Consider the following 72089-nt stretch of genomic DNA (forward strand, 5'->3'; position numbering starts at 1 on the left):
TGCTTGAAACTCATTCAAATGCAAGTGCTTCTATCTGTTGTCTTGATAGTTTCCCACTCATTCCTTTTGGTTTGGGGAACATATTAAAATCCCATGCCCAGAGAACTTCAGGTAGAGCTCGCGGAAATGCTCAGTGGACAACCCAGGCAGGGTAAGGATCAGTATTTCCACACTACCCAGAGAATTTTTATTTTCAGTGATGGATTTTTAGCCCAATTCAAGTTGAAGAAAAGTGGTTTCGTGAAAATCGCAGAAAATTTTTTTTCAGAAACTCCGGGATGCCTGGAGGTCGCGGTGCACCACTCGACAGTTGTATTCGAAAACTGAGTCAATCAGATCACACGAGTACCCAAGCATGCTTGAAACTCATTCAAATGCAAGTGCTTCTATCTGTTGTCTTGATTGTTTCCCACTCATTCCTTTTGGTTTGGGGAACATGTCATAATCCCATGCCCAGAGAACTTCAGGTAGAGCTCGCGGAAATGCTCAGTGGACAACCCAGGCAGGGTAAGGATCGGTATTTCCAAACTACTCAGAGAATTTTTATTTTCAGGGATGGATTTTTAGGCCAATTCAAGTTGAAGAAAAGTGGTTTCGTGAAAATCGCAGAAAATTTTTTTTCAGAAACTCCGGGGTGCCTGGAGGTCGCGGTGCACCACGCGACAGTTGTATTCCAAAACTGAGTCACTCAGATCACACGAGTACCCAAGCATGCTTGAAACTCATTCAAATGCAAGTGCTTCTATCTGTTGTCTTGATTGTTTCCCACTCATTCCTTTTGGTTTGGGGAACATGTCATAATCCCATGCCCAGAGAACTTCAGGTAGAGCTCGCGGAAATGCTCAGTGGACAACCCAGGCAGGGTAAGGATCGGTATTTCCAAACTACTCAGAGAATTTTTATTTTCAGTGATGGATTTTTAGCCCAATTCAAGTTGAAGAAAAGTGGTTTCGTGAAAATCGCAGAAATTTTTTTTTCATAAACTCCGGGGTGCCTGGAGGTCGCGGTGCACCACGTGACAGTTGTATTCGAAAACTGAGTCACTCAGATCACACGAGTACCCAAGCATGCTTGAAACTCATTCAAATGCAAGTGATTCTATCTGTTGTCTTGATTGTTTCCCACTCATTCCTTTTGGTTTGGGGAACATGTCAAAATCCCATGCCCAGAGAACTTCAGGTTGAGCTCGCGGAAATGCTCAGTGGACAACCCAGGCAGGGTAAGGATCAGTATTTCCACACTACTCAGAGAATTTTTATTTTCAGGGATGGATTTTTAGGCCAATTCAAGTTGAAGAAAAGTGGTTTCGTGAAAATAGCAGAAAATTTTTTTTCAGAAACTCCGGGGTGCCTGGAGGTCGTGGTGCACCATGCGACAGTTGTATTCGAAAACTGAGTCACTCAGATCACACGAGTACCCAAGCATGCTTGAAACTCATTTAAATGGAAGTGCCTCTATCTGTTGTCTTGATTGTTTCCCACTCATTCCTTTTGGTTTGGGAAACATGTCAAAATCCCATGCCCAGAGAACTTCAGGTAGAGCTCGCAGAAATGCTCAGTGGACAACCCAGGCAGGGTAAGGATCAGTATTTCCACACTACTCAGAGAATTTTTATTTTCAGTGATGGATTTTTAGACCAATTCAAGTTGAAGAAAAGTGGTTTCGTGAAAATTGCAGAAAATTTTTTTTCAGAAACTCCGGGGTGCCTGGAGGTCGCGGTGCACCACGCGACAGTTGTATTCGAAAACTGAGTCACTCAGATCACACGAGTACCCAAGCATGCTTGAAACTCATTCAAATGCAAGTGCTTCTATCTGTTGTCTTGATTGTTTCCCACTCATTCCTTTTGGTTTGGGGAATATGTCAAAATCCCATGCCCAGAGAACTTCAAGTAGAGCTCGCGGAAATGCTCAGTGGACAACCCAGGCAGGGTAAGGATCAGTATTTCCAAACTACTCAGAGAATTTTTATTTTCAGTGATGGATTTTAAGCCCAATTCAAGTTGAAGAAAAGTGGTTTCGTGAAAATCGCAGAAAATTTTTTTTCAGAAACTCCGGGGTGCCTGGAGGTCGCGGTGCACCACGCAACAGTTGTATTCGAAAACTGAGTGTCTCAGATCACACGAGTACCCAAGCATGCTTGAAACTCATTCAAATGCAATTGCTTCTATCTGTTGTCTTGATTGTTTCCCACTCATTCCTTTTCGTTTGGGGAACATGTCAAAATCCCATGCCCAGAGAACTTCAGGTAGAGTTCGGGGAAATGCTCAGTGGACAACCCAAGCAGGGTAAGGATCAGCATTTACACACTACTCAGAGAATTTTTATTTTCAGGGATGGATTTTTAGCCCAATTCAAGTTGAAGAAAAGTGGTTTCGTGAAAATCGCAGAAAATTTTTTTTCAGAAACTCCGGGGTGCCTGGAGGTCGCGGTGCACCACGCGACAGTTGTATTCCAAAACTGAGTCACTCAGATCACACGAGTACCTAAGCATGCTTGAAACTCATTCAAAAGCAAGTGCTTCTATCTGTTGTCTTGGTTGTTTCCCACTCATTCCTTTTGGTTTGGGAAACATGTCAAAATCCCATGCCCAGAGAACTTCAGGTAGAGCTCGCGGAAATGCTCAGTGGACAAACCAGGCAGGGTAAGGATCAGTATTTCCACACTACCCAGAGAATTTTTATTTTCAGTGATGGATTTTTAGCCCAATTCAAGTTGAAGAAAAGTGGTTTCGTGAAAATCGCAGAAAATTTTTTTTCAGAAACTCCGGGGTGCCTGGAGGTCGCGGTGCACCACGCGACAGTTGTATTCGAAAACTGAGTCACTCAGATCACACGAGTACCCAAGCATGCTTGAAACTCATTCAAATGCAAGTGCTTCTATCTGTTGTCTTGATTGTTTCCCACTCATTCCTTTTGGTTTGGGGAACATGTCAAAATCCCATGCCCAGAGAACTTCAGGTAGAGCTCGCGGAAATGCTCAGTGGACAACCCAGGCAGGGTAAGGATCAGTATTTCCACACTACTCAGAGAATTTTTATTTTCAGGGATGGATTTTTAGGCCAATTCAAGTTGAAGAAAAGTGGTTTCGTGAAAATCGCAGAAAATTTTTTTTCAGAAACTCCGGGGTGCCTGGAGGTCGCGGTGCACCACGCGACAGTTGTATTCCAAAACTGAGTCACTCAGATCACACGAGTACCCAAGCATGCTTGAAACTCATTCAAATGCAAGAGCTTCTATCTGTTGTCTTGATTGTTTCCCACTCATTCCTTTTGGTTTGGGGAACATGTCATAATCCCATGCCCAGAGAACTTCAGGTAGAGCTCGCGGAAATGCTCAGTGGACAACCCAGGCAGGGTAAGGATCGGTATTTCCAAACTACTCAGAGAATTTTTATTTTCAGTGATGGATTTTTAGCCCAATTCAAGTTGAAGAAAAGTGGTTTCGTGAAAATCGCAGAAAATTTTTTTTCAGAAACTCCGGGGTGCCTGGAGGTCGCGGTGCACCACGCGAAAGTTGTATTCGAAAACTGAGTCACTCAGATCACACGAGTACCCAAGCATGCTTGAAACTCATTCAAATGCAAGTGCTTCTATCTGTTGTCTTGATTGTTTCCCACTCATTCCTTTTGGTTTGGGGAACATGTCAAAATCCCATGCCCAGAGAACTTCAGGTAGAGCTCGCGGAAATGCTCAGTGGACAACCCAGGCAGGGTAAGGATCAGTATTTCCACACTACTCAGAGAATTTTTATTTTCAGGGATGGATTTTTAGGCCAATTCAAGTTGAAGAAAAGTGGTTTAGTGAAAATCGCAGAAAATTTTTTTTCAGAAACTCCGGGGTGCCTGGAGGTCGCGGTGCACCACGCAACAGTTGTATTCGAAAACTGAGTGTCTCAGATCACACGAGTACCCAAGCATGCTTGAAACTCATTCAAATGCAAGTGCTTTTATCTGTTGTCTTGATTGTTTCCCACTCATTCCTTTTCGTTTGGGGAACATGTCAAAATCCCATGCCCAGAGAACTTCAGGTAGAGTTCGGGGAAATGCTCAGTGGACAACTCAGGCAGGGTAAGGATCAGCATTTACACACTACTCAGAGAATTTTTATTTTCAGGGATGGATTTTTAGCCCAATTCAAGTTGAAGAAAAGTGGTTTCGTGAAAATCGCAGAACATTTTTTTTCAGAAACTCCGGGGTGCCTGGAGGTCACGGTGCACCACGCGACAGTTGTATTCCAAAACTGAGTCACTCAGATAACACGAGTACCTAAGCATGCTTGAAACTCATTCAAAAGCAAGTGCTTCTATCTGTTGTCTTGGTTGTTTCCCACTCATTCCTTTTGGTTTGGGAAACATGTCAAAATCCCATGCCCAGAGAACTTCAGGTAGAGCTCGCGGAAATGCTCAGTGGACAAACCAGGCAGGATAAGGATCAGTATTTCCACACTACTCAGAGAATTTTTATTTTCAGTGATGGATTTTTAGACCATTTGAAGTTGAAGAAAAGTGGTTTCGTGAAATTCGCAGAAAATTTTTTTTCAGAAACTCCGGGGTGCCTGGAGGTCGCGGTGCACCACGCGACAGTTGTATTCGAAAACTGAGTCACTCAGATCACACGAGTACCCAAGCATGCTTGAAACTCATTCAAATGCAAGTGCTTCTATCTGTTGTCTTGATTGTTTCCCACTCATTCCTTTTGGTTTGGGGAACATGTCAAAATCCCATGCCCAGAGAACTTCAGGTAGAGCTCGCGGAAATGCTCAGTGGACAACCCAGGCAGGGTAAGGATCAGTATTTCCACACTACTCAGAGAATTTTTATTTTCAGGGATGGATTTTTAGGCCAATTCAAGTTGAAGAAAAGTGGTTTCGTGAAAATCGCAGAAATTTTTTTTTCAGAAACTCCGGGGTGCCTGGAGGTCGCGGTGCACCACGCGACAGTTGTATTCCAAAACAGAGTCACTCAGATCACACGAGTACCCAAGCATGCTTGAAACTCATTCAAATGCAAGTGCTTCTATCTGTTGTCTTGATTGTTTCCCACTCATTCCTTTTGGTTTGGGGAACATGTCATAATCCCATGCCCAGAGAACTTCAGGTAGAGCTCGCGGAAATGCTCAGTGGACAACCCAGGCAGGGTAAGGATCGGTATTTCCAAACTACTCAGAGAATTTTTATTTTCAGGGATGGATTTTTAGCCCAATTCAAGTTGAAGAAAAGTGGTTTCGTGAAAATAGCAGAAAATTTTTTTTCAGAAACTCCGGGGTGCCTGGAGGTCGCGGTGCACCACGCGACAGTTGTATTCGAAAACTGAGTCACTCAGATCACACGAGTACCCAAGCATGCTTGAAACTCATTCAAATGCAAGTGCTTCTATCTGTTGTCTTGATTGTTTCAAACTCATTCCTTTTGGTTTGGGTAACATGTCAAAATCCCATGCCCAGAGAACTTCAAGTAGAGTTCGCGGAAATGCTCAGTGGACACTCCAGGTAGGGTAAGGATCAGCATTTCCACACTACTCAGAGAATATTTATTTTCAGTGATGGATTTTAAGCCCAATTCAAGTTGAAGAAAAGTGGTTTCGTGAAAATCGCAGAAAATTTTTTTTCAGAAACTCCGGGGTGCCTGGAGGTCGCGGTTCACCACGCGACAGTTGTATTCGAAAACTGAGTCACTCAGATCACACGAGTACCCAAGCATGCTTGAAACTCATTCAAATGCAAGTGCTTCTATCTGTTGTCTTGATTGTTTCCCACTCATTCCTTTTGGTTTGGGGAACATGTCAAAATCCCATGCCCAGAGAACTTCAGGTAGAGCTCGCGGAAATGCTCAGGGGACAACCCAGGCAGGGTAAGGATCAGTATTTCCACACTACTCAGAGAATTTTTATTTTCAGGGATGGATTTTTAGGCCAATTCAAGTTGAAGAAAAGTGGTTTCGTGAAAATAGCAGAAAATTTTTTTTCAGAAACTCCGGGGTGCCTGGAGGTCGTGGTGCACCATGCGACAGTTGTATTCGAAAACTGAGTCACTCTGATCACACGAGTACCCAAACATGCTTGAAACTCATTTAAATGGAAGTGCCTCTATCTGTTGTCTTGATTGTTTCCCACTCATTCCTTTTGGTTTGGGAAACATGTCAAAATCCCATGCCCAGAGAACTTCAGGTAGGGCTCGCAGAAATGCTCAGTGGACAAACCAGGCAGGGTAAGGATCAGTATTTCCACACTACTCAGAGAATTTTTATTTTCAGTGATGGATTTTTAGACCAATTCAAGTTGAAGAAAAGTGGTTTCGTGAAAATCGCAGAAAATTTTTTTTCAGAAACTCCGGGGTGCCTGGAGGTCGCGGTGCACCACGCAACAGTTGTATTCGAAAACTGAGTGTCTCAGATCACACGAGTACCCAAGCATGCTTGAAACTCATTCAAATGCAATTGCTTCTATCTGTTGTCTTGTTTGTTTCCCACTCATTCCTTTTCGTTTGGGGAACATGTCAAAATCCCATGCCCAGAGAACTTCAGGTAGAGTTCGGGGAAATGCTCAGTGGACAACCCAAGCAGGGTAAGGATCAGCATTTACACACTACTCAGAGAATTTTTATTTTCAGGGATGGATTTTTAGCCCAATTCAAGTTGAAGAAAAGTGGTTTCGTGAAAATCGCAGAAAATTTTTTTTCAGAAACTCCGGGGTGCCTGGAGGTCGCGGTGCACCACGCGACAGTTGTATTCCAAAACTGAGTCACTCAGATCACACGAGTACCTAAGCATGCTTGAAACTCATTCAAAAGCAAGTGCTTCTATCTGTTGTCTTGGTTGTTTCCCACTCATTCCTTTTGGTTTGGGAAACATGTCAAAATCCCATGCCCAGAGAACTTCAGGTAGAGCTCGCGGAAATGCTCAGTGGACAAACCAGGCAGGGTAAGGATCAGTATTTCCACACTACCCAGAGAATTTTTATTTTCAGTGATGGATTTTTAGCCCAATTCAAGTTGAAGAAAAGTGGTTTCGTGAAAATCGCAGAAAATTTTTTTTCAGAAACTCCGGGGTGCCTGGAGGTCGCGGTGCACCACGCGACAGTTGTATTCGAAAACTGAGTCACTCAGATCACACGAGTACCCAAGCATGCTTGAAACTCATTCAAATGCAAGTGCTTCTATCTGTTGTCTTGATTGTTTCCCACTCATTCCTTTTGGTTTGGGGAACATGTCAAAATCCCATGCCCAGAGAACTTCAGGTAGAGCTCGCGGAAATGCTCAGTGGACAACCCAGGCAGGGTAAGGATCAGTATTTCCACACTACTCAGAGAATTTTTATTTTCAGGGATGGATTTTTAGGCCAATTCAAGTTGAAGAAAAGTGGTTTCGTGAAAATCGCAGAAAAATTTTTTTCAGAAACTCCGGGGTGCCTGGAGGTCGCGGTGCACCACGCGACAGTTGTATTCCAAAACTGAGTCACTCAGATCACACGAGTACCCAAGCATGCTTGAAACTCATTCAAATGCAAGAGCTTCTATCTGTTGTCTTGATTGTTTCCCACTCATTCCTTTTGGTTAAGGGAACATGTCATAATCCCATGCCCAGAGAACTTCAGGTAGAGCTCGCGGAAATGCTCAGTGGACAACCCAGGCAGGGTAAGGATCAGTATTTCCACACTACTCAGAGAATTTTTATTTTCAGGGATGGATTTTTAGGCCAATTCAAGTTGAAGAAAAGTGGTTTCGTGAAAATCGCAGAAAATTTTTTTTCAGAAACTCCGGGGTGCCTGGAGGTCGCGGTGCACCACGCAACAGTTGTATTCGAAAACTGAGTGTCTCAGATCACACGAGTACCCAAGCATGCTTGAAACTCATTCAAATGCAAGTGCTTCTATCTGTTGTCTTGATTGTTTCCCACTCATTCCTTTTCGTTTGGGGAACATATCAAAATCCCATGCCCAGAGAACTTCAGGTAGAGTTCGGGGAAATGCTCAGTGGACAACCCAGGCAGGGTAAGGATCAGCATTTACACACTACTCAGAGAATTTTTATTTTCAGGGATGGATTTTTAGCCCAATTCAAGTTGAAGAAAAGTGGTTTCGTGAAAATCGCAGAACATTTTTTTTCAGAAACTCCGGGGTGCCTGGAGGTCGCGGTGCACCACGCGACAGTTGTATTCCAAAACTGAGTCACTCAGATAACACGAGTACCTAAGCATGCTTGAAACTCATTCAAAAGCAAGTGCTTCTATCTGTTGTCTTGGTTGTTTCCCACTCATTCCTTTTGGTTTGGGAAACATGTCAAAATCCCATGCCCAGAGAACTTCAGGTAGAGCTCGCGGAAATGCTCAGTGGACAAACCAGGCAGGGTAAGGATCAGTATTTCCACACTACTCAGAGAATTTTTATTTTCAGTGATGGATTTTTAGACCATTTGAAGTTGAAGAAAAGTGGTTTCGTGAAATTCGCAGAAAATTTTTTTTCAGAAACTCCGGGGTGCCTGGAGGTCGCGGTGCACCACGCGACAGTTGTATTCGAAAACTGAGTCACTCAGATCACACGAGTACCCAAGCATGCTTGAAACTCATTCAAATGCAAGTGCTTCTATCTGTTGTCTTGATAGTTTCCCACTCATTCCTTTTGGTTTGGGGAACATATCAAAATCCCATGCCCAGAGAACTTCAGGTAGAGCTCGCGGAAATGCTCAGTGGACACTCCAGGTAGGGTAAGGATCAGCATTTCCACACTACTCAGAGAATATTTATTTTCAGTGATGGATTTTAAGCCCAATTCAAGTTGAAGAAAAGTGGTTTCGTGAAAATCGCAGAAATTTTTTTTTCAGAAACTCCGGGGTGCCTGGAGGTCGCGGTTCACCACGCGACAGTTGTATTCGAAAACTGAGTCACTCAGATCACACGAGTACCCAAGCATGCTTGAAACTCATTCAAATGCAAGTGCTTCTATCTGTTGTCTTGATTGTTTCCCACTCATTCCTTTTGGTTTGGGGAACATGTCAAAATCCCATGCCCAGAGAACTTCAGGTAGAGCTCGCGGAAATGCTCAGTGGACAACCCAGGCAGGGTAAGGATCAGTATTTCCACACTACTCAGAGAATTTTTATTTTCAGGGATGGATTTTTAGGCCAATTCAAGTTGAAGAAAAGTGGTTTCGTGAAAATAGCAGAAAATTTTTTTTCAGAAACTCCGGGGTGCCTGGAGGTCGCGGTGCACCACGCGACAGTTGTATTCCAAAACTGAGTCACTCAGATAACACGAGTACCTAAGCATGCTTGAAACTCATTCAAAAGCAAGTGCTTCTATCTGTTGTCTTGGTTGTTTCCCACTCATTCCTTTTGGTTTGGGAAACATGTCAAAATCCCATGCCCAGAGAACTTCAGGTAGAGCTCGCGGAAATGCTCAGTGGACAAACCAGGCAGGGTAAGGATCAGTATTTCCACACTACCCAGAGAATTTTTATTTTCAGTGATGGATTTTTAGCCCAATTCAAGTTGAAGAAAAGTGGTTTCGTGAAAATCGCAGAAAATTTTTTTTCAGAAACTCCGGGGTGCCTGGAGGTCGCGGTGCACCACGCGACAGTTGTATTCGAAAACTGAGTCACTCAGATCACACGAGTACCCAAGCATGCTTGAAACTCATTCAAATGCAAGTGCTTCTATCTGTTGTCTTGATTGTTTCCCACTCATTCCTTTTGGTTTGGGGAACATGTCAAAATCCCATGCCCAGAGAACTTCAGGTAGAGCTCGCGGAAATGCTCAGTGGACAACCCAGGCAGGGTAAGGATCAGTATTTCCACACTACTCAGAGAATTTTTATTTTCAGGGATGGATTTTTAGGCCAATTCAAGTTGAAGAAAAGTGGTTTCGTGAAAATCGCAGAAAATTTTTTTTCAGAAACTCCGGGGTGCCTGGAGGTCGCGGTGCACCACGCGACAGTTGTATTCCAAAACTGAGTCACTCAGATCACACGAGTACCCAAGCATGCTTGAAACTCATTCAAATGCAAGAGCTTCTATCTGTTGTCTTGATTGTTTCCCACTCATTCCTTTTGGTTTGGGGAACATGTCATAATCCCATGCCCAGAGAACTTCAGGTAGAGCTCGCGGAAATGCTCAGTGGACAACCCAGGCAGGGTAAGGATCGGTATTTCCAAACTACTCAGAGAATTTTTATTTTCAGTGATGGATTTTTAGCACAATTCAAGTTGAAGAAAAGTGGTTTCGTGAAAATCGCAGAAAATTTTTTTTCAGAAACTCCGGGGTGCCTGGAGGTCGCGGTGCACCACGCGAAAGTTGTATTCGAAAACTGAGTCACTCAGATCACACGAGTACCCAAGCATGCTTGAAACTCATTCAAATGCAAGTGCTTCTATCTGTTGTCTTGATTGTTTCCCACTCATTCCTTTTGGTTTGGGGAACATGTCAAAATCCCATGCCCAGAGAACTTCAGGTAGAGCTCGCGGAAATGCTCAGTGGACAACCCAGGCAGGGTAAGGATCAGTATTTCCACACTACTCAGAGAATTTTTATTTTCAGGGATGGATTTTTAGGCCAATTCAAGTTGAAGAAAAGTGGTTTCGTGAAAATCGCAGAAAATTTTTTTTCAGAAACTCCGGGGTGCCTGGAGGTCGCGGTGCACCACGCAACAGTTGTATTCGAAAACTGAGTGTCTCAGATCACACGAGTACCCAAGCATGCTTGAAACTCATTCAAATGCAAGTGCTTCTATCTGTTGTCTTGATTGTTTCCCACTCATTCCTTTTCGTTTGGGGAACATGTCAAAATCCCATGCCCAGAGAACTTCAGGTAGAGTTCGGGGAAATGCTCAGTGGACAACCCAGGCAGGGTAAGGATCAGCATTTACACACTACTCAGAGAATTTTTATTTTCAGGGATGGATTTTTAGCCCAATTCAAGTTGAAGAAAAGTGGTTTCGTGAAAATCGCAGAACATTTTTTTTCAGAAACTCCGGGGTGCCTGGAGGTCGCGGTGCACCACGCGACAGTTGTATTCGAAAACTGAGTCACTCAGATCACACGAGTACCCAAGCATGCTTGAAACTCATTCAAATGCAAGTGCTTCTATCTGTTGTCTTGATAGTTTCCCACTCATTCCTTTTGGTTTGGGGAACATTTCAAAATCCCATGCCCAGAGAACTTCAGGTAGAGCTCGCGGAAATGCTCAGTGGACAACCCAGGCAGGGTAAGGATCAGTATTTCCATACTACCCAGAGAATTTTTATTTTCAGTGATGGATTTTTAGCCCAATTCAAGTTGAAGAAAAGTGGTTTCGTGAAATTCTCAGAAAATTTTTTTTCAGAAACTCCGGGGTGCCTGGAGGTCGCGGTGCACCACGCGACAGTTGTATTCGAAAACTGAGTCACTCAGATCACATGAGTACCCAAGCATGCTTGAAACTCATTCAAATGCAAGTGCTTCTATCTGTTGTCTTGATTGTTTCCCACTCATTCCTTTTGGTTTGGGGAACATGTCAAAATCCCATGCCCAGAGAACTTCAGGTAGAGCTCGCGGAAATGCTCAGTGGACAACCCAGGCAGGGTAAGGATCAGTATTTCCACACTACTCAGAGAATTTTTATTTTCAGGGATGGATTTTTAGGCCAATTCAAGTTGAAGAAAAGTGGTTTCGTGAAAATCGCAGAAATTTTTTTTTCAGAAACTCCGGGGTGCCTGGAGGTCGCGGTGCACCACGCGACAGTTGTATTCCAAAACTGAGTCACTCAGATCACACGAGTACCCAAGCATGCTTGAAACTCATTCAAATGCAAGTGCTTCTATCTGTTGTCTTGATTGTTTCCCACTCATTCCTTTTGGTTTGGGGAACATGTCATAATCCCATGCCCAGAGAACTTCAGGTAGAGCTCGCGGAAATGCTCAGTGGACAACCCAGGCAGGGTAAGGATCGGTATTTCCAAACTACTCAGAGAATTTTTATTTTCAGGGATGGATTTTTAGCCCAATTCAAGTTGAAGAAAAGTGGTTTCGTGAAAATAGCAGAAAATTTTTTTTCAGAAACTCCGGGGTGCCTGTAGGTCGCGGTGCACCACGCGACAGTTGTATTCGAAAACTGAATCACTCAGATCACACGAGTACCCAAGCATGCTTGAAACTCATTCAAATGCAAGTGCTTCTATCTGTTGTCTTGATTGTTTCAAACTCATTCCTTTTGGTTTGGGTAACATGTCAAAATCCCATGCCCAGAGAACTTCAAGTAGAGTTCGCGGAAATGCTCAGTGGACACTCCAGGTAGGGTAAGGATCAGCATTTCCACACTACTCAGAGAATATTTATTTTCAGTGATGGATTTTAAGCCCAATTCAAGTTGAAGAAAAGTGGTTTCGTGAAAATCGCAGAAAATTTTTTTTCAGAAACTCCGGGGTGCCTGGAGGTCGCGGTTCACCACGCGACAGTTGTATTCGAAAACTGAGTCACTCAGATCACACGAGTACCCAAGCATGCTTGAAACTCATTCAAATGCAAGTGCTTCTATCTGTTGTCTTGATTGTTTCCCACTCATTCCTTTTGGTTTGGGGAACATGTCAAAATCCCATGCCCAGAGAACTTCAGGTAGAGCTTGCGGAAATGCTCAGTGGACAACCCAGGCAGGGTAAGGATCAGTATTTCCACAATACCCAGAGAATTTTTATTTTCAGTGATGGATTTTTAGGCCAATTCAAGTTGAAGAAAAGTGGTTTCGTGAAAATCGCACAAAATTTTTTTTCAGAAACTAAGGGGTGCCTGGAGGTCGTGGTGCACCATGCGACAGTTGTATTCGAAAACTGAGTCACTCAGATGACACGAGTACCCAAGCATGCTTGAAACTCCTTCAAATGCAAGTGCTTCTATCTGTTGTCTTGATTGTTTCAAACTCATTCCTTTTGGTTTGGGTAACATGTCAAAATCCCATGCCCAGAGAACTTCAAGTAGAGTTCGCGGAAATGCTCAGTGGACACCCCAGGTAGGGTAAGGATCAGCATTTCCACACAACTCAGAGAATATTTATTTTCAGGGATGGATTTTTAGCCCAATTCAAGTTGATGAAATGTGGTTTCGTGAAAATTGCAGAAAATTTTTTTTCAGAAACTCCGGGGTGCCTTGAGGTCGCGGTGCACCACGCGACAGTTGTATTCTAAAACTGAGTCACTCAGATCACTCGAGTACCCAAGCATGCTTGAAACTCATTCAAATGCAAGTGCTTCTATCTGTTGACTTGATTGTTTCCCACTCATTCCTTTTGGTTTGGGGAACATATCAAAATCCCATGCCCAGAGAACTTCAGGTAGAGCTCGCGGAAATGCTCAGTGGACAACCCAGGCAGGGTAAGGATCAGTATTTCCACACTACCCAGAGAATTTTTATTTTCAGTGATGGATTTTTAGCCCAATTCAAGTTGAAGAAAAGTGGTTTCGTGAAAATCGCAGAAAATTTTTTTTTCAGAAACTCCGGAGTGCCTGGAGGTCGCGGTGCACCACGCGACAGTTGTATTCGAAAACTGAGTCACTCAGATCACACGAGTACCCAAGCATGCTTGAAACTCATTCAAAAGCAAGTGCTTCTATCTGTTGTCTTGGTTGTTTCCCACTCATTCCTTTTGGTTTGGGAAACATGTCAAAATCCCATGCCCAGAGAACTTCAGGTAGAGCTCGCGGAAATGCTCAGTGGACAAACCAGGCAGGGTAAGGATCAGTATTTCCACACTACTCAGAGAATTTTTATTTTCAGTGATGGATTTTTAGAGCAATTGAAGTTGAAGAAAAGTGGTTTCGTGAAATTCGCAGAAAATTTTTTTTCAGAAACTCCGGAGTGCCTGGAGGTCGCGTTGCACCACGCGACAGTTGTATTCGAAAACTGAGTCACTCAGATCACACGAGTACCCAAGCATGCTTGAAACTCATTCAAATGCAAGTGCTTCTATCTGTTGTCTTGATTGTTTCCCACTCATTCCTTTTGGTTTGGGGAACATGTCAAAATCCCATGCCCATAGAACTTAAGGTAGAGCTCGCGGAAATGCTCAGTGGACAACCCAGGCAGGGTAAGGATCAGTATTTCCACACTACCCAGAGAATTTTTATTTTCAGTGATGGATTTTTAGCCCAATTCAAGTTGAAGAAAAGTGGTTTCGTGAAAATCGCAGAAAATTTTTTTTCAGAAACTCCGGGGTGCCTGGAGGTCGCGGTGCACCACGCGACAGTTGTATTCGAAAACTGAGTCACTCAGATCACACGAGTACCCAAGCATGCTTGAAACTCATTCAAATGCAAGTGCTTCTATCTGTTGTCTTGATTGTTTCAAACTCATTCCTTTTGGTTTGGGTAACATGTCAAAATCCCATGCCCAGAGAACTTCAAGTAGAGTTCGCGGAAATGCTCAGTGGACACCCCAGGTAGGGTAAGGATCAGCATTTCCATACTACTCAGAGAATATTTATTTTCAGGGATGGATTTTTAGCCCAATTCAAGTTGATGAAAAGTGGTTTCGTGAAAATTGCAGAAAATTTTTTTTCAGAAACTAAGGGGTGCCTTGAGGTCGCGGTGCACCACGCGACAGTTGTATTCTAAAACTGAGTCACTCAGATCACTCGAGTACCCAAGCATGCTTGAAACTCATTCAAATGCAAGTGCTTCTATCTGTTGTCTTGATTGTTTCCCACTCATTTTTTTTGGTTTGGGGAACATATCAAAATCCCATGCCCAGAGAACTTCAGGTAGAGCTCGCGGAAATGCTCAGTGGACAACCCAGGCAGGGTAAGGATCAGTATTTCCACACTACCCAGAGAATTTTTATTTTCAGTGATGGATTTTTAGCCCAATTCAAGTTGAAGAAAAGTGGTTTCGTGAAAATCGCAGAAAATTTTTTTTCAGAAACTCCGGGGTGCCTGGAGGTCGCGGTGCACCACGCGACAGTTGTATTCGAAAACTGAGTCACTCAGATCACACGAGTACCCAAGCATGCTTGAAACTCATTCAAATGCAAGTGCTTCTATCTGTTGTCTTGATTGTTTCCCACTCATTCCTTTTGGTTTGGGGAACATGTCAAAATCCCATGCCCAGAGAACTTCAGGTAGAGCTCGCGGAAATGCTCAGTGGACAACCCAGGCAGGGTAAGGATCAGCATTTACACACTACTCAGAGAATTTTTATTTTCAGGGATGGATTTTTAGCCCAATTCAAGTTGAAGAAAAGTGGTTTCGTGAAAATCGCAGAAAATTTTTTTTCAGAAACTCCGGGGTGCCTGGAGGTCGCGGTGCACCACGCGACAGTTGTATTCGAAAACTGAGTCACTCAGATCACACGAGTACCCAAGCATGCTTGAAACTCATTCAAATGCAAGTGCTTCTATCTGTTGTCTTGATTGTTTCAAACTCATTCCTTTTGGTTTGGGTAACATGTCAAAATCCCATGCCCAGAGAACTTCAAGTAGAGTTCGCGGAAATGCTCAGTGGACACCCCAGGTAGGGTAAGGATCAGCATTTCCACACTACTCAGAGAATATTTATTTTCAGGGATGGATTTTTAGCCCAATTCAAGTTGATGAAAAGTGGTTTCGTGAAAATCGCAGAAAATTTTTTTTTCAGAAACTCAGGAGTGCCTGGAGGTCGCGGTGCACCACGCGACAGTTGTATTCGAAAACTGAGTCACTCAGATCACACGAGTACCCAAGCATGCTTGAAACTCATTCAAAAGCAAGTGCTTCTATCTGTTGTCTTGGTTGTTTCCCACTCATTCCTTTTGGTTTGGGAAACATGTCAAAATCCCATGCCCAGAGAACTTCAGGTAGAGCTCGCGGAAATGCTCAGTGGACAAACCAGGCAGGGTAAGGATCAGTATTTCCACACTACTCAGAGAATTTTTATTTTCAGTGATGGATTTTTAGACCAATTGAAGTTGAAGAAAAGTGTTTTCGTGAAATTCGCAGAAATTTTTTTTTCAGAAACTCCGGGGTGCCTGGAGGTCGCGGTGCACCACGCGACAGTTGTATTCGAAAACTGAGTCACTCAGATCGCACGAGTACCCAAGCATGCTTGAAACTCATTCAAATGCAAGTGCTTCTATCTGTTGTCTTGATTGTTTCAAACTCATTCCTTTTGGTTTGGGTAACATGTCAAAATCCCATGGCCAGAGAACTTCAAGTAGAGTTCGCGGAAATGCTCAGTGGACACCCCAGGTAGGGTAAGGATCAGCATTTCCACACTACTCAGAGAATATTTATTTTCAGGGATGGATTTTTAACCCAATTCAAGTTGATGAAAAGTGGTTTCGTGAAAATTGCAGAAAATTTTTTTTCAGAAACTCCGGGGTGCCTTGAGGTCGCGGTGCACCACGCGACAGTTGTATTCTAAAACTGAGTCACTCAGATCACTCGAGTACCCAAGCATGCTTGAAACTCATTCAAATGCAAGTGCTTCTATCTGTTGTCTTGATTGTTTCCCACTCATTCCTTTTGGTTTGGGGAACATATCAAAATCCCATGCCCAGAGAACTTCAGGTAGAGCTCGCGGAAATGCTCAGTGGACAACCCAGGCAGGGTAAGGATCAGTATTTCCACACTACCCAGAGAATTTTTATTTTCAGTGATGGATTTTTAGCCCAATTCAAGTTGAAGAAAAGTGGTTTCGTGAAAATCGCAGAAAATTTTTTTTTCAGAAACTCCGGAGTGCCTGGAGGTCGCGGTGCACCACGCGACAGTTGTATTCGAAAACTGAGTCACTCAGATCACACGAGTACCCAAGCATGCTTGAAACTCATTCAAATGCAAGTGCTTCTATCTGTTGTCTTGATTGTTTCCCACTCATTCCTTTTGGTTTGGGGAACATGTCAATATCCCATGCCCAGAGAACTTCAGGTAGAGCTCGCGGAAATGCTCAGTGGACAACCCAGGCAGGGTAAGGATCAGTATTTCCACACTACCCAGAGAATTTTTATTTTCAGTGATGGATTTTTAGCCCAATTCAAGTTGAAGAAAAGTGGTTTCGTGAAAATCGCAGAAATTTTTTTTTCAGAAACTACGGGGTGCCTGGAGGTCGCGGTGCACCACGCGACAGTTGTATTCGAAAACTGAGTCACTCAGATTACACGAGTACCCAAGCATGCTTGAAACTCATTCAAATGCAAGTGCTTCTATCTGTTGTCTTGATTGTTTCAAACTCATTCCTTTTGGTTTGGGTAACATGTCAAAATCCCATGCCCAGAGAACTTCAAGTAGAGTTCGCGGAAATGCTCAGTGGACACCCCAGGTAGGGTAAGGATCAGCATTTCCACACTACTCAGAGAATATTTATTTTCAGGGATGGATTTTTAGCCCAATTCAAGTTGATGAAAAGTGGTTTCGTGAAAATTGCAGAAAATTTTTTTTCAGAAACTCCGGGGTGCCTTGAGGTCGCGGTGCACCACGCGACAGTTGTATTCTAAAACTGAGTCACTCAGATCACTCGAGTACCCAAGCATGCTTGAAACTCATTCAAATGCAAGTGCTTCTATCTGTTGTCTTGAGTGTTTCCCACTCATTCCTTTTGGTTTGGGGAACATATCAAAATCCCATGCCCAGAGAACTTCAGGTAGAGCTCGCGGAAATGCTCAGTGGACAACCCAGGCAGGGTAAGGATCAGTATTTCCACACTACCCAGAGAATTTTTATTTTCAGTGATGGATTTTTAGCCCAATTCAAGTTGAAGAAAAGTGGTTTCGTGAAAATCGCAGAAATTTTTTTTTCAGAAACTCCGGGGTGCCTGGAGGTCGCGGTGCACCACGCGACAGTTGTATTCGAACACTGAGTCACTCAGATCACACGAGTACCCAAGCATGCTTGAAACTCATTCAAATGCAAGTGCTTCTATCTTTTGTCTTGATTGTTTCCCACTCATTCCTTTTGGTTTGGGGAACATGTCAAAATCCCATGCCCAGAGAACTTCAGGTAGAGCTCGCGGAAATTCTCAGTGGACAACCCAGGCAGGGTAAGGATCAGTATTTCCACACTACTCAGAGAATTTTTATTTTCAGGGATGGATTTTTAGGCCAATTCAAGTTGAAGAAAAGTGGTTTCGTGAAAATCGCAGAAAATTTTTTTTCAGAAACTCCGGGGTGCCTGGAGGTCGCGGTGCACCACGCGACAGTTGTATTCTAAAACTGAGTCACTCAGATCACTCGAGTACCCAAGCATGCTTGAAACTCATTCAAATGCAAGTGCTTCTATCTGTTGTCTTGATTGTTTCCCACTCATTTTTTTTGGTTTGGGGAACATATCAAAATCCCATGCCCAGAGAACTTCAGGTAGAGCTCGCGGAAATGCTCAGTGGACAACCCAGGCAGGGTAAGGATCAGTATTTCCACACTACCCAGAGAATTTTTATTTTCAGTGATGGATTTTTAGCCCAATTCAAGTTGAAGAAAAGTGGTTTCGTGAAAATCGCAGAAAATTTTTTTTCAGAAACTCCGGGGTGCCTGGAGGTCGCGGTGCACCACGCGACAGTTGTATTCGAAAACTGAGTCACTCAGATCACACGAGTACCCAAGCATGCTTGAAACTCATTCAAATGCAAGTGCTTCTATCTGTTGTCTTGATTGTTTCCCACTCATTCCTTTTGGTTTGGGGAACATGTCAAAATCCCATGCCCAGAGAACTTCAGGTAGAGCTCGCGGAAATGCTCAGTGGACAACCCAGGCAGGGTAAGGATCAGCATTTACACACTACTCAGAGAATTTTTATTTTCAGGGATGGATTTTTAGCCCAATTCAAGTTGAAGAAAAGTGGTTTCGTGAAAATCGCAGAAAATTTTTTTTCAGAAACTCCGGGGTGCCTGGAGGTCGCGGTGCACCACGCGACAGTTGTATTCGAAAACTGAGTCACTCAGATCACACGAGTACCCAAGCATGCTTGAAACTCATTCAAATGCAAGTGCTTCTATCTGTTGTCTTGATTGTTTCAAACTCATTCCTTTTGGTTTGGGTAACATGTCAAAATCCCATGCCCAGAGAACTTCAAGTAGAGTTCGCGGAAATGCTCAGTGGACACCCCAGGTAGGGTAAGGATCAGCATTTCCACACTACTCAGAGAATATTTATTTTCAGGGATGGATTTTTAGCCCAATTCAAGTTGATGAAAAGTGGTTTCGTGAAAATCGCAGAAAATTTTTTTTTCAGAAACTCAGGAGTGCCTGGAGGTCGCGGTGCACCACGCGACAGTTGTATTCGAAAACTGAGTCACTCAGATCACACGAGTACCCAAGCATGCTTGAAACTCATTCAAAAGCAAGTGCTTCTATCTGTTGTCTTGGTTGTTTCCCACTCATTCCTTTTGGTTTGGGAAACATGTCAAAATCCCATGCCCAGAGAACTTCAGGTAGAGCTCGCGGAAATGCTCAGTGGACAAACCAGGCAGGGTAAGGATCAGTATTTCCACACTACTCAGAGAATTTTTATTTTCAGTGATGGATTTTTAGACCAATTGAAGTTGAAGAAAAGTGTTTTCGTGAAATTCGCAGAAATTTTTTTTTCAGAAACTCCGGGGTGCCTGGAGGTCGCGGTGCACCACGCGACAGTTGTATTCGAAAACTGAGTCACTCAGATCGCACGAGTACCCAAGCATGCTTGAAACTCATTCAAATGCAAGTGCTTCTATCTGTTGTCTTGATTGTTTCAAACTCATTCCTTTTGGTTTGGGTAACATGTCAAAATCCCATGGCCAGAGAACTTCAAGTAGAGTTCGCGGAAATGCTCAGTGGACACCCCAGGTAGGGTAAGGATCAGCATTTCCACACTACTCAGAGAATATTTATTTTCAGGGATGGATTTTTAACCCAATTCAAGTTGATGAAAAGTGGTTTCGTGAAAATTGCAGAAAATTTTTTTTCAGAAACTCCGGGGTGCCTTGAGGTCGCGGTGCACCACGCGACAGTTGTATTCTAAAACTGAGTCACTCAGATCACTCGAGTACCCAAGCATGCTTGAAACTCATTCAAATGCAAGTGCTTCTATCTGTTGTCTTGATTGTTTCCCACTCATTCCTTTTGGTTTGGGGAACATATCAAAATCCCATGCCCAGAGAACTTCAGGTAGAGCTCGCGGAAATGCTCAGTGGACAACCCAGGCAGGGTAAGGATCAGTATTTCCACACTACCCAGAGAATTTTTATTTTCAGTGATGGATTTTTAGCCCAATTCAAGTTGAAGAAAAGTGGTTTCGTGAAAATCGCAGAAAATTTTTTTTTCAGAAACTCCGGAGTGCCTGGAGGTCGCGGTGCACCACGCGACAGTTGTATTCGAAAACTGAGTCACTCAGATCACACGAGTACCCAAGCATGCTTGAAACTCATTCAAATGCAAGTGCTTCTATCTGTTGTCTTGATTGTTTCCCACTCATTCCTTTTGGTTTGGGGAACATGTCAATATCCCATGCCCAGAGAACTTCAGGTAGAGCTCGCGGAAATGCTCAGTGGACAACCCAGGCAGGGTAAGGATCAGTATTTCCACACTACCCAGAGAATTTTTATTTTCAGTGATGGATTTTTAGCCCAATTCAAGTTGAAGAAAAGTGGTTTCGTGAAAATCGCAGAAATTTTTTTTTCAGAAACTACGGGGTGCCTGGAGGTCGCGGTGCACCACGCGACAGTTGTATTCGAAAACTGAGTCACTCAGATTACACGAGTACCCAAGCATGCTTGAAACTCATTCAAATGCAAGTGCTTCTATCTGTTGTCTTGATTGTTTCAAACTCATTCCTTTTGGTTTGGGTAACATGTCAAAATCCCATGCCCAGAGAACTTCAAGTAGAGTTCGCGGAAATGCTCAGTGGACACCCCAGGTAGGGTAAGGATCAGCATTTCCACACTACTCAGAGAATATTTATTTTCAGGGATGGATTTTTAGCCCAATTCAAGTTGATGAAAAGTGGTTTCGTGAAAATTGCAGAAAATTTTTTTTCAGAAACTCCGGGGTGCCTTGAGGTCGCGGTGCACCACGCGACAGTTGTATTCTAAAACTGAGTCACTCAGATCACTCGAGTACCCAAGCATGCTTGAAACTCATTCAAATGCAAGTGCTTCTATCTGTTGTCTTGAGTGTTTCCCACTCATTCCTTTTGGTTTGGGGAACATATCAAAATCCCATGCCCAGAGAACTTCAGGTAGAGCTCGCGGAAATGCTCAGTGGACAACCCAGGCAGGGTAAGGATCAGTATTTCCACACTACCCAGAGAATTTTTATTTTCAGTGATGGATTTTTAGCCCAATTCAAGTTGAAGAAAAGTGGTTTCGTGAAAATCGCAGAAATTTTTTTTTCAGAAACTCCGGGGTGCCTGGAGGTCGCGGTGCACCACGCGACAGTTGTATTCGAACACTGAGTCACTCAGATCACACGAGTACCCAAGCATGCTTGAAACTCATTCAAATGCAAGTGCTTCTATCTTTTGTCTTGATTGTTTCCCACTCATTCCTTTTGGTTTGGGGAACATGTCAAAATCCCATGCCCAGAGAACTTCAGGTAGAGCTCGCGGAAATTCTCAGTGGACAACCCAGGCAGGGTAAGGATCAGTATTTCCACACTACTCAGAGAATTTTTATTTTCAGGGATGGATTTTTAGGCCAATTCAAGTTGAAGAAAAGTGGTTTCGTGAAAATCGCAGAAAATTTTTTTTCAGAAACTCCGGGGTGCCTGGAGGTCGCGGTGCACCACGCGACAGTTGTATTCTAAAACTGAGTCACTCAGATCACTCGAGTACCCAAGCATGCTTGAAACTCATTCAAATGCAAGTGCTTCTATCTGTTGTCTTGATTGTTTCCCACTCATTCCTTTTGGTTTGGGGAACATATCAAAATCCCATGCCCAGAGAACTTCAGGTAGAGCTCGCGGAAATGCTCAGTGGACAACCCAGGCAGGGTAAGGATCAGTATTTCCACACTACCCAGAGAATTTTTATTTTCAGTGATGGATTTTTAGCCCAATTCAAGTTGAAGAAAAGTGGTTTCGTGAAAATCGCAGAAATTTTTTTTTTCAGAAACTCCGGAGTGCCTGGAGGTCGCGGTGCACCACGCGACAGTTGTATTCGAAAACTGAGTCACTCAGATCACACGAGTACCCAAGCATGCTTGAAACTCATTCAAAAGCAAGTGCTTCTATCTGTTGTCTTGGTTGTTTCCCACTCATTCCTTTTGGTTTGGGAAACATGTCAAAATCCCATGCCCCGAGAACTTCAGGTAGAGCTCGCGGAAATGCTCAGTGGACAAACCAGGCAGGGTAAGGATCAGTATTTCCACACTTCTCAGAGAATTTTTATTTTCAGTGATGGATTTTTAGACCAATTGAAGTTGAAGAAAAGTGGTTTCGTGAAATTCGCAGAAAATTTTTTTTCAGAAACTCCGGGGTGCCTGGAGGTCGCGGTGCACCACGCGACAGTTGTATTCGAAAACTGAGTCACTCAGATCACACGAGTACCCAAGCATGCTTGAAACTTATTCAAATGCAAGTGCTTCTATCTGTTGTCTTGATTGTTTCCCACTCATTCCTTTTCGTTTGGGGAACATGTCAAAATCCCATGCCCAGAGAACTTCAGGTAGAGTTCGGGGAAATTCTCAGTGGACAACCCAGGCAGGGTAAGGATCAGCATTTACACACTACTCAGAGAATTTTTATTTTCAGGGATGGATTTTTAGCCCAATTCAAGTTGAAGAAAAGTGGTTTCGTGAAAATCGCAGAAAATTTTTTTTCAGAAACTCCGGGGTGCCTGGAAGTCGCGGTGCACCACGCGACAGTTGTATTCCAAAACTGAGTCACTCAGATCACACGAGTACTCAAGCATGCTTGAAACTCATTCAAATGCAAGTGCTTCTATCTGTTGTCTTGATTGTTTCAAACTCATTCCTTTTGGTTTGGGTAACATATCAAAATCCCATGCCCAGAGAACTTCAAGTAGAGCTCGCGGAAATGCTCAGTGGACAACCCAGGCAGGGTAAGGATCAGTATTTCCACACTACCCAGAGAATTTTTATTTTCAGTGATGGATTTTTAGCCCAATTCAAGTTGAAGAAAAGTGGTTTCGTGAAAATCGCAGAAATTTTTTTTTTCAGAAACTCCGGAGTGCCTGGAGGTCGCGGTGCACCACGCGACAGTTGTATTCGAAAACTGAGTCACTCAGATCACACGAGTACCCAAGCATGCTTGAAACTCATTCAAAAGCAAGTGCTTCTATCTGTTGTCTTGGTTGTTTCCCACTCATTCCTTTTGGTTTGGGAAACATGTCAAAATCCCATGCCCCGAGAACTTCAGGTAGAGCTCGCGGAAATGCTCAGTGGACAAACCAGGCAGGGTAAGGATCAGTATTTCCACACTTCTCAGAGAATTTTTATTTTCAGTGATGGATTTTTAGACCAATTGAAGTTGAAGAAAAGTGGTTTCGTGAAATTCGCAGAAAATTTTTTTTCAGAAACTCCGGGGTGCCTGGAGGTCGCGGTGCACCACGCGACAGTTGTATTCGAAAACTGAGTCACTCAGATCACACGAGTACCCAAGCATGCTTGAAACTTATTCAAATGCAAGTGCTTCTATCTGTTGTCTTGATTGTTTCCCACTCATTCCTTTTCGTTTGGGGAACATGTCAAAATCCCATGCCCAGAGAACTTCAGGTAGAGTTCGGGGAAATTCTCAGTGGACAACCCAGGCAGGGTAAGGATCAGCATTTACACACTACTCAGAGAATTTTTATTTTCAGGGATGGATTTTTAGCCCAATTCAAGTTGAAGAAAAGTGGTTTCGTGAAAATCGCAGAAAATTTTTTTTCAGAAACTCCGGGGTGCCTGGAAGTCGCGGTGCACCACGCGACAGTTGTATTCCAAAACTGAGTCACTCAGATCACACGAGTACTCAAGCATGCTTGAAACTCATTCAAATGCAAGTGCTTCTATCTGTTGTCTTGATTGTTTCAAACTCATTCCTTTTGGTTTGGGTAACATATCAAAATCCCATGCCCAGAGAACTTCAAGTAGAGCTCGCGGAAATGCTCAGTGGACAACCCAGGCAGGGTAAGGATCAGCATTTCCACACTACTCAGAGAATATTTATTTTCAGGGATGGATTTTTAGCCCAATTCAAGTTGAAGAAAAGTGGTTTCGTGAAAATCGCAGAAAATCTTTTTTCAGAAACTCCGGGGTGCCTGGAGGTCGCGGTGCACCACGCGACAGTTGTATTCGAACACTGAGTCACTCAGATCACGCGAGTACCCAAGCATGCTTGAAACTCATTCAAATGCAAGTGCTTCTATCTGTTGTCTTGATTGTTTCCCACTCATTCCTTTTGGTTTGGGGAACATATCAAAATCCCATGCCCAGAGAACTTCAGGTAGAGCTCGCGGAAATTCTCAGTGGACAACCCAGGCAGGGTAAGGATCAGTATTTCCACACTACTCAGAGAATTTTTATTTTCAGGGATCGATTTTTAGGCCAATTCAAGTTGAAGAAAAGTGGTTTCGTGAAAATCGCAGAAAATTTTTTTTCAGAAACTCCGGGGTGCCTGGAGGTCGCGATGCACCACGCGACAGTTGTTTTCCAAAACTGAGTCACTCAGATTACACGAGTACCCAAGCATGCTTGAAACTCATTCAAATGCAGGTGCTTCTATCTGTTGTCTTGATTATTTCCCACTCATTCCTTTTAGTTTGGGTAATATGTCAAAATCCCATGCCCAGAGAACTTCAAGTAGTGTTCGCGGAAATGCTCAGTGGACACCCAAGGTAGGGTAAGGATCAGCTTTTCCACACTACTCAGAGAAGATTTATTTTCAGGGATGGATTTTTAGCCCAATTCAAGTTGATGAAAAGTGGTTTCGTTTAAATCGCAGAAAATTTTTTTTCAGAAACTCCGGGGTGCCTGGAGGTCGCGATGCACCACGCGACAGTTGTTTTCCAAAACTGAGTCACTCAGATTACACGAGTACCCAAGCATGCTTGAAACTCATTCAAATGCAAGTGCTTCTATCTGTTGTCTTGATTGTTTCCCACTCATTCCTTTTGGTTTGGGGAACATGTCAAAATCCCATTCCCAGAGAACTTCAGGTAGAGCTCGCGGAAATGCTCAGTGGACAACCCAGGCAGGGTAAGGATCAGTATTTCCAAACTACTCAGAGAATTTTTATTTTCAGGGATGGATTTTTAGCCCAATTCAAGTTGAAGAAAAGTGGTTTCGTGAAAATCGCAGAAAATTTTTTTTCAGAAACTACGGGGTGCCTGGAGATCGCGGTGCACCACGCGACAGTTGTATTCGAAAACTGAGTCACTCAGATCACACGAGTACCCAAGCATGCTTGAAACTCATTCAAATGCAAGTGCTTCTATCTGTTGTCTTGATTGTTTCCCACTCATTCCTTTTGGTTTGGGGAACATATCAAAATCCCATGCCCAGAGAACTTCAGGTAGAGCTCGCGGAAATGCTCAGTGGACAACCCAGGCAGGGTAAGGATCAGTATTTCCACACTACCCAGAGAATTTTTATTTTCAGTGATGGATTTTTAGCCCAATTCAAGTTGAAGAAAAGTGGTTTCGTGAAAATCGCAGAAAATTTTTTTTCAGAAACTCCGGGGTGCCTGGAGGTCGCGGTGCACCACGCGACAGTTGTATTCGAAAACTGAGTCACTCAGATCACACGAGTACCCAAGCATGCTTGAAACTCATTCAAATGCAAGTGCTTCTATCTGTTGTCTTGATTGTTTCCCACTCATTCCTTTTGGTTTGGGGAACATGTCAAAATCCCATGCCCAGAGAACTTCAGGTAGAGCTCGCGGAAATTCTCAGTGGACAACCCAGGCAGGGTAAGGATCAGTATTTCCACACTACTCAGAGAATTTTTATTTTCAGGGATGGATTTTTAGCCCAATTCAAGTTGAAGAAAAGTGGTTTCGTGAAAATCGCAGAAATTTTTTTTTCAGAAACTTCGGGGTGCCTGGAGGTCGCGGTGCACCACGCGACAGTTGTATTTGATAACTGAGTCACTCAGATCACACGAGTCCCCAAGCATGCTTGAAACTCATTCAAATTCAAGTGCCTCTATCTGTTGTCTTGATTGTTTCCCACTCATTCCTTTTGGTTTGGGGAACATGTCAAAATCCCATGCCAAGAGAACTTCAGGTAGAGTTCGGGGAAATGCACAGTGGACAACCCAGGCAGGGTAAGAATCATCATTTACACACTACTCAGAGAATTTTTATTTTCAGGGATGGATTTTTAGCCCAATTCAAGTTGAAGGAAAGTGGTTTCGTGAAAATCACAGAAAATTTTTTTTCAGAAACTCCGGGGTGCCTGGAGGTCGCGGTGCACCACGCGACAGTTGTTTTCCAAAACTGAGTCACTCAGATCACACGAGTACCCAAGCATGCTTGAAACTCATTCAAATGCAAGTGCTTCTATCTGTTGTCTTGATTGTTTCCCACTCATTCCTTTTGATTTGGGGAACATGTCAAAATCCCATGCCCAGAGAACTTCAGGTAGAGCTCGCGGAAATGCTCAGTGGACAACCCAGGCAGGGTAAGGATCAGTATTTCCACACTACCCAGAGAATTTTTATTTTCAGTGATGGATTTTTAGCCCAATTCAAGTTGATGAAAAGTGGTTTCGTGAAAATTGCAGAAAATTTTTTTTCAGAAACTCCGGGGTGCCTTGAGGTCGCGGTGCACCACGCGACAGTTGTATTCTAAAACTGAGTCACTCAGATCACTCGAGTACCCAAGCATGCTTGAAACTCATTCAAATGCAAGTGCTTCTATCTGTTGTCTTGAGTGTTTCCCACTCATTCCTTTTGGTTTGGGGAACATATCAAAATCCCATGCCCAGAGAACTTCAGGTAGAGCTCGCGGAAATGCTCAGTGGACAACCCAGGCAGGGTAAGGATCAGTATTTCCACACTACCCAGAGAATTTTTATTTTCAGTGATGGATTTTTAGCCCAATTCAAGTTGAAGAAAAGTGGTTTCGTGAAAATCGCAGAAAATCTTTTTTCAGAAACTCCGGGGTGCCTGGAGGTCGCGGTGCACCACGCGACAGTTGTATTCGAACACTGAGTCACTCAGATCACGCGAGTACCCAAGCATGCTTGAAACTCATTCAAATGCAAGTGCTTCTATCTGTTGTCTTGATTGTTTCCCACTCATTCCTTTTGGTTTGGGGAACATATCAAAATCCCATGCCCAGAGAACTTCAGGTAGAGCTCGCGGAAATTCTCAGTGGACAACCCAGGCAGGGTAAGGATCAGTATTTCCACACTACTCAGAGAATTTTTATTTTCAGGGATCGATTTTTAGGCCAATTCAAGTTGAAGAAAAGTGGTTTCGTGAAAATCGCAGAAAATTTTTTTTCAGAAACTCCGGGGTGCCTGGAGGTCGCGATGCACCACGCGACAGTTGTTTTCCAAAACTGAGTCACTCAGATTACACGAGTACCCAAGCATGCTTGAAACTCATTCAAATGCAGGTGCTTCTATCTGTTGTCTTGATTATTTCCCACTCATTCCTTTTAGTTTGGGTAATATGTCAAAATCCCATGCCCAGAGAACTTCAAGTAGTGTTCGCGGAAATGCTCAGTGGACACCCAAGGTAGGGTAAGGATCAGCTTTTCCACACTACTCAGAGAAGATTTATTTTCAGGGATGGATTTTTAGCCCAATTCAAGTTGATGAAAAGTGGTTTCGTTTAAATCGCAGAAAATTTTTTTTCAGAAACTCCGGGGTGCCTGGAGGTCGCGATGCACCACGCGACAGTTGTTTTCCAAAACTGAGTCACTCAGATTACACGAGTACCCAAGCATGCTTGAAACTCATTCAAATGCAAGTGCTTCTATCTGTTGTCTTGATTGTTTCCCACTCATTCCTTTTGGTTTGGGGAACATGTCAAAATCCCATTCCCAGAGAACTTCAGGTAGAGCTCGCGGAAATGCTCAGTGGACAACCCAGGCAGGGTAAGGATCAGTATTTCCAAACTACTCAGAGAATTTTTATTTTCAGGGATGGATTTTTAGCCCAATTCAAGTTGAAGAAAAGTGGTTTCGTGAAAATCGCAGAAAATTTTTTTTCAGAAACTCCGGGGTGCCTGGAGGTCGCGGTGCACCACGCGACAGTTGTATTCGAAAACTGAGTCACTCAGATCACACGAGTACCCAAGCATGCTTGAAACTCATTCAAATGCAAGTGCTTCTATCTGTTGTCTTGATTGTTTCCCACTCATTCCTTTTGGTTTGGGGAACATGTCAAAATCCCATGCCCAGAGAACTTCAGGTAGAGCTCGCGGAAATTCTCAGTGGACAACCCAGGCAGGGTAAGGATCAGTATTTCCACACTACTCAGAGAATTTTTATTTTCAGGGATGGATTTTTAGCCCAATTCAAGTTGAAGAAAAGTGGTTTCGTGAAAATCGCAGAAATTTTTTTTTCAGAAACTTCGGGGTGCCTGGAGGTCGCGGTGCACCACGCGACAGTTGTATTTGATAACTGAGTCACTCAGATCACACGAGTCCCCAAGCATGCTTGAAACTCATTCAAATGCAAGTGCCTCTATCTGTTGTCTTGATTGTTTCCCACTCATTCCTTTTGGTTTGGGGAACATGTCAAAATCCCATGCCAAGAGAACTTCAGGTAGAGTTCGGGGAAATGCACAGTGGACAACCCAGGCAGGGTAAGAATCATCATTTACACACTACTCAGAGAATTTTTATTTTCAGGGATGGATTTTTAGCCCAATTCAAGTTGAAGGAAAGTGGTTTCGTGAAAATCACAGAAAATTTTTTTTCAGAAACTCCGGGGTGCCTGGAGGTCGCGGTGCACCACGCGACAGTTGTTTTCCAAAACTGAGTCACTCAGATTACACGAGTACCCAAGCATGCTTGAAACTCATTCAAATGCAAGTGCTTCTATCTGTTGTCTTGATTGTTTCCCACTCATTCCTTTTGGTTTGGGGAACATGTCAAAATCCCATGCCCAGAGAACTTCAGGTAGAGTTCGGGGAAATGCTCAGTGGACATCCCAGGCAGGGTAAGGATCAGCATTTACACACTACTCAGAGAATTTTTATTTTCAGGGATGGATTTTTAGCCCAATTCAAGTTGAAGAAAAGTGGTTTCGTGAAAATCGCAGAAAATTTTTTTTCAGAAACTCCGGGGTGCAGGGAGGTCGCGGTGCACCACGCGACAGTTGTATTAGAAAACTGAGTCACTCAGATCACACGAGTACCCAAGCATGCTTGAAACTCATTCAAATGCAAGTGCTTCTATCTGTTGTGTTGATTGTTTCCCCACTCATTCCTTTTGGTTTGGGGAACATGTCAAAATCCCAAGCCCAGGGAACTTCAGGTAGAGTTCGGGGAAATGCTCAGTGGACAACCCAGGCAGGGTAAGGATCAGCATTTACCCACTACTCAGAGAATTTTTATTTTCAGTGATGGATTTTTAGCCCAATTCAAGTTGAAGAAAAGTGGTTTCGTGAAAATCGCAGAATAATTTTTTTCAGAAACTCCGGGGTGCCTGGAGGTCGCGGTGCACCACGCGACAGTTGTATTCCAAAACTGAGTCACTCAGATCACACGAGTACCCAAGCATGCTTGAAACTCATTCAAATGCAAGTGCTTCTATCTGTTGTCTTGATTGTTTCCCACTCATTCCTTTTGGTTTGGGGAACATGTCAAAATCCCATGCCCAGAGAACTTCAGGTAGAGTTCGGGGAAATGCTCAGTGGACATCCCAGGCAGGGTAAGGATCAGCATTTACACACTACTCAGAGAATTTTTATTTTCAGGGATGGATTTTTAGCCCAATTCAAGTTGAAGAAAAGTGGTTTCGTGAAAATCGCAGGAAATTTTTTTTCAGAAACTCCGGGGTGCAGGGAGGTCGCGGTGCACCACGCGACAGTTGTAGTAGAAAACTGAGTCACTCAGATCACACGAGTACCCAAGCATGCTTGAAACTCATTCAAATGCAAGTGCTTCTATCTGTTGTCTTGATTGTTTCCCACTCATTCCTTTTGGTTTGGGAAACATGTCAAAATCCCATACCCAGAGAACTTCAGGTAGAGCTCGCGGAAATGCTCAGTGGACAAACCAGGCAGGGTAAGGATCAATATTTCCACACTACTCAGAGAATTTTTATTTTCAGTGATGGATTTTTAGACCAATTCAAGTTGAAGAAAAGTGGTTTCGTGAAAATCGCAGAAAATTTTTTTTCAGAAACTCCGGGGTGCCTGGAGGTCGCGGTGCACCACGCGACAGTGGTATTCCAAAACTAAGTCACTCAGATCACACGAGTACCCAAGCATGCTTGAAACTCATTCAAATGCAAGTGCTTCTATCTGTTGTCTTGATTGTTTCCCACTCATTCCTTTTGGTTTGGGGAACATGTCAAAATCCCATGCCCAGAGAACTTCAGGTAGAGCTCGCGGAAATGCTCAGTGGACAACCCAGGCAGGGTAAGGTTCAGTATTTCCATACTACCCAGAGAATTTTTATTTTCAGTGATGGATTTTTAGCCCAATTCAAGTTGAAGAAAAGTGGTTTCGTGAAATTCTCAGAAAATTTTTTTTCAGAAACTCCGGGGTGCCTGGAGGTCGCGGTGCACCACGCGACAGTTGTATTCGAAAACTGAGTCACTCAGATCACACGAGTACCCAAGCATGCTTGAAACTCATTCAAATGCAAGTGCTTCTATCTGTTGTCTTGATTGTTTCCCACTCATTCCTTTTGGTTTGGGGAACATGTCAAAATCCCATGCCCAGAGAACTTCAGGTAGAGCTCGCGGAAATGCTCAGTGGACAACCCAGGCAGGGTAAGGATCAGTATTTCCACACTACTCAGAGAATTTTTATTTTCAGGGATGGATTTTTAGGCCAATTCAAGTTGAAGAAAAGTGGTTTCGTGAAAATCGCAGAAATTTTTTTTTCAGAAACTCCGGGGTGCCTGGAGGTCGCGGTGCACCACGCGACAGTTGTATTCCAAAACTGAGTCACTCAGATCACACGAGTACCCAAGCATGCTTGAAACTCATTCAAATGCAAGTGCTTCTATCTGTTGTCTTGATTGTTTCCCACTCATTCCTTTTGGTTTGGGGAACATGTCATAATCCCATGCCCAGAGAACTTCAGGTAGAGCTCGCGGAAATGCTCAGTGGACAACCCAGGCAGGGTAAGGATCGGTATTTCCAAACTACTCAGAGAATTTTTATTTTCAGGGATGGATTTTTAGCCCAATTCAAGTTGAAGAAAAGTGGTTTCGTGAAAATAGCAGAAAATTTTTTTTCAGAAACTCCGGGGTGCCTGTAGGTCGCGGTGCACCACGCGACAGTTGTATTCGAAAACTGAATCACTCAGATCACACGAGTACCCAAGCATGCTTGAAACTCATTCAAATGCAAGTGCTTCTATCTGTTGTCTTGATTGTTTCAAACTCATTCCTTTTGGTTTGGGTAACATGTCAAAATCCCATGCCCAGAGAACTTCAAGTAGAGTTCGCGGAAATGCTCAGTGGACACTCCAGGTAGGGTAAGGATCAGCATTTCCACACTACTCAGAGAATATTTATTTTCAGTGATGGATTTTAAGCCCAATTCAAGTTGAAGAAAAGTGGTTTCGTGAAAATCGCAGAAAATTTTTTTTCAGAAACTCCGGGGTGCCTGGAGGTCGCGGTTCACCACGCGACAGTTGTATTCGAAAACTGAGTCACTCAGATCACACGAGTACCCAAGCATGCTTGAAACTCATTCAAATGCAAGTGCTTCTATCTGTTGTCTTGATTGTTTCCCACTCATTCCTTTTGGTTTGGGGAACATGTCAAAATCCCATGCCCAGAGAACTTCAGGTAGAGCTCGCGGAAATGCTCAGTGGACAACCCAGGCAGGGTAAGGATCAGTATTTCCACACTACTCAGAGAATTTTTATTTTCAGGGATATATTTTTAGGCCAATTCAAGTTGAAGAAAAGTGGTTTCGTGAAAATAGCAGAAAATTTTTTTTCAGAAACTCCGGGGTGCCTGGAGGTCGTGGTGCACCATGCGACAGTTGTATTCGAAAACTGAGTCACTCAGATCACACGAGTACCCAAACATGCTTGAAACTCATTTAAATGGAAGTGCCTCTATCTGTTGTCTTGATTGTTTCCCACTCATTCCTTTTGGTTTGGGAAACATGTCAAAATCCCATGCCCAGAGAACTTCAGGTAGGGCTCGCAGAAATGCTCAGTGGACAAACCAGGCAGGGTAAGGATCAGTATTTCCACACTACTCAGAGAATTTTTATTTTCAGTGATGGATTTTTAGACCAATTCAAGTTGAAGAAAAGTGGTTTCGTGAAAATTGCAGAAATTTTTTTTTCAGAAACTCCGGGGTGCCTGGAGGTCGCGGTGCACCACGCGACAGTTGTATTCGAAAACTGAGTCACTCAGATCACACGAGTACCCAAGCATGCTTGAAACTCATTCAAATGCAAGTGCTTCTATCTGTTCTCTTGATTGTTTCAAACTCATTCCTTTTGGTTTGGGTAACATGTCAAAATCCCATGCCCAGAGAACTTCAGGTAGAGTTCGCGGAAATGCTCAGTGGACACCCCAGGTAGGGTAAGGATCAGCATTTCCACACTACTCAGAGAATATTTATTTTCAGGGATGGATTTTTAGCCCAATTCAAGTTGATGAAAAGTGGTTTCGTGAAAATTGCAGAAAATTTTTTTTCAGAAACTCCGGGGTGCCTTGAGGTCGCGGTGCACCACGCGACAGGTGTATTCCAAAACTGAGTCACTCAGATCACACGAGTACCCAAGCATGCTTGAAACTCATTCAAAAGCAAGTGCTTCTATCTGCTGTCTTGGTTGTTTCCCACTCATTCCGTTTGGTTTGGGAAACATGTCAAAATCCCATGCCCAGAGAACTTCAGGTAGAGCTCGCGGAAATGCTCAGTGGACAAACCAGGCAGGGTAAGGATCAGTATTTCCACACTACTCAGAGAATTTTTATTTTCAGTGATGGATTTTTAGACCAATTGAAGTTGAAGAAAAGTGGTTTCGTGACATTCGCAGAAAATTTTTTTTCAGAAACTAAGGGGTGCCTGGAGGTCGTGGTGCACCATGCGACAGTTGTATTCGAAAACTGAGTCACTCAGATGACACGAGTACCCAAGCATGCTTGAAACTCATTCAAATGCAAGTGCTTCTATCTGTTGTCTTGATTGTTTCAAACTCATTCCTTTTGGTTTGGGTAACATGTCAAAATCCCATGCCCAGAGAACTTCAAGTAGAGTTCGCGGAAATGCTCAGTGGACACCCCAGGTAGGGTAAGGATCAGCATTTCCACACTACTCAGAGAATATTTATTTTCAGGGATGGATTTTTAGCCCAATTCAAGTTGATGAAATGTGGTTTCGTGAAAATTGCAGAAAATTTTTTTTCAGAAACTCCGGGGTGCCTTGAGGTCGCGGTGCACCACGCGACAGTTGTATTCTAAAACTGAGTCACTCAGATCACTCGAGTACCCAAGCATGCTTGAAACTCATTCAAATGCAAGTGCTTCTATCTGTTGACTTGATTGTTTCCCACTCATTCCTTTTGGTTTGGGGAACATATCAAAATCCCATGCCCAGAGAACTTCAGGTAGAGCTCGCGGAAATGCTCAGTGGACAACCCAGGCAGGGTAAGGATCAGTATTTCCACACTACCCAGAGAATTTTTATTTTCAGTGATGGATTTTTAGCCCAATTCAAGTTGAAGAAAAGTGGTTTCGTGAAAATCGCAGAAAATTTTTTTTTCAGAAACTCCGGAGTGCCTGGAGGTCGCGGTGCACCACGCGACAGTTGTATTCGAAAACTGAGTCACTCAGATCACACGAGTACCCAAGCATGCTTGAAACTCATTCAAAAGCAAGTGATTCTATCTGTTGTCTTGGTTGTTTCCCACTCATTCCTTTTGGTTTGGGAAACATGTCAAAATCCCATGCCCAGAGAACTTAAGGTAGAGCTCGCGGAAATGCTCAGTGGACAACCCAGGCAGGGTAAGGATCAGTATTTCCACACTACCCAGAGAATTTTTATTTTCAGTGATGGATTTTTAGCCCAATTCAAGTTGAAGAAAAGTGGTTTCGTGAAAATCGCAGAAAATTTTTTTTCAGAAACTCCGGGGTGCCTGGAGGTCGCGGTGCACCACGCGACAGTTGTATTCGAAAACTGAGTCACTCAGATCACACGAGTACCCAAGCATGCTTGAAACTCATTCAAATGCAAGTGCTTCTATCTGTTGTCTTGATTGTTTCAAACTCATTCCTTTTGGTTTGGGTAACATGTCAAAATCCCATGCCCAGAGAACTTCAAGTAGAGTTCGCGGAAATGCTCAGTGGACACCCCAGGTAGGGTAAGGATCAGCATTTCCATACTACTCAGAGAATATTTATTTTCAGGGATGGATTTTTAGCCCAATTCAAGTTGATGAAAAGTGGTTTCGTGAAAATTGCAGAAAATTTTTTTTCAGAAACTAAGGGGTGCCTTGAGGTCGCGGTGCACCACGCGACAGTTGTATTCTAAAACTGAGTCACTCAGATCACTCGAGTACCCAAGCATGCTTGAAACTCATTCAAATGCAAGTGCTTCTATCTGTTGTCTTGATTGTTTCCCACTCATTCCTTTTGGTTTGGGGAACATATCAAAATCCCATGCCCAGAGAACTTCAGGTAGAGCTCGCGGAAATGCTCAGTGGACAACCCAGGCAGGGTAAGGATCAGTATTTCCACACTACCCAGAGAATTTTTATTTTCAGTGATGGATTTTTAGCCCAATTCAAGTTGAAGAAAAGTGGTTTCGTGAAAATCGCAGAAAATTTTTTTTCAGAAACTCCGGGGTGCCTGGAGGTCGCGGTGCACCACGCGACAGTTGTATTCGAAAACTGAGTCACTCAGATCACACGAGTACCCAAGCATGCTTGAAACTCATTCAAATGCAAGTGCTTCTATCTGTTGTCTTGATTGTTTCCCACTCATTCCTTTTGGTTTGGGGAACATGTCAAAATCCCATGCCCAGAGAACTTCAGGTAGAGCTCGCGGAAATGCTCAGTGGACAACCCAGGCAGGGTAAGGATCAGTATTTCCACAATACTCAGAGAATTTTTATTTTCAGTGATGGATTTTTAGCCCAATTCAAGTTGAAGAAAAGTGGTTTCGTGAAAATCGCACAAAATTTTTTTTCAGAAACTCCGGGGTGCCTGGAGGTCGTGGTGAACCATGCGACAGTTGTATTCGAAAACTGAGTCACTCAGATCACACGAGTACCCAAGCATGCTTGAAACTCATTCAAATGCAAGTGCTTCTATCTGTTGTCTTGATTGTTTCCCACTCATTCCTTTTCGTTTGGGGAACATGTCAAAATCCCATGCCCAGAGAACTTCAGGTAGAGTTCGGGGAAATGCTCAGTGGACAACCCAGGCAGGGTAAGGATCAGCATTTACACACTACTCAGAGAATTTTTATTTTCAGGGATGGATTTTTAGCCCAATTCAAGTTGAAGAAAAGTGGTTTCGTGAAAATCGCAGAAAATTTTTTTTCAGAAACTCCGGGGTGCCTGGAGGTCGCGGTGCACCACGCGACAGTTGTATTCGAAAACTGAGTCACTCAGATCACACGAGTACCCAAGCATGCTTGAAACTCATTCAAATGCAAGTGCTTCTATCTGTTGTCTTGATTGTTTCAAACTCATTCCTTTTGGTTTGGGTAACATGTCAAAATCCCATGCCCAGAGAACTTCAAGTAGAGTTCGCGGAAATGCTCAGTGGACACCCCAGGTAGGGTAAGGATCAGCATTTCCACACTACTCAGAGAATATTTATTTTCAGGGATGGATTTTTAGCCCAATTCAAGTTGATGAAAAGTGGTTTCGTGAAAATCGCAGAAAATTTTTTTTTCAGAAACTCAGGAGTGCCTGGAGGTCGCGGTGCACCACGCGACAGTTGTATTCGAAAACTGAGTCACTCAGATCACACGAGTACCCAAGCATGCTTGAAACTCATTCAAAAGCAAGTGCTTCTATCTGTTGTCTTGGTTGTTTCCCACTCATTCCTTTTGGTTTGGGAAACATGTCAAAATCCCATGCCCAGAGAACTTCAGGTAGAGCTCGCGGAAATGCTCAGTGGACAAACCAGGCAGGGTAAGGATCAGTATTTCCACACTACTCAGAGAATTTTTATTTTCAGTGATGGATTTTTAGACCAATTGAAGTTGAAGAAAAGTGTTTTCGTGAAATTCGCAGAAATTTTTTTTTCAGAAACTCCGGGGTGCCTGGAGGTCGCGGTGCACCATGCGACAGTTGTATTCGAAAACTGAGTCACTCAGATCACACGAGTACCCAAGCATGCTTGAAACTCATTCAAATGCAAGTGCTTCTATCTGTTGTCTTGATTGTTTCAAACTCATTCCTTTTGGTTTGGGTAACATGTCAAAATCCCATGCCCAGAGAACTTCAGGTAGAGCTCGCGGAAATGCTCAGTGGACAACCCAGGCAGGGTAAGGATCAGTATTTCCACACTACCCAGAGAATTTTTATTTTCAGTGATGGATTTTTAGCCCAATTCAAGTTGAAGAAAAGTGGTTTCGTGAAAATCGCAGAAAATTTTTTTTTCAGAAACTCCAGAGTGCCTGGAGGTCGCGGTGCACCACGCGACAGTTGTATTCGAAAACTGAGTCACTCAGATCACACGAGTACCCAAGCATGCTTGAAACTCATTCAAATGCAAGTGCTTCTATCTGTTGTCTTGATTGTTTCCCACTCATTCCTTTTGGTTTGGGGAACATGTCAAAATCCCATGCCCAGAGAACTTCAGGTAGAGCTCGCGGAAATGCTCAGTGGACAACCCAGGCAGGGTAAGGATCAGTATTTCCACACTACCCAGAGAATTTTTATTTTCAGTGATGGATTTTTAGCCCAATTCAAGTTGAAGAAAAGTGGTTTCGTGAAAATCGCAGAAATTTTTTTTTCAGAAACTACGGGGTGCCTGGAGGTCGCGGTGCACCACGCGACAGTTGTATTCGAAAACTGAGTCACTCAGATTACACGAGTACCCAAGCATGCTTGAAACTCATTCAAATGCAAGTGCTTCTATCTGTTGTCTTGATTGTTTCAAACTCATTCCTTTTGGTTTGGGTAACATGTCAAAATCCCATGCCCAGAGAACTTCAAGTAGAGTTCGCGGAAATGCTCAGTGGACACCCCAGGTAGGGTAAGGATCAGCATTTCCACACTACTCAGAGAATATTTATTTTCAGGGATGGATTTTTAGCCCAATTCAAGTTGATGAAAAGTGGTTTCGTGAAAATTGCAGAAAATTTTTTTTCAGAAACTCCGGGGTGCCTTGAGGTCGCGGTGCACCACGCGACAGTTGTATTCTAAAACTGAGTCACTCAGATCACTCGAGTACCCAAGCATGCTTGAAACTCATTCAAATGCAAGTGCTTCTATCTGTTGTCTTGAGTGTTTCCCACTCATTCCTTTTGGTTTGGGGAACATATCAAAATCCCATGCCCAGAGAACTTCAGGTAGAGCTCGCGGAAATGCTCAGTGGACAACCCAGGCAGGGTAAGGATCAGTATTTCCACACTACCCAGAGAATTTTTATTTTCAGTGATGGATTTTTAGCCCAATTCAAGTTGAAGAAAAGTGGTTTCGTGAAAATCGCAGAAATTTTTTTTTCAGAAACGCCGGGGTGCCTGGAGGTCGCGGTGCACCACGCGACAGTTGTATTCGAACATTGAGTCACTCAGATCACACGAGTACCCAAGCATGCTTGAAACTCATTCAAATGCAAGTGCTTCTATCTGTTGTCTTGATTGTTTCCCACTCATTCCTTTTGGTTTGGGGAACATGTCAAAATCCCATGCCCAGAGAACTTCAGGTAGAGCTCGCGGAAATTCTCAGTGGACAACCCAGGCAGGGTAAGGATCAGTATTTACACACTACTCAGAGAATTTTTATTTTCAGGGATGGATTTTTAGGCCAATTCAAGTTGAAGAAAAGTGGTTTCGTGAAAATCGCAGAAAATTTTTTTTCAGAAACTCCGGGGTGCCTGGAGGTCGCGGTGCACCACGCGACAGTTGTATTCGAAAACTGAGTCACTCAGATCACACGAGTACCCAAGCATGCTTGAAACTCATTCAAATGCAAGTGCTTCTATCTGTTGTCTTGACTGTTTCCCACTCATTCCTTTTCGTTTGGGGAACATGTCAAAATCCCATGCCCAGAGAACTTCAGGTAGAGTTCGGGGAAATGCTCAGTGGACAACCCAGGCAGGGTAAGGATCAGCATTTACACACTACTCAGAGAATTTTTATTTTCAGGGATGGATTTTTAGCCTAATTCAAGTTGATGAAAAGTGGTTTCGTGAAAATTGCAGAAAATTTTTTTTCAGAAACTCCGGGGTGCCTTGAGGTCGCGGTGCACCACGCGACAGTTGTATTCTAAAACTGAGTCACTCAGATCACTCGAGTACCCAAGCATGCTTGAAACTCATTCAAATGCAAGTGCTTCTATCTGTTGTCTTGATTGTTTCCCACTCATTCCTTTTGGTTTGGGGAACATATCAAAATCCCATGCCCAGAGAACTTCAGGTAGAGCTCGCGGAAATGCTCAGTGGACAACCCAGGCAGGGTAAGGATCAGTATTTCCACACTACCCAGAGAATTTTTATTTTCAGTGATGGATTTTTAGCCCAATTCAAGTTGAAGAAAAGTGGTTTCGTGAAAATCGCAGAAATTTTTTTTTTCAGAAACTCCGGAGTGCCTGGAGGTCGCGGTGCACCACGCGACAGTTGTATTGGAAAACTGAGTCACTCAGATCACACGAGTACCCAAGCATGCTTGAAACTCATTCAAATGCAAGTGCTTCTATCTGTTGTCTTGATTGTTTCCCACTCATTCCTTTTGATTTGGGGAACATGTCAAAATCCCATGCCCAGAGAACTTCAGGTAGAGCTCGCGGAAATGCTCAGTGGACAACCCAGGCAGGGTAAGGATCAGTATTTCCACACTACCCAGAGAATTTTTATTTTCAGTGATGGATTTTTAGCCCAATTCAAGTTGAAGAAAAGTGGTTTCGTGAAAATCGCAGAAAATTTTTTTTCAGAAACTCCGGGGTGCCTGGAGGTCGCGGTGCACCACGCGACAGTTGTATTCGAAAACTGAGTCACTCAGATTACACGAGTACCCAAGCATGCTTGAAACTCATTCAAATGCAAGTGCTTCTATCTGTTGTCTTGATTGTTTCAAACTCATTCCTTTTGGTTAGGGTAACATGTCAAAATCCCATGCCCAGAGAACTTCAAGTAGAGTTCGCGGAAATGCTCAGTGGACACCCCAGGTAGGGTAAGGATCAGCATTTCCACACTACTCAGAGAATATTTATTTTCAGGGATGGATTTTTAGCCCAATTCAAGTTGATGAAAAGTGGTTTCGTGAAAATTGCAGAAAATTTTTTTTCAGAAACTCCGGGGTGCCTTGAGGTCGCGGTGCACCACGCGACAGTTGTATTCTAAAACTGAGTCACTCAGATCACTCGAGTACCCAAGCATGCTTGAAACTCATTCAAATGCAAGTGCTTCTATCTGTTGTCTTGAGTGTTTCCCACTCATTCCTTTTGGTTTGGGGAACATATCAAAATCCCATGCCCAGAGAACTTCAGGTAGAGCTCGCGGAAATGCTCAGTGGACAACCCAGGCAGGGTAAGGATCAGTATTTCCACACTACCCAGAGAATTTTTATTTTCAGTGATGGATTTTTAGCCCAATTCAAGTTGAAGAAAAGTGGTTTCGTGAAAATCGCAGAAAATCTTTTTTCAGAAACTCCGGGGTGCCTGGAGGTCGCGGTGCACCACGCGACAGTTGTATTCGAACACTGAGTCACTCAGATCACGCGAGTACCCAAGCATACTTGAAACTCATTCAAATGCAAGTGCTTCTATCTGTTGTCTTGATTGTTTCCCACTCATTCCTTTTGGTTTGTGGAACATGTCAAAATCCCATGCCCAGAGAACTTCAGGTAGAGCTCGCGGAAATTCTCAGTGGACAACCCAGGCAGGGTAAGGATCAGTATTTCCACACTACTCAGAGAATTTTTATTTTCAGGGATCGATTTTTAGGCCAATTCAAGTTGAAGAAAAGTGGTTTCGTGAAAATCGCAGAAAATTTTTTTTCAGAAACTCCGGGGTGCCTGGAGGTCGCGATGCACCACGCGACAGTTGTTTTCCAAAACTGAGTCACTCAGATTACACGAGTACCCAAGCATGCTTGAAACTCATTCAAATGCAGGTGCTTCTATCTGTTGTCTTGATTATTTCCCACTCATTCCTTTTAGTTTGGGTAATATGTCAAAATCCCATGCCCAGAGAACTTCAAGTAGTGTTCGCGGAAATGCTCAGTGGACACCCAAGGTAGGGTAAGGATCAGCTTTTCCACACTACTCAGAGAAGATTTATTTTCAGGGATGGATTTTTAGCCCAATTCAAGTTGATGAAAAGTGGTTTCGTGAAAATCGCAGAAAATTTTTTTTCAGAAACTCCGGGGTGCCTGGAGGTCGCGATGCACCACGCGACAGTTGTTTTCCAAAACTGAGTCACTCAGATTACACGAGTACCCAAGCATGCTTGAAACTCATTCAAATGCAAGTGCTTCTATCTGTTGTCTTGATTGTTTCCCACTCATTCCTTTTGGTTTGGGGAACATATCAAAATCCCATGCCCAGAGAACTTCAGGTAGAGCTCGCGGAAATGCTCAGTGGACAACCCAGGCAGGGTAAGGATCAGTATTTCCACACTACCCAGAGAATTTTTATTTTCAGGGATGGATTTTTAGCCCAATTCAAGTTGAAGAAAAGTGGTTTCGTGAAAATCGCAGAAAATTTTTTTTCAGAAACTCCGGGGTGCCTGGAGGTCGCGGTGCACCACGCGACAGTTGTGTTCGAAAACTGAGTCACTCAGATCACACGAGTACCCAAGCATGCTTGAAACTCATTCAAATGCAAGTGCTTCTATCTGTTGTCTTGATTGTTTCCCACTCATTCCTTTTGGTTTGGGGAACATGTCAAAATCCCATGCCCAGAGAACTTCAGGTAGAGCTCGCGGAAATTCTCAGTGGACAACCCAGGCAGGGTAAGGATCAGTATTTCCACACTACTCAGAGAATTTTTATTTTCAGGGATGGATTTTTAGCCCAATTCAAGTTGAAGAAAAGTGGTTTCGTGAAAATCGCAGAAATTTTTTTTTCAGAAACTTCGGGGTGCCTGGAGGTCGCGGTGCACCACGCGACAGTTGTATTTGATAACTGAGTCACTCAGATCACACGAGTCCCCAAGCATGCTTGAAACTCATTCAAATGCAAGTGCCTCTATCTGTTGTCTTGATTGTTTCCCACTCATTCCTTTTGGTTTGGGGAACATGTCAAAATCCCATGCCAAGAGAACTTCAGGTAGAGTTCGGGGAAATGCACAGTGGACAACCCAGGCAGGGTAAGAATCATCATTTACACACTACTCAGAGAATTTTTATTTTCAGGGATGGATTTTTAGCCCAATTCAAGTTGAAGGAAAGTGGTTTCGTGAAAATCACAGAAAATTTTTTTTCAGAAACTCCGGGGTGCCTGGAGGTCGCGGTGCACCACGCGACAGTTGTTTTCCAAAACTGAGTCACTCAGATTACACGAGTACCCAAGCATGCTTGAAACTCATTCAAATGCAAGTGCTTCTATCTGTTGTCTTGATTGTTTCCCACTCATTCCTTTTGGTTTGGGGAACATGTCAAAATCCCATGCCCAGAGAACTTCAGGTAGAGTTCGGGGAAATGCTCAGTGGACATCCCAGGCAGGGTAAGGATCAGCATTTACACACTACTCAGAGAATTTTTATTTTCAGGGATGGATTTTTAGCCCAATTCAAGTTGAAGAAAAGTGGTTTCGTGAAAATCGCAGAAAATTTTTTTTCAGAAACTCCGGGGTGCAGGGAGGTCGCGGTGCACCACGCGACAGTTGTATTAGAAAACTGAGTCACTCAGATCACACGAGTACCCAAGCATGCTTGAAACTCATTCAAATGCAAGTGCTTCTATCTGTTGTGTTGATTGTTTCCCCACTCATTCCTTTTGGTTTGGGGAACATGTCAAAATCCCAAGCCCAGGGAACTTCAGGTAGAGTTCGGGGAAATGCTCAGTGGACAACCCAGGCAGGGTAAGGATCAGCATTTACCCACTACTCAGAGAATTTTTATTTTCAGTGATGGATTTTTAGCCCAATTCAAGTTGAAGAAAAGTGGTTTCGTGAAAATCGCAGAATAATTTTTTTCAGAAACTCCGGGGTGCCTGGAGGTCGCGGTGCACCACGCGACAGTTGTATTCCAAAACTGAGTCACTCAGATCACACGAGTACCCAAGCATGCTTGAAACTCATTCAAATGCAAGTGCTTCTATCTGTTGTCTTGATTGTTTCCCACTCATTCCTTTTGGTTTGGGGAACATGTCAAAATCCCATGCCCAGAGAACTTCAGGTAGAGTTCGGGGAAATGCTCAGTGGACATCCCAGGCAGGGTAAGGATCAGCATTTACACACTACTCAGAGAATTTTTATTTTCAGGGATGGATTTTTAGCCCAATTCAAGTTGAAGAAAAGTGGTTTCGTGAAAATCGCAGGAAATTTTTTTTCAGAAACTCCGGGGTGCAGGGAGGTCGCGGTGCACCACGCGACAGTTGTAGTAGAAAACTGAGTCACTCAGATCACACGAGTACCCAAGCATGCTTGAAACTCATTCAAATGCAAGTGCTTCTATCTTTTGTCTTGATTGTTTCCCACTCATTCCTTTTGGTTTGGGAAACATGTCAAAATCCCATACCCAGAGAACTTCAGGTAGAGCTCGCGGAAATGCTCAGTGGACAAACCAGGCAGGGTAAGGATCAGTATTTCCACACTACTCAGAGAATTTTTATTTTCAGTGATGGATTTTTAGACCAATTCAAGTTGAAGAAAAGTGGTTTCGTGAAAATCGCAGAAAATTTTTTTTCAGAAACTCCGGGGTGCCTGGAGGTCGCGGTGCACCACGCGACAGTGGTATTCCAAAACTAAGTCACTCAGATCACACGAGTACCCAAGCATGCTTGAAACTCATTCAAATGCAAGTGCTTCTATCTGTTGTCTTGATTGTTTCCCACTCATTCCTTTTGGTTTGGGGAACATGTCAAAATCCCATGCCCAGAGAACTTCAGGTAGAGCTCGCGGAAATGCTCAGTGGACAACCCAGGCAGGGTAAGGATCAGTATTTCCAAACTACTCAGAGAATTTTTATTTTCAGTGATGGATTTTTAGCCCAATTCAAGTTGAAGAAAAGTGGTTTCGTGAAAATCGCAGAAAATTTTTTTTCAGAAACTTCAGGGTGCCTGGAGGTCGCGGTGCACCACGCGACAGTTGTATTTGATAACTGAGTCACTCAGATCACACGAGTCCCCAAGCATGCTTGAAACTCATTTAAATGCAAGTGCTTCTATCTGTTGTCTTGAGTGTTTCCCACTCATTCCTTTTGGTTTGGGGAACATATCAAAATCCCATGCCCAGAGAACTTCAGGTAGAGCTCGCGGAAATGCTCAGTGGACAACCCAGGCAGGGTAAGGATCAGTATTTCCACACTACCCAGAGAATTTTTATTTTCAGTGATGGATTTTTAGCCCAATTCAAGTTGAAGAAAAGTGGTTTCGTGAAAATCGCAGAAAATTTTTTTTCAGAAACTCCGGGGTGCCTGGAGGTCGCGGTGCACCACGCGACAGTTGTATTCGAACACTGAGTCACTCAGATCACACGAGTACCCAAGCATGCTTGAAATTCATTCAAATGCAAGTGCTTCTATCTGTTGTCTTGATTGTTTCCCACTCATTCCTTTTGGTTTGGGGAACATGTCAAAATCCCATGCCCAGAGAACTTCAGGTAGAGCTCGCGGAAATTCTCAGTGGACAACCCAGGCAGGGTAAGGATCAGTATTTCCACACTACTCAGAGAATTTTTATTTTCAGGGATGGATTTTTAGGCCAATTCAAGTTGAAGAAAAGTGGTTTCGTGAAAATCGCAGAAAATTTTTTTTCAGAAACTCCGGGGTGCCTGGAGGTCGCGGTGCACCACGCGACAGTTGTATTCCAAAACTGAGTCACTCAGATCACACGAGTACCCAAGCATGCTTGAAACTCATTCAAATGCAAGTGCTTCTATCTGTTGTCTTGACTGTTTCCCACTCATTCCTTTTCGTTTGGGGAACATGTCAAAATCCCATGCCCAGAGAACTTCAGGTAGAGTTCGGGGAAATGCTCAGTGGACAACCCAGGCAGGGTAAGGATCAGCATTTACACACTACTCAGAGAATTTTTATTTTCAGGGATGGATTTTTAGCCCAATTCAAGTTGATGAAAAGTGGTTTCGTGAAAATTGCAGAAAATTTTTTTTCAGAAACTCCGGGGTGCCTTGAGGTCGCGGTGCACCACGCGACAGTTGTATTCTAAAACTGAGTCACTCAGATCACTCGAGTACCCAAGCATGCTTGAAACTCATTCAAATGCAAGTGCTTCTATCTGTTGTCTTGATTGTTTCCCACTCATTCCTTTTGGTTTGGGGAACATATCAAAATCCCATGCCCAGAGAACTTCAGGTAGAGCTCGCGGAAATGCTCAGTGGACAACCCAGGCTGGGTAAGGATCAGTATTTCCACACTACCCAGAGAATTTTTATTTTCAGTGATGGATTTTTAGCCCAATTCAAGTTGAAGAAAAGTGGTTTCGTGAAAATCGCAGAAATTTTTTTTTTCAGAAACTCCGGAGTGCCTGGAGGTCGCGGTGCACCACGCGACAGTTGTATTCGAAAACTGAGTCACTCAGATCACACGAGTACCCAAGCATGCTTGAAACTCATTCAAAAGCAAGTGCTTCTATCTGTTGTCTTGGTTGTTTCCCACTCATTCCTTTTCGTTTGGGGAACATGTCAAAATCCCATGCCCAGAGAACTTCAGGTAGAGTTCGGGGAAATGCTCAGTGGACAACCCAGGCAGGGTAAGGATCAGCATTTACACACTACTCAGAGAATTTTTATTTTCAGGGATGGATTTTTAGCCCAATTCAAGTTGAAGAAAAGTGGTTTCGTGAAAATCGCAGAACATTTTTTTTCAGAAACTCCGGGGTGCCTGGAGGTCGCGGTGCACCACGCGACAGTTGTATTCCAAAACTGAGTCACTCAGATAACACGAGTACCTAAGCATGCTTGAAACTCATTCAAAAGCAAGTGCTTCTATCTGTTGTCTTGGTTGTTTCCCACTCATTCCTTTTGGTTTGGGAAACATGTCAAAATCCCATGCCCAGAGAACTTCAGGTAGAGCTCGCGGAAATGCTCAGTGGACAAACCAGGCAGGGTAAGGATCAGTATTTCCACACTACTCAGAGAATTTTTATTTTCAATGATGGATTTTTAGACCATTTGAAGTTGAAGAAAAGTGGTTTCGTGAAATTCGCAGAAAATTTTTTTTCAGAAACTCCGGGGTGCCTGGAGGTCGCGGTGCACCACGCGACAGTTGTATTCGAAAACTGAGTCACTCAGATCACACGAGTACCCAAGCATGCTTGAAACTCATTCAAATGCAAGTGCCTCTATCTGTTGTCTTGATTGTTTCCCACTCATTCCGTTTGGTTTGGTGAACATGTCAAAATCCCATGCCCAGAGAACTTCAGGAAGAGTTCGGGGAAATGCTCAGTGGACAACCCAGGCAGGGTAAAGATCAGCATTTACACACTACTCAGAGAATTTTTATTTTCAGGGATGGATTTTTAGCCAAATTCAAGTTGAAGAAAAGTGGTTTCGTGAAAATCGCAGAAAATTTTTTTTCAGAAACTCCGGGGTGCCTGGAGGTCGCGGTGCACCACGCGACAGTTGTATTCCAAAACTGAGTCACTCAGATCACACGAGTACCCAAGCATGCTTGAAACTCATTCAAATGCAAGTGCTTCTAACTGTTGTCTTGATTGTTTCCCACTCATTCCTTTTGGTTTGGGGAACATGTCAAAATCCCATGCCCAGAGAACTTCAAGTAGAGTTCGTGGAAATGCTCAGTGGACAACCCAGGCAGGGTAAGGATCAGCATTTACACACTACTCAGAGAATTTTTATTTTCAGGGATGGATTTTTAGCCCAATTCAAGTTGAAGAAAAGTGGTTTCGTGAAAATCGCAGAAAATTTTTTTTCAGAAACACCGGGGTGCCTGGAGGTCGCGGTGCACCACGCGACAGTTGTATTCGAAAACTGAGTCACTCAGATCACACGAGTACCCAAGCATGCTTGAAACTCATTCAAATGCAAGTGCTTCTATCTGTTGTCTTGATTGTTTCCCACTCATTCCTTTTGGTTTGGGGAACATGTCAAAATCCCATGCCCAGAGAACTTCAGGTAGAGTTCGGGGAAATGCTCAGTGGACAACCCAGGCAGGGTAAGGATCAGCATTTACACACTACTCAGAGAATTTTTATTTTCAGGGATGGATTTTTAGCCCAATTCAAGTTGAAGAAAAGTGGTTTCGTGAAAATCGCAGAAAATTTTTTTTCAGAAACTCCTTGGTGCCTTGAGGTCGCGGTGCACCACGCTACAGTTGTATTCCAAAACTGAGTCACTCAGATCACACGAGTACCCAAGCATGCTTGAAACTCATTGAAATGCAAGTGCTTCTATCTGTTGTCTTGATTGTTTCCTACTCATTCCTTTTGGTTTGGGGAACATGTCAAAATCCAATGCCCAGAGAACTTCAGGTAGAGCTCGCGGAAATGCTCAGTGGACAACCCAGGCAGGGTAAGGATCAGTATTTCCACACTACTTAGAGAATTTTTATTTTCAGTGATGGATTTTTAGCCCAATTCAAGTTGAAGAAAAGTGGTTTCGTGAAAATCGCAGAAAATTTTTTTTCAGAAACTCCGGGGTGCCTGGAGGTCGCGGTGCACCACGCGACAGTTGTATTCGAAAACTGAGTCACTCAGATCACACGAGTACCCAAGCATGCTTGAAACTCATTGAAATGCAAGTGCTTCTCTCTGTTGTCTTGATTGTTTCCCACTCATTCCTTTTGGTTTGGGTAACATGTCAAAATCCCATGCACAGAGAACTTCAAGTAGAGTTCGCGGAAATGCTCAGTGGACACCCCAGGTAGGGTAAGGATCAGCATTTCCACACTACTCAGAGAATATTTATTTTCAGGGATGGATTTTTAGCCCAATTCAAGTTGATGAAAACTAGTTTCGTGAAAATCGTAGAAAATTTTTTTTCAGAAACTCCGGGGTGCCAGGAGGACGCGGTGCACCACGCGACAGTTGTATTCCAAAACTGAGTCACTCAGATCACACGAGTACCCAAGCATTCTTGAAACTCATTCAAATGCAAGTGCTTCTATCTGTTGTCTTGATTGTTTCCCACTTATTCCTTTTGGTTTGGGGAACATGTCAAAATCCCATGCCCAGAGAACCTCAGGTAGAGCTCGCGGAAATGCTCAGTGGACAACCCAGGCAGGGTAAGGATCTTTATTTCCACACTACTCAGAGAATTTTTATTTTCAGTGATGGATTTTTAGACCAATTCAAGTTGAAGAAAAGTGGTTTCTTGAAAATCGCAGAAAATTTTTTTTCAGAAACTCCGGGGTGCCTGGAGGTCGCAGTGCACCACGCGACAGTTGTATTCGAAAACTGAGTCACTCAGATCACAAGAGTACCCAAGCATGCTTGAAAGTCATTCAAATGCAAGTGCTTCTATCTGTTGTCTTGATTGTTTCCCACTCATTCCGTTTGGTTTGGTGAACATGTCAAAATCCCATGCCCAGAGAACTTCAGGAAGAGTTCGGGGAAATGCTCAGTGGACAACCCAGGCAGGGTAAGGATCAGCATTTACACACTACTCAGAGAATTTTTATTTTCAGGGATGGATTTTTAGCCCAATTCAAGTTGAAGAAAAGTGGTTTCGTGAAAATCGCAGAAAATTTTTTTTCAGAAACTCCGGGGTGCCTGGAGGTCGCGGTGCACCACGCGACAGTTGTATTCCAAAACTGAGTCACTCAGAACACACGAGTACCAAAGCATGCTTGAAACTCATTCAAATGCAAGTGCTTCTAACTGTTGTCTTGTTGTTTCCCACTCATTCCTTTTGGTTTGGGGAACATGTCAAAATCCCATGCCCAGAGAACTTCAAGTAGAGTTCGTGGAAATGCTCAGTGGACAACCCAGGCAGGGTAAGGATCAGCATTTACACACTACTCAGAGAATTTTTATTTTCAGGGATGGATTTTTAGCCCAATTCAAGTTGAAGAAAAGTGGTTTCGTGAAAATCGCAGAAAATTTTTTTTCAGAAACTCCGGGGTGCCTGGAGGTCGCGGTGCACCACGCGACAGTTGTATTCGAAAACTGAGTCACTCAGATCACACGAGTACCCAAGCATGCTTGAAACTCATTCAAATGCAAGTGCTTCTATCTGTTGTCTTGATTGTTTCCCACTCATTCCTTTTGGTTTGGGGAACATGTCAAAATCCCATGCCCAGAGAACTTCACGGTGAGCTCGCGGAAATGCTCAGTGGAACACCCAGGCAGGGTAAGGATCAGTATTTCCACACTACTCGGAGAATTTTTATTTTCAGTGATGGATTTTTAGACCAATTCAAGTTGAAGAAAAGTGGTTTCGTGAAAATCGCAGAAAATTTTTTTTCAGAAACTCCGGGGTGCCTGGAGGTCGCGGTGCACCACGCGACAGTTGTATTCGAAAACTGAGTCACTCAGATCACAAGAGTACCCAAGCATGCTTGAAACTCATTCAAATGCAACTGCTTCTATCTGTTGTCTTGATTGTTTCCCACTCATTCCTTTTAGTTTGGGTAACATGTCAAAATCCCATGCCCAGAGAACTTCAAGTAGAGTTCGCGGAAATGCTCAGTGGACACCCCAGGCAGGGTAAGGATCAGCATTTACACACTACTCAGAGAATTTTTATTTTCAGGGATGGATTTTTAGCCCAATTCAAGTTGAAGAAAAGTGGTTTCGTGAAAATCGCAGAAAATTTTTTTTCAGAAACTCCGGGGTGCCTGGAGGTCGCGGTGCACCACGCGACAGTTGTATTCCAAAACTGAGTCACTCAGATCACACGAGTACCCAAGCATGCTTGAAACTCATTCAATTGCAAGTGCTTCTAACTGTTGTCTTGATTGTTTCCCACTCATTCCTTTTGGTTTGGGGAACATGTCAAAATCCCATGCCCAGAGAACTTCAGGTAGAGCTCGCAGAAATGCTCAGTGGACAACCCAGGCAGGGTAAGGATCAGCATTTCCACACTACTCAGAGAATTTTTATTTTCAGGGATGGATTTTTAGCCCAATTCAAGTTGAAGAAAAGTGGTTTCGTGAAAATCGCAGAAATTTTTTTTTCAGAAACTCCGGGGTGCCTGGAGGTCGCGGTGCACCACGCGACAGTTGTATTAAAAAACTGAGTCACTCAGATCACACGAGTACCCAAGCATGCTTGAAACTCATTCAAATGCAAGTGCCTCTATCTGTTGTCTTGATTGTTTCCCACTCATTCCGTTTGGTTTGGTGAACATGTCAAAATCCCATGCCCAGAGAACTTCAGGAAGAGTTCGGGAAAATGCTCAGTGGACAACCCAGGCAGGGTAAGGATCAGCATTTACACACTACTCAGAGAATTTTTATTTTCAGGGATGGATTTTTAGCCCAATTCAAGTTGAAGAAAAGTGGTTTCGTGAAAATCGCAGAAAATTTTTTTTCAGAAACTCCGGGGTGCCTGGAAGTCGCGGTGCACCACGCGACAGTTGTATTCCAAAACTGAGTCACTCAGATCACACGAGTACCCAAGCATGCTTGAAACTCATTCAAATGCAAGTGCTTCTAACTGTTGTCTTGATTGTTTCCCACTCATTCCTTTTGGTTTGGGGAACATGTCAAAATCCCATGCCCAGAGAACTTCAGGTAGAGCTCGCAGAAATGCTCAGTGGACAACCCAGGCAGGGTAAGGATCAGTATTTCCACACTACTCAGAGAATTTTTATTTTCAGTGATGGATTTTAGCCCAATTCAAGTTGAAGAAAAGTGGTTTCGTGAAAATCGCAGAAATTTTTTTTTCAGAAACACCGGGGTGCCTGGAGGTCGCGGTGCACCACGCGACAGTTGTATTCGAAAACTGAGTCACTCAGATCACACGAGTACCCAAGCATGCTTGAAACTCATTCAAATGCAAGTGCTTCTATCTGTTGTCTTGATTGTTTCCCACTCATTCCTTTTGGTTTGGGGAACATGTCAAACTCCCATGCCCAGAGAACTTCACGGTGAGCTCGCGGAAATGCTCAGTGGACAACCCAGGCAGGGTAAGGATCAGTATTTCCACACTACTCGGAGATTTTTTTATTTTCAGTGATGGATTTTTAGACCAATTCAAGTTGAAGAAAAGTGGTTTCGTGAAAATCGCAGAAAATTTTTTTTCAGAAACTCCGGGGTGCCTGGAGGTCGCGGTGCACCACGCGACAGTTGTATTCGAAAACTGAGTCACTCAGATCACAAGAGTACCCAAGCATGCTTGAAACTCATTCAAATGCAACTGCTTCTATCTGTTGTCTTGATTGTTTCCCACTCATTCCTTTTAGTTTGGGGAACATGTCAAAATCCCATGCCCAGAGAACTTCAGGTAGAGTTCGGGGAAATGCTCAGTGGACAACCAAGGCAGGGTAAGGATAAGTATTTCCACACTACTCAGAGAATTTTTATTTTCAGGGATGGATTTTTAGCACAATTCAAGTTGAAGAAAAGTGGTTTCGTGAAAATCGCAGAAAATTTTTTTTCAGAAACTCCGGGGTGCCTGGAGGTCGCGGTGCACCACGCGACAGTTGTATTCGAAAACTGAGTCACTCAGATCACAAGAGTACCCAAGCATGCTTGAAACTCATTCAAATGCAAGTGCTTCTATCTGTTGTCTTGATTGTTTCCCACTCATTCCTTTTAGTTTGGGTAACATGTCAAAATCCCATGCCCAGAGAACTTCAAGTAGAGTTCGCGGAAATGCTCAGTGGACAACCCAGGCAGGGTAAGGATCAGTATTTCCACACTACTCAGAGAATATTTCTTTTCAGGGATGGATTTTTAGCCCAATTCAAGTTGATGAAAAGTGGTTTCGTGAAAATCGCAGAAAATTTTTTTTCAGAAACTCCGGGGTGCCTGGAGGTCGCGGTGCACCACGCGACAGTTGTATTCAAAAACTGAGTCACTCAGATCACACGAGTACCCAAGCATGCTTGAAACTCATTCAAATGCAAGTGCTTCTATCTGTTGTCTTGATTGTTTCCCACTCATTCCTTTTGGTTTGGGGAACATGTCAAAATCCCATGCCCAGAGAACTTCAAGTAGAGTTCGTGGAAATGCTCAGTGGACAACCCAGGCAGGGTAAGGATCAGCATTTACACACTACTCAGAGAATTTTTATTTTCAGGGATGGATTTTTAGCCCAATTCAAGTTGAAGAAAAGTGGTTTCGTGAAAATCGCAGAAAATTTTTTTTCAGAAACACCGGGGTGCCTGGAGGTCGCGGTGCACCACGCGACAGTTGTATTCGAAAACTGAGTCACTCAGATCACACGAGTACCCAAGCATGCTTGAAACTCATTCAAATGCAAGTGCTTCTATCTGTTGTCTTGATTGTTTCCCACTCATTCCTTTTGGTTTGGGGAACATGTCAAAATCCCATGCCCAGAGAACTTCAGGTAGAGTTCGGGGAAATGCTCAGTGGACAACCCAGGCAGGGTAAGGATCAGCATTTACACACTACTCAGAGAATTTTTATTTTCAGGGATGGATTTTTAGCCAAATTCAAGTTGAAGAAAAGTGGTTTCGTGAAAATCGCAGAAAATTTTTTTTCAGAAACTCCGGGGTGCCTGGAGGTCGCGGTGCACCACGCGACAGTTGTATTCCAAAACTGAGTCACTCAGATCACACGAGTACCCAAGCATGCTTGAAACTCATTCAAATGCAAGTGCTTCTAACTGTTGTCTTGATTGTTTCCCACTCATTCCTTTTGGTTTGGGGAACATGTCAAAATCCCATGCCCAGAGAACTTCAAGTAGAGTTCGTGGAAATGCTCAGTGGACAACCCAGGCAGGGTAAGGATCAGCATTTACACACTACTCAGAGAATTTTTATTTTCAGGGATGGATTTTTAGCCCAATTCAAGTTGAAGAAAAGTGGTTTCGTGAAAATCGCAGAAAATTTTTTTTCAGAAACACCGGGGTGCCTGGAGGTCGCGGTGCACCACGCGACAGTTGTATTCGAAAACTGAGTCACTCAGATCACACGAGTACCCAAGCATGCTTGAAACTCATTCAAATGCAAGTGCTTCTATCTGTTGTCTTGATTGTTTCCCACTCATTCCTTTTGGTTTGGGGAACATGTCAAAATCCCATGCCCAGAGAACTTCAGGTAGAGTTCGGGGAAATGCTCAGTGGACAACCCAGGCAGGGTAAGGATCAGCATTTACACACTACTCAGAGAATTTTTATTTTCAGGGATGGATTTTTAGCCCAATTCAAGTTGAAGAAAAGTGGTTTCGTGAAAATCGCAGAAAATTTTTTTTCAGAAACTCCTTGGTGCCTTGAGGTCGCGATGCACCACGCTACAGTTGTATTCCAAAACTGAGTCACTCAGATCACACGAGTACCCAAGCATGCTTGAAACTCATTGAAATGCAAGTGCTTCTATCTGTTGTCTTGATTGTTTCCTACTCATTCCTTTTGGTTTGGGGAACATGTCAAACTCCAATGCCCAGAGAACTTCAGGTAGAGCTCCCGGAAATGCTCAGTGGACAACCCAGGCAGGGTAACGATCAGTATTTCCACACTACTTAGAGAATTTTTATTTTCAGTGATGGATTTTTAGCCCAATTCAAGTTGAAGAAAAGTGGTTTCGTGAAAATCGCAGAAAATTTTTTTTCAGAAACTCCGGGGTGCCTGGAGGTCGCGGTGCACCACGCGACAGTTGTATTCGAAAACTGAGTCACTCAGATCACACGAGTACCCAAGCATGCTTGAAACTCATTGAAATGCAAGTGCTTCTCTCTGTTGTCTTGATTGTTTCCCACTCATTCCTTTTGGTTTGGGTAACATGTCAAAATCCCATGCACAGAGAACTTCAAGTAGAGTTCGCGGAAATGCTCAGTGGACACCCCAGGTAGGGTAAGGATCAGCATTTCCACACTACTCAGAGAATATTTATTTTCAGGGATGGATTTTTAGCCCAATTCAAGTTGATGAAAACTAGTTTCGTGAAAATCGTAGAAAATTTTTTTTCAGAAACTCCGGGGTGCCAGGAGGTCGCGGTGCACCACGCGACAGTTGTATTCCAAAACTGAGTCACTCAGATCACACGAGTACCCAAGCATTCTTGAAACTCATTCAAATGCAAGTGCTTCTATCTGTTGTCTTGATTGTTTCCCACTTATTCCTTTTGGTTTGGGGAACATGTCAAAATCCCATGCCCAGAGAACCTCAGGTAGAGCTCGCGGAAATGCTCAGTGGACAACCCAGGCAGGGTAAGGATCTTTATTTCCACACTACTCAGAGAATTTTTATTTTCAGTGATGGATTTTTAGACCAATTCAAGTTGAAGAAAAGTGGTTTCTTGAAAATCGCAGAAAATTTTTTTTCAGAAACTCCGGGGTGCCTGGAGGTCGCAGTGCACCACGCGACAGTTGTATTCGAAAACTGAGTCACTCAGATCACAAGAGTACCCAAGCATGCTTGAAAGTCATTCAAATGCAAGTGCTTCTATCTGTTGTCTTGATTGTTTCCCACTCATTCCGTTTGGTTTGGTGAACATGTCAAAATCCCATGCCCAGAGAACTTCAGGAAGAGTTCGGGGAAATGCTCAGTGGACAACCCAGGCAGGGTAAGGATCAGCATTTACACACTACTCAGAGAATTTTTATTTTCAGGGATGGATTTTTAGCCCAATTCAAGTTGAAGAAAAGTGGTTTCGTGAAAATCGCAGAAAATTTTTTTTCAGAAACTCCGGGGTGCCTGGAGGTCGCGGTGCACCACGCGACAGTTGTATTCCAAAACTGAGTCACTCAGAACACACGAGTACCAAAGCATGCTTGAAACTCATTCAAATGCAAGTGCTTCTAACTGTTGTCTTGTTGTTTCCCACTCATTCCTTTTGGTTTGGGGAACATGTCAAAATCCCATGCCCAGAGAACTTCAAGTAGAGTTCGTGGAAATGCTCAGTGGACAACCCAGGCAGGGTAAGGATCAGCATTTACACACTACTCAGAGAATTTTTATTTTCAGGGATGGATTTTTAGCCCAATTCAAGTTGAAGAAAAGTGGTTTCGTGAAAATCGCAGAAAATTTTTTTTCAGAAACTCCGGGGTGCCTGGAGGTCGCGGTGCACCACGCGACAGTTGTATTCGAAAACTGAGTCACTCAGATCACACGAGTACCCAAGCATGCTTGAAACTCATTCAAATGCAAGTGCTTCTATCTGTTGTCTTGATTGTTTCCCAGTCATTCCTTTTGGTTTGGGGAACATGTCAAAATCCCATGCCCAGAGAACTTCACGGTGAGCTCGCGGAAATGCTCAGTGGAACACCCAGGCAGGGTAAGGATCAGTATTTCCACACTACTCGGAGAATTTTTATTTTCAGTGATGGATTTTTAGACCAATTCAAGTTGAAGAAAAGTGGTTTCGTGAAAATCGCAGAAAATTTTTTTTCAGAAACTCCGGGGTGCCTGGAGGTCGCGGTGCACCACGCGACAGTTGTATTCGAAAACTGAGTCACTCAGATCACAAGAGTACCCAAGCATGCTTGAAACTCATTCAAATGCAACTGCTTCTATCTGTTGTCTTGATTGTTTCCCACTCATTCCTTTTAGTTTGGGTAACATGTCAAAATCCCATGCCCAGAGAACTTCAAGTAGAGTTCGCGGAAATGCTCAGTGGACACCCCAGGCAGGGTAAGGATCAGCATTTACACACTACTCAGAGAATTTTTATTTTCAGGGATGGATTTTTAGCCCAATTCAAGTTGAAGAAAAGTGGTTTCGTGAAAATCGCAGAAAATTTTTTTTCAGAAACTCCGGGGTGCCTGGAGGTCGCGGTGCACCACGCGACAGTTGTATTCCAAAACTGAGTCACTCAGATCACACGAGTACCCAAGCATGCTTGAAACTCATTCAATTGCAAGTGCTTCTAACTGTTGTCTTGATTGTTTCCCACTCATTCCTTTTGGTTTGGGGAACATGTCAAAATCCCATGCCCAGAGAACTTCAGGTAGAGCTCGCAGAAATGCTCAGTGGACAACCCAGGCAGGGTAAGGATCAGCATTTCCACACTACTCAGAGAATTTTTATTTTCAGGGATGGATTTTTAGCCCAATTCAAGTTGAAGAAAAGTGGTTTCGTGAAAATCGCAGAAAATATTTTTTCAGAAACTCCGGGGTGCCTGGAGGTCGCAATGCACCACGCGACAGGTGTATTAAAAAACTGAGTCACTCAGATCACACGAGTACCCAAGCATGCTTGAAACTCATTCAAATGCAAGTTCCTCTATCTGTTGTCTTGATTGTTTCCCACTCATTCCGTTTGGTTTGGTGAACATGTCAAAATCCCATTCCCAGAGAATTTGAGGAAGAGTTCGGGGAAATGCTCAGTGGACAACCCAGGCAGGGTAAGGATTAGCATTTACACACTACTCAGAGAATTTTTATTTTCAGGGATGGATTTTTAGCCCAATTCAAGTTGAAGAAAAGTGGTTTCGTGAAAATCGCAGAAAATTTTTTTTCAGAAACTCCGGGGTGCCTGGAGGTCGCGGTGCACCACGCGACAGTTGTATTCGAAAACTGAGTCACTCAGATCACAAGAGTACCCAAGCATGCTTGAAACTCATTCAAATGCAAGTGCTTCTATCTGTTGTCTTGATTGTTTCCCACTCATTCCTTTAGGTTTGGGGAACATGTCAAAATCCCATGCCCAGAGAACTTCAGGTAGAGTTCGGGGAAATGCTCAGTGGACAACCCAGGCAGGGTAAGGATAAGTATTTCCACACTACTCAGAGAATTTTTATTTTCAGGGATGGATTTTTAGCCCAATTCAAGTTGAAGAAAAGTGGTTTCGTGATAATCGCAGAAAATTTTTTTTCAGAAACTCCGGGGTGCCTGGAGGTCGCGGTGCACCACGCGACAGTTGTATTCGAAAACTGAGTCACTCAGATCACAAGAGTACCCAAGCATGCTTGAAACTCATTCAAATGCAAGTGCTTCTATCTGTTGTCTTGATTGTTTCCCACTCATTCCTTTTAGTTTGGGTAACATGTCAAAATCCCATGCCCAGAGAACTTCAAGTAGAGTTCGCGGAAATGCTCAGTGGACAACCCAGGCAGGGTAAGGATCAGTATTTCCACACTACTCAGAGAATATTTCTTTTCAGGGATGGATTTTTAGCCCAATTCAAGTTGATGAAAAGTGGTTTCGTGAAAATCGCAGAAAATTTTTTTTCAGAAACTCCGGGGTTCCTGGAGGTCGCGGTGCACCACGCGACAGTTGTATTCAAAAACTGAGTCACTCAGATCACACGAGTACCCAAGCATGCTTGAAACTCATTCAAATGCAAGTGCTTCTATCTGTTGTCTTGATTGTTTCCCACTCATTCCTTTTGGTTTGGGGAACATGTCAAAATCCCATGCCCAGAGAACTTCAGGTAGAGCTCGCGGAAATGCTCAGTGGACAACCCAGGCAGGGTAAGGATCAGTATTTCCATACTACTCAGAGAATTTTTATTTTCAGTGATGGATTTTTAGCCCAATTCAAGTTGAAGAAAAGTGGTTTCGTGAAAATCGCAGAAATTTTTTTTTCAGAAACTCCGGGGTGCCTGGAGGTCGCGGTGCACCACGCGACAGTTGTATTAAAAAACTGAGTCACTCAGATCACACGAGTACCCAAGCATGCTTGAAACTCATTCAAATGCAAGTGCCTCTATCTGTTGTCTTGATTGTTTCCCACTCATTCCGTTTGGTTTGGTGAACATGTCAAAATCCCATGCCCAGAGAACTTCAGGAAGAGTTCGGGAAAATGCTCAGTGGACAACCCAGGCAGGGTAAGGATCAGCATTTACACACTACTCAGAGAATTTTTATTTTCAGGGATGGATTTTTAGCCCAATTCAAGTTGAAGAAAAGTGGTTTCGTGAAAATCGCAGAAAATTTTTTTTCAGAAACTCCGGGGTGCCTGGAAGTCGCGGTGCACCACGCGACAGTTGTATTCCAAAACTGAGTCACTCAGATCACACGAGTACCCAAGCATGCTTGAAACTCATTCAAATGCAAGTGCTTCTAACTGTTGTCTTGATTGTTTCCCACTCATTCCTTTTGGTTTGGGGAACATGTCAAAATCCCATGCCCAGAGAACTTCAGGTAGAGCTCGCAGAAATGCTCAGTGGACAACCCAGGCAGGGTAAGGATCAGTATTTCCACACTACTCAGAGAATTTTTATTTTCAGTGATGGATTTTAGCCCAATTCAAGTTGAAGAAAAGTGGTTTCGTGAAAATCGCAGAAATTTTTTTTTCAGAAACACCGGGGTGCCTGGAGGTCGCGGTGCACCACGCGACAGTTGTATTCGAAAACTGAGTCACTCAGATCACACGAGTACCCAAGCATGCTTGAAACTCATTCAAATGCAAGTGCTTCTATCTGTTGTCTTGATTGTTTCCCACTCATTCCTTTTGGTTTGGGGAACATGTCAAACTCCCATGCCCAGAGAACTTCACGGTGAGCTCGCGGAAATGCTCAGTGGAACACCCAGGCAGGGTAAGGATCAGTATTTCCACACTACTCAGAGATTTTTTTATTTTCAGTGATGGATTTTTAGACCAATTCAAGTTGAAGAAAAGTGGTTTCGTGAAAATCGCAGAAAATTTTTTTTCAGAAACTCCGGGGTGCCTGGAGGTCGCGGTGCACCACGCGACAGTTGTATTCGAAAACTGAGTCACTCAGATCACAAGAGTACCCAAGCATGCTTGAAACTCATTCAAATGCAACTGCTTCTATCTGTTGTCTTGATTGTTTCCCACTCATTCCTTTTAGTTTGGGGAACATGTCAAAATCCCATGCCCAGAGAACTTCAGGTAGAGTTCGGGGAAATGCTCAGTGGACAACCCAGGCAGGGTAAGGATCAGCATTTACACACTACTCAGAGAATTTTTATTTTCAGGGATGGATTTTTAGCCCAATTCAAGTTGAAGAAAAGTGGTTTCGTGAAAATCGCAGAAAATTTTTTTTCAGAAACTCCTTGGTGCCTTGAGGTCGCGATGCACCACGCTACAGTTGTATTCCAAAACTGAGTCACTCAGATCACACGAGTACCCAAGCATGCTTGAAACTCATTGAAATGCAAGTGCTTCTATCTGTTGTCTTGATTGTTTCCTACTCATTCCTTTTGGTTTGGGGAACATGTCAAACTCCAATGCCCAGAGAACTTCAGGTAGAGCTCCCGGAAATGCTCAGTGGACAACCCAGGCAGGGTAACGATCAGTATTTCCACACTACTTAGAGAATTTTTATTTTCAGTGATGGATTTTTAGCCCAATTCAAGTTGAAGAAAAGTGGTTTCGTGAAAATCGCAGAAAATTTTTTTTCAGAAACTCCGGGGTGCCTGGAGGTCGCGGTGCACCACGCGACAGTTGTATTCGAAAACTGAGTCACTCAGATCACACGAGTACCCAAGCATGCTTGAAACTCATTGAAATGCAAGTGCTTCTCTCTGTTGTCTTGATTGTTTCCCACTCATTCCTTTTGGTTTGGGTAACATGTCAAAATCCCATGCACAGAGAACTTCAAGTAGAGTTCGCGGAAATGCTCAGTGGACACCCCAGGTAGGGTAAGGATCAGCATTTCCACACTACTCAGAGAATATTTATTTTCAGGGATGGATTTTTAGCCCAATTCAAGTTGATGAAAACTAGTTTCGTGAAAATCGTAGAAAATTTTTTTTCAGAAACTCCGGGGTGCCAGGAGGTCGCGGTGCACCACGCGACAGTTGTATTCCAAAACTGAGTCACTCAGATCACACGAGTACCCAAGCATTCTTGAAACTCATTCAAATGCAAGTGCTTCTATCTGTTGTCTTGATTGTTTCCCACTTATTCCTTTTGGTTTGGGGAACATGTCAAAATCCCATGCCCAGAGAACCTCAGGTAGAGCTCGCGGAAATGCTCAGTGGACAACCCAGGCAGGGTAAGGATCTTTATTTCCACACTACTCAGAGAATTTTTATTTTCAGTGATGGATTTTTAGACCAATTCAAGTTGAAGAAAAGTGGTTTCTTGAAAATCGCAGAAAATTTTTTTTCAGAAACTCCGGGGTGCCTGGAGGTCGCAGTGCACCACGCGACAGTTGTATTCGAAAACTGAGTCACTCAGATCACAAGAGTACCCAAGCATGCTTGAAAGTCATTCAAATGCAAGTGCTTCTATCTGTTGTCTTGATTGTTTCCCACTCATTCCGTTTGGTTTGGTGAACATGTCAAAATCCCATGCCCAGAGAACTTCAGGAAGAGTTCGGGGAAATGCTCAGTGGACAACCCAGGCAGGGTAAGGATCAGCATTTACACACTACTCAGAGAATTTTTATTTTCAGGGATGGATTTTTAGCCCAATTCAAGTTGAAGAAAAGTGGTTTCGTGAAAATCGCAGAAAATTTTTTTTCAGAAACTCCGGGGTGCCTGGAGGTCGCGGTGCACCACGCGACAGTTGTATTCCAAAACTGAGTCACTCAGAACACACGAGTACCAAAGCATGCTTGAAACTCATTCAAATGCAAGTGCTTCTAACTGTTGTCTTGTTGTTTCCCACTCATTCCTTTTGGTTTGGGGAACATGTCAAAATCCCATGCCCAGAGAACTTCAAGTAGAGTTCGTGGAAATGCTCAGTGGACAACCCAGGCAGGGTAAGGATCAGCATTTACACACTACTCAGAGAATTTTTATTTTCAGGGATGGATTTTTAGCCCAATTCAAGTTGAAGAAAAGTGGTTTCGTGAAAATCGCAGAAAATTTTTTTTCAGAAACTCCGGGGTGCCTGGAGGTCGCGGTGCACCACGCGACAGTTGTATTCGAAAACTGAGTCACTCAGATCACACGAGTACCCAAGCATGCTTGAAACTCATTCAAATGCAAGTGCTTCTATCTGTTGTCTTGATTGTTTCCCAGTCATTCCTTTTGGTTTGGGGAACATGTCAAAATCCCATGCCCAGAGAACTTCACGGTGAGCTCGCGGAAATGCTCAGTGGAACACCCAGGCAGGGTAAGGATCAGTATTTCCACACTACTCGGAGAATTTTTATTTTCAGTGATGGATTTTTAGACCAATTCAAGTTGAAGAAAAGTGGTTTCGTGAAAATCGCAGAAAATTTTTTTTCAGAAACTCCGGGGTGCCTGGAGGTCGCGGTGCACCACGCGACAGTTGTATTCGAAAACTGAGTCACTCAGATCACAAGAGTACCCAAGCATGCTTGAAACTCATTCAAATGCAACTGCTTCTATCTGTTGTCTTGATTGTTTCCCACTCATTCCTTTTAGTTTGGGTAACATGTCAAAATCCCATGCCCAGAGAACTTCAAGTAGAGTTCGCGGAAATGCTCAGTGGACACCCCAGGCAGGGTAAGGATCAGCATTTACACACTACTCAGAGAATTTTTATTTTCAGGGATGGATTTTTAGCCCAATTCAAGTTGAAGAAAAGTGGTTTCGTGAAAATCGCAGAAAATTTTTTTTCAGAAACTCCGGGGTGCCTGGAGGTCGCGGTGCACCACGCGACAGTTGTATTCCAAAACTGAGTCACTCAGATCACACGAGTACCCAAGCATGCTTGAAACTCATTCAATTGCAAGTGCTTCTAACTGTTGTCTTGATTGTTTCCCACTCATTCCTTTTGGTTTGGGGAACATGTCAAAATCCCATGCCCAGAGAACTTCAGGTAGAGCTCGCAGAAATGCTCAGTGGACAACCCAGGCAGGGTAAGGATCAGCATTTCCACACTACTCAGAGAATTTTTATTTTCAGGGATGGATTTTTAGCCCAATTCAAGTTGAAGAAAAGTGGTTTCGTGAAAATCGCAGAAAATATTTTTTCAGAAACTCCGGGGTGCCTGGAGGTCGCAATGCACCACGCGACAGGTGTATTAAAAAACTGAGTCACTCAGATCACACGAGTACCCAAGCATGCTTGAAACTCATTCAAATGCAAGTTCCTCTATCTGTTGTCTTGATTGTTTCCCACTCATTCCGTTTGGTTTGGTGAACATGTCAAAATCCCATTCCCAGAGAATTTGAGGAAGAGTTCGGGGAAATGCTCAGTGGACAACCCAGGCAGGGTAAGGATTAGCATTTACACACTACTCAGAGAATTTTTATTTTCAGGGATGGATTTTTAGCCCAATTCAAGTTGAAGAAAAGTGGTTTCGTGAAAATCGCAGAAAATTTTTTTTCAGAAACTCCGGGGTGCCTGGAGGTCGCGGTGCACCACGCGACAGTTGTATTCGAAAACTGAGTCACTCAGATCACAAGAGTACCCAAGCATGCTTGAAACTCATTCAAATGCAAGTGCTTCTATCTGTTGTCTTGATTGTTTCCCACTCATTCCTTTAGGTTTGGGGAACATGTCAAAATCCCATGCCCAGAGAACTTCAGGTAGAGTTCGGGGAAATGCTCAGTGGACAACCCAGGCAGGGTAAGGATAAGTATTTCCACACTACTCAGAGAATTTTTATTTTCAGGGATGGATTTTTAGCCCAATTCAAGTTGAAGAAAAGTGGTTTCGTGATAATCGCAGAAAATTTTTTTTCAGAAACTCCGGGGTGCCTGGAGGTCGCGGTGCACCACGCGACAGTTGTATTCGAAAACTGAGTCACTCAGATCACAAGAGTACCCAAGCATGCTTGAAACTCATTCAAATGCAAGTGCTTCTATCTGTTGTCTTGATTGTTTCCCACTCATTCCTTTTAGTTTGGGTAACATGTCAAAATCCCATGCCCAGAGAACTTCAAGTAGAGTTCGCGGAAATGCTCAGTGGACAACCCAGGCAGGGTAAGGATCAGTATTTCCACACTACTCAGAGAATATTTCTTTTCAGGGATGGATTTTTAGCCCAATTCAAGTTGATGAAAAGTGGTTTCGTGAAAATCGCAGAAAATTTTTTTTCAGAAACTCCGGGGTTCCTGGAGGTCGCGGTGCACCACGCGACAGTTGTATTCAAAAACTGAGTCACTCAGATCACACGAGTACCCAAGCATGCTTGAAACTCATTCAAATGCAAGTGCTTCTATCTGTTGTCTTGATTGTTTCCCACTCATTCCTTTTGGTTTGGGGAACATGTCAAAATCCCATGCCCAGAGAACTTCAGGTAGAGCTCGCGGAAATGCTCAGTGGACAACCCAGGCAGGGTAAGGATCAGTATTTCCATACTACTCAGAGAATTTTTATTTTCAGTGATGGATTTTTAGCCCAATTCAAGTTGAAGAAAAGTGGTTTCGTGAAAATCGCAGAAATTTTTTTTTCAGAAACTCCGGGGTGCCTGGAGGTCGCGGTGCACCACGCGACAGTTGTATTAAAAAACTGAGTCACTCAGATCACACGAGTACCCAAGCATGCTTGAAACTCATTCAAATGCAAGTGCCTCTATCTGTTGTCTTGATTGTTTCCCACTCATTCCGTTTGGTTTGGTGAACATGTCAAAATCCCATGCCCAGAGAACTTCAGGAAGAGTTCGGGAAAATGCTCAGTGGACAACCCAGGCAGGGTAAGGATCAGCATTTACACACTACTCAGAGAATTTTTATTTTCAGGGATGGATTTTTAGCCCAATTCAAGTTGAAGAAAAGTGGTTTCGTGAAAATCGCAGAAAATTTTTTTTCAGAAACTCCGGGGTGCCTGGAAGTCGCGGTGCACCACGCGACAGTTGTATTCCAAAACTGAGTCACTCAGATCACACGAGTACCCAAGCATGCTTGAAACTCATTCAAATGCAAGTGCTTCTAACTGTTGTCTTGATTGTTTCCCACTCATTCCTTTTGGTTTGGGGAACATGTCAAAATCCCATGCCCAGAGAACTTCAGGTAGAGCTCGCAGAAATGCTCAGTGGACAACCCAGGCAGGGTAAGGATCAGTATTTCCACACTACTCAGAGAATTTTTATTTTCAGTGATGGATTTTAGCCCAATTCAAGTTGAAGAAAAGTGGTTTCGTGAAAATCGCAGAAATTTTTTTTTCAGAAACACCGGGGTGCCTGGAGGTCGCGGTGCACCACGCGACAGTTGTATTCGAAAACTGAGTCACTCAGATCACACGAGTACCCAAGCATGCTTGAAACTCATTCAAATGCAAGTGCTTCTATCTGTTGTCTTGATTGTTTCCCACTCATTCCTTTTGGTTTGGGGAACATGTCAAACTCCCATGCCCAGAGAACTTCACGGTGAGCTCGCGGAAATGCTCAGTGGAACACCCAGGCAGGGTAAGGATCAGTATTTCCACACTACTCAGAGATTTTTTTATTTTCAGTGATGGATTTTTAGACCAATTCAAGTTGAAGAAAAGTGGTTTCGTGAAAATCGCAGAAAATTTTTTTTCAGAAACTCCGGGGTGCCTGGAGGTCGCGGTGCACCACGCGACAGTTGTATTCGAAAACTGAGTCACTCAGATCACAAGAGTACCCAAGCATGCTTGAAACTCATTCAAATGCAACTGCTTCTATCTGTTGTCTTGATTGTTTCCCACTCATTCCTTTTAGTTTGGGGAACATGTCAAAATCCCATGCCCAGAGAACTTCAGGTAGAGTTCGGGGAAATGCTCAGTGGACAACCAAGGCAGGGTAAGGATAAGTATTTCCACACTACTCAGAGAATTTTTATTTTCAGGGATGGATTTTTAGCACAATTCAAGTTGAAGAAAAGTGGTTTCGTGAAAATCGCAGAAAATTTTTTTTCAGAAACTCCGGGGTGCCTGGAGGTCGCGGTGCACCACGCGACAGTTGTATTCCAAAACTGAGTCACTCAGATCACACGAGTACCCAAGCATGCTTGAAACTCATTCAAATGCAAGTGCTTCTATCTGTTGTCTTGATTGTTTCCCACTCATTCCTTTTAGTTTGGGTAACATGTCAAAATCCCATGCCCAGAGAACTTCAAGTAGAGTTCGCGGAAATGCTCAGTGGACAACCCAGGCAGGGTAAGGATCAGTATTTCCACACTACTCAGAGAATATTTCTTTTCAGGGATGGATTTTTAGCCCAATTCAAGTTGATGAAAAGTGGTTTCGTGAAAATCGCAGAAAATTTTTTTTCAGAAACTCCGGGGTGCCTGGAGGTCGCGGTGCACCACGCGACAGTTGTATTCAAAAACTGAGTCACTCAGATCACACGAGTACCCAAGCATGCTTGAAACTCATTCAAATGCAAGTGCTTCTATCTGTTGTCTTGATTGTTTCCCACTCATTCCTTTTGGTTTGGGGAACATGTCAAAATCCCATGCCCAGAGAACTTCAAGTAGAGTTCGTGGAAATGCTCAGTGGACAACCCAGGCAGGGTAAGGATCAGCATTTACACACTACTCAGAGAATTTTTATTTTCAGGGATGGATTTTTAGCCCAATTCAAGTTGAAGAAAAGTGGTTTCGTGAAAATCGCAGAAAATTTTTTTTCAGAAACACCGGGGTGCCTGGAGGTCGCGGTGCACCACGCGACAGTTGTATTCGAAAACTGAGTCACTCAGATCACACGAGTACCCAAGCATGCTTGAAACTCATTCAAATGCAAGTGCTTCTATCTGTTGTCTTGATTGTTTCCCACTCATTCCTTTTGGTTTGGGGAACATGTCAAAATCCCATGCCCAGAGAACTTCAGGTAGAGTTCGGGGAAATGCTCAGTGGACAACCCAGGCAGGGTAAGGATCAGCATTTACACACTACTCAGAGAATTTTTATTTTCAGGGATGGATTTTTAGCCCAATTCAAGTTGATGAAAAGTGGTTTCGTGAAAATCGCAGAAAATTTTTTTTCAGAGACTCCTTGGTGCCTTGAGGTCGCGGTGCACCACGCGACAGTTGTATTCAAAAACTGAGTCACTCAGATCACACGAGTACCCAAGCATGCTTGAAACTCAGTGAAATGCAAGTGCTTCTATCTGTTGTCTTGATTGTTTCCTACTCATTCCTTTTGGTTGGGGGAACATGTCAAAATCCAATGCCCAGAGAACTTCAGGTAGAGCTCGCGGAAATGCTCAGTGGACAACCCAGGCAGGGTAAGGATCAGTATTTCCACACTACTTAGAGAATTTTTATTTTCAGTGATGTATTTTTAGCCCAATTCAAGTTGAAGAAAAGTGGTTTCGTGAAAATCGCAGAAAATTTTTTTTCAGAAACTCCGATGTGCCTGGAGGTCGCGGTGCACCACGCGACAGTTGTATTCGAAAACTGAGTCACTCAGATCACACGAGTACCCAAGCATGCTTGAAACTCATTGAAATGCAAGTGCTTCTCTCTGTTGTCTTGATTGTTTCCCACTCATTCCTTTTGGTTTGGGTAACATGTCAAAATCCCATGCACAGAGAACTTCAAGTAGAGTTCGCGGAAATGCTCAGTGGACACCCCAGGTAGGGTAAGGATCAGCATTTCCACACTACTCAGAGAATATTTATTTTCAGGGATGGATTTTTAGCCCAATTCAAGTTGATGAAAACTAGTTTCGTGAAAATCGCAGAAAATTTTTTTTCAGAAACTCCGGGGTGCCAGGAGGTCGCGGTGCACCACGCGACAGTTGTATTCCAAAACTGAGTCACTCAGATCACACGAGTACCCAAGCATTCTTGAAACTCATTCAAATGCAAGTGCTTCTATCTGTTGTCTTGATTGTTTCCCACTTATTCCTTTTGGTTTGGGGAACATGTCAAAATCCCATGCCCAGAGAACCTCAGGTAGAGCTCGCGGAAATGCTCAGTGGACAACCCAGGCAGGGTAAGGATCTTTATTTCCACACTACTCAGAGAATTTTTATTTTCAGTGATGGATTTTTAGACCAATTCAAGTTGAAGAAAAGTGGTTTCTTGAAAATCGCAGAAATTTTTTTTTCAGAAACTCCGGGGTGCCTGGAGGTCGCAGTGCACCACGCGAAAGTTGTATTCGAAAACTGAGTCACTCAGATCACACGAGTACCCAAGCATGCTTGAAAGTCATTCAAATGCAAGTGCTTCTATCTGTTGTCTTGATTGTTTCCCACTCATTCCGTTTGGTTTGGTGAACATGTCAAAATCCCATGCCCAGAGAACTTCAGGAAGAGTTCGGGGAAATGCTCAGTGGACAACCCAGGCAGGGTAAGGATCAGCATTTACACACTACTCAGAGAATTTTTATTTTCAGGGATGGATTTTTAGCCCAATTCAAGTTGAAGAAAAGTGGTTTCGTGAAAATCGCAGAAAATTTTTTTTCAGAAACTCCGGGGTGCCTGGAGGTCGCGGTGCACCACGCGACAGTTGTATTCCAAAACTGAGTCACTCAGATCACACGAGTACCCAAGCATGCTTGAAACTCATTCAAATGCAAGTGCTTCTAACTGTTGTCTTGTTGTTTCCCACTCATTCCTTTTGGTTTGGGGAACATGTCAAAATCCCATGCCCAGAGAACTTCAAGTAGAGTTCGTGGAAATGCTCAGTGGACAACCCAGGCAGGGTAAGGATCAGCATTTACACACTACTCAGAGAATTTTTATTTTCAGGGATGGATTTTTAGCCCAATTCAAGTTGAAGAAAAGTGGTTTCGTGAAAATCGCAGAAAATTTTTTTTCAGAAACTCCGGGGTGCCTGGAGGTCGCGGTGCACCACGCGACAGTTGTATTCCAAAACTGAGTCACTCAGATCACACGAGTACCCAAGCATGCTTGAAACTCATTCAAATGCAAGTGCTTCTATCTGTTGTCTTGATTGTTTCCCACTCATTCCTTTTGGTTTGGGGAACATGTCAAAATCCCATGCCCAGAGAACTTCACGGTGAGCTCGCGGAAATGCTCAGTGGAACACCCAGGCAGGGTAAGGATCAGTATTTCCACACTACTCGGAGAATTTTTATTTTCAGTGATGGATTTTTAGACCAATTCAAGTTGAAGAAAAGTGGTTTCGTGAAAATCGCAGAAAATTTTTTTTCAGAAACTCCGGGGTGCCTGGAGGTCGCGGTGCACCACGCGACAGTTGTATTCGAAAACTGAGTCACTCAGATCACACGAGTACCCAAGCATGCTTGAAACTCATTCAAATGCAAGTGCTTCTATCTGTTGTCTTGATTGTTTCCCACTCATTCCTTTTGGTTTGGGGAACATGTCAAAATCCCATGCCCAGAGAACTTCAGGTAGAGTTCGGGGAAATGCTCAGTGGACAACTCAGGCAGGGTAAGGATCAGCATTTACACACTACTCAGAGAATTTTTATTTTCAGGGATGGATTTTTAGCCAAATTCAAGTTGAAGAAAAGTGGTTTCGTGAAAATCGCAGAAAATTTTTTTTCAGAAACTCCGGGGTGCCTGGAGGTCGCGGTGCACCACGCGACAGTTGTATTCGAAAACTGAGTCACTCAGATCACAAGAGTACCCAAGCATGCTTGAAACTCATTCAAATGCAAGTGCTTCTATGTGTTGTCTTGATTGTTTCCCACTCATTCCTTTTGGTTTGGGTAACATGTCAAAATCCCATGCACAGAGAACTTCAAGTAGAGTTCGCGGAAATGCTCAGTGGACACCCCAGGTAGGGTAAGGATCAGCATTTCCACACTACTCAGAGAATATTTATTTTCAGGGATGGATTTTTAGCCCAATTCAAGTTGATGAAAACTAGTTTCGTGAAAATCGCAGAAAATTTTTTTTCAGAAACTCCGGGGTGCCAGGAGGTCGCGGTGCACCACGCGACAGTTGTATTCCAAAACTGAGTCACTCAGATCACACGAGTACCCAAGCATGCTTGAAACTCATTCAAATGCAAGTGCTTCTATCTGTTGTCTTGATTGTTTCCCACTTACTCCTTTTGGTTTGGGGAACATGTCAAAATCCCATGCCCAGAGAACCTCAGGTAGAGCTCGCGGAAATGCTCAGTGGACAACCCAGGCAGGGTAAGGATCTTTATTTCCACACTACTCAGAGAATTTTTATTTTCAGTGATGGATTTTTAGCCCAATTCAAGTTGAAGAAAAGTGGTTTCGTGAAAATCGCAGAAAATTTTTTTTCAGAAACTCCGGGGTGCCTGGAGGTCACAGTGCACCACGCGACAGTTGTATTCGAAAACTGAGTCACTCAGATCACACGAGTACCCAAGCATGCTTGAAACTCATTCAAATGCAAGTGCTTCTATCTGTTGTCTTGATTGTTTCCCACTCATTCCTTTTCGTTTGGGTAACATGTCAAAATCCCATGCCCAGAGAACTTCAAGTAGAGTTCGCGGAAATGCTCAGTGGACAACCCAGGCAGGGTAAGGATCAGCATTTACACACTACTCAGAGAATTTTTATTTTCAGGGATGGATTTTTAGCCCAAGTCAAGTTGAAGAAAAGTGGTTTCGTGAAAATCGCAGAAAATTTTTTTTCAGAAACTCCGGGGTGCCTAGAGGTCGCGGTGCACCACGCGACAGTTGTATTCCAAAACTGAGTCACTCAGATCACATGAGTAGCCAAGCATGCTTGAAACTCATTCAAATGCAAGTGCTTCTATCTGTTGTCTTGATTGTTTCCCACTCATTCCTTTTGGTTTGGGGAACATGTCAAAATCCCATGCGCAGAGAACTTCAGGTAGAGCTCGCGGAAATGCTCAGTGGACAACCCAGGCAGGGTAAGGATCAGTATTTCCACACTACTCAGAGAATTTTTATTTTCAGTGATGGATTTTTAGCCCAATTCAAGTTGAAGAGAAGTGGTTTCGTGAAAATCGCAGAAATTTTTTTTTCAGAAACTCCGGGGTGCCTGGAGGTCGCGGTGCACCACGCGACAGTTGTATTCGAAAACTGAGTCACTCAGATCACACGAGTACCCAAGCATGCTTGAAACTCATTCAAATGCAAGTTCTTCTAACTGTTGTCTTGATTGTTTCCCACTCATTCCTTTTGGTTTGGGGAACATGTCAAAATCCCATGCCCAGAGAACTTCAAGTAGAGTTCGTGGAAATGCTCAGTGGACAACCCAGGCAGGGTAAGGATCAGCATTTACACACTACTCAGAGAATTTTTATTTTCAGGGATGGATTTTTAGCCCAATTCAAGTTGAAGAAAAGTGGTTTCGTGAAAATCGCAGAAAATTTTTTTTCAGAAACTCCGGGGTGCACGGAGGTCGCGGTGCACCACGCGACAGTTGTATTCCAAAACTGAGTCACTCAGATCACACGAGTACCCAAGCATGCTTGAAACTCATTCAAATGCAAGTGCTTCTATCTGTTGTCTTGATTGTTTTCCACTTATTCCTTTTGGTTTGGGGAACATGTCAAAATCCCATGCCCAGAGAACTTCAGGTAGAGCTCGCGGAAATGCTCAGTGGACAACCCAGGCAGGGTAAGGATCTTTATTTCCACACTACTCAGAGAATTTTTATTTTCAGGGATGGATTTTAAGACCAATTCAAGTTGAAGAAAAGTGGTTTCGTGAAAATCGCAGAAAATTTTTTTTCAGAAACTCCGGGGTGCCCGGAGGTCGCGGTGCACCACGCGACAGTTGTATTCGAAAACTGAGTCACTCAGATCACACGAGTACCCAAGCATGCTTGAAACTCATTCAAATGCAAGTGCTTCTATCTGTTGTCTTGATTGTATCCCACTCATTCCTTTTGGTTTGGGTAACATGTCAAAATCCCATGCCCAGAGAACTTCAAGTAGAGTTTGCGGAAATGCTCAGTGGACAACCCAGGCAGGGTAAGGTTCAGCATTTACACACTACTCAGAGAATTTTTATTTTCAGGGATGGATTTTTAGCCCAATTCAAGTTGAAGAAAAGTGGTTTCGTGAAAATCGCAGAAAATTTTTTTTCAGAAACTCCGGGGTGCCTGCAGGTCGCGGTGCACCACGCGACAGTTGTATTCGAAAACTGAGTCACTCAGATCACACGAGTACCCAAGCATGCTTGAAACTCATTCAAATGCAAGTGCCTCTATCTGTTGTCTTGATTGTTTCCCACTCATTCCGTTTGGTTTGGTGAACATGTCAAAATCCCATGCCCAGAGAACTTCAGGAAGAGTTCGGGGAAATGCTCAGTGGACAACCCAGGCAGGGTAAGGATCAGCATTTACACACTACTCAGAGAATTTTTATTTTCAGGGATGGATTTTTAGCCAAATTCAAGTTGAAGAAAAGTGGTTTCGTGAAAATCGCAGAAAATTTTTTTTCAGAAACTCCGGGGTGCCTGGAGGTTGCGGTGCACCACGCGACAGTTGTATTCCAAAACTGAGTCACTCAGATCACACGAGTACCCAAGCATGCTTGAAACTCATTCAAATGCAAGTGCTTCTAACTGTTGTCTTGATTGTTTCCCACTCATTCCTTTTGGTTTGGGGAACATGTCAAAATCCCATGCCCAGAGAACTTCAGGTAGAGTTCGGGGAAATGCTCAGTGGACAACCCAGGCAGGGTAAGGATCAGCATTTACACACTACTCAGAGAATTTTTATTTTCAGGGATGGATTTTTAGCCCAATTCAAGTTGAAGAAAAGTGGTTTCGTGAAAATCGCAGAAAATTTTTTTTCAGAAACTCCTTGGTGCCTTGAGGTCGCGGTGCACCACGCTACAGTTGTATTCCAAAACTGAGTCACTCAGATCACACGAGTACCCAAGCATGCTTGAAACTCATTGAAATGCAAGTGCTTCTATCTGTTGTCTTGATTGTTTCCTACTCATTCCTTTTGGTTTGGGGAACATGTCAAAATCCAATGCCCAGAGAACTTCAGGTAGAGCTCGCGGAAATGCTCAGTGGACAACCCAGGCAGGGTAAGGATCAGTATTTCCACACTACTTAGAGAATTTTTATTTTCAGTGATGGATTTTTAGCCCAATTCAAGTTGAAGAAAAGTGGTTTCGTGAAAATCGCAGAAAATTTTTTTTCAGAAACTCCGGGGTGCCTGGAGGTCGCGGTGCACCACGCGACAGTTGTATTCCAAAACTGAGTCACTCAGATCACACGAGTACCCAAGCATGCTTGAAACTCATTCAATTGCAAGTGCTTCTAACTGTTGTCTTGATTGTTTCCCACTCATTCCTTTTGGTTTGGGGAACATGTCAAAATCCCATGCCCAGAGAACTTCAGGTACAGATGCAGCCATTCAAAGTGCGCGTTACAGACACGTACCGCAGGTGACGTCGCTCAGTATGACGCAAGATGACGCGGGGCACCGCAGTACGTGATTGGTTGACCGACAGGGGCACTCGTGGTCCGTTGGTCTGTCGTAGAAAGACAGTAAACGTCTTTGCTGTGCCCGTTGTAGGTATTGAATTTTACCACTGAAGGGAAATCTTAGTAGCTGAGCATAAAAAGAATAGGAGCATACTGTAACGCGTGTGAAGGTCATAAACGATATTAATTTTGGAACATAAACATACAGTGTATAGCTGGTCTTGGTACTTTAAAGAAAAAAATACACACCAGTATTCCATTTCTCCCTAAACATTTTAAGCTTCGAAGTCTTTAACTAACGCGATACCGGAGTCAACAAGCATACTTTTAGAATTTGATTAAAAGGGAATATAATATGGAATCGCGTATCTAAAGAATTTAATAATGGTATTCGTGTGCTGCGACAGGGCTGTGTAGGGCTGTTTCGCCTGCCTGTTCATGTGAGCTGTCTTGTAGACGTGACTACCAGCTGACAGGTTGTGTTTTCGAATCCAGCTGGTGCTGGTCTTTTCTTTTAACAAACATTTCTTCGAAAAAATAGAATAGCGATATTATGGACAATCAATTGACTTTTATATTTCAAAATATCGCAACATGATCGATATTTGCGATATTTTGAACATATCTTCCCTTCTGACAGCGGTGCCTGCTTCTATTGTGTGTGTGTGTGCAACAGAGTAA

The sequence above is a fragment of the Atractosteus spatula genome (genome assembly GCF_055471065.1).
Source record: "Atractosteus spatula isolate fAtrSpa1 chromosome 5 unlocalized genomic scaffold, fAtrSpa1.hap1 SUPER_5_unloc_1, whole genome shotgun sequence".
Classification (NCBI taxonomy): domain Eukaryota; kingdom Metazoa; phylum Chordata; class Actinopteri; order Semionotiformes; family Lepisosteidae; genus Atractosteus; species Atractosteus spatula.